Consider the following 72,089-nt stretch of genomic DNA (forward strand, 5'->3'; position numbering starts at 1 on the left):
GTCAAAGTTTCCATCAACTAGTCACTGTAACAACTTAGATGTCAATAAGTGTATATATACCTATGTTGTTTAGCCCTATCCATCAATTGCTTGATAAAGGTGTTAGGATCTACACCGAAACGTCGCACTAATTGTAATAAAGAAGTTGTTCATCCATAGAACTCGTCTTACTTCATCACTCCAACTTCTAAATGCCACTGAAAAAAGTTTCTAGAATTTAACATTACCTTGTCCGGAAAAATGAAATTTGATGACAGAAAACCCAAAGCAGGTGACAATAAAACCGATCGCCCAAACGCATCATGGCAACGGCCATGGCAACCCCATACACGTGTGTTCCATGAAAATTGAAATGCACATGCGTTCCCCCATTTCTTGTCCTATAAAAATCCACCCAGATTGGATAACATTCATTCGTTATTGAATTGCTACCACATGATAAGATTGACAAGAAATCAACGACACCAAGCCCTTGGACGAGCCCATATTCAGGCTCCAGCAACGGTACCAGACCACTAACACTACAGCTGACCGAGCACGTAGTGGAAGACCAAGCGTCTCCACCCAGTGTCAGGATCGTCAGACTGTGGGACAGCATCTTCAAGATCGCTTTGTTACTGGTGTGGAAACTGCTCGACAGACCATTGGGACGCACCAACGACACACCGTGCGTCGACGACTGACGAGCAGACACCTCCATTGTCACAGGCCACACCGAGGACCCATTCTGACACCACGTCATCGCCGGGACCGTCTTCAGTGGGCAACACAGTACCAGCATTGGCGCCACCAGCAGTGGAGAAAAGTTCTCTTCTCAGACGAGAGCCCTTACTGTATCTCAACAGCAGATGGCAGAGAGAGAGAGATAGTCTTGGGAACGTTATTTAGTTGTTTGTGTTGTTGAGAGAGATCCGTGGGGTAGTCCGAGCATCATGGTGTGGGGTGGAATTGATCTTGCACAGAGTGTCGGCCCTGTAGACTTCCAGATCATCGGTCCAGGTCCACGCCATACCTCATTTGGCACTTCGCCACAACCACGAGTTTCAGCATGATAAGGCCCGTGCCCACACTGCGAGAGCAACAAGAGACTTCCTCCAGCAGAATAGTATCAGAACCATGCATTTGCCTGCCCTCAGTCCCGATTTAAATCCCATTGAGCACCTCTGGGACGAGATTCAAAGACGGCTGAATGACGTCCGACCAAGGCCGACAACTGCAGCTGAACTGCATCAGGTGTTCCTCAGAGTGTGGGCTCAAGTGCCTATGGTCTTCATCATCCGCCTCATCCATTCCATGTATCAACGTTGCACGGCTGTCATCAATGCACATGGCGGACACACGAAATACTGACTTGTTGTGCCATTTCACTTTAAGAACCTTTGACACTTTAAATTCAACCTTGATGATCAGTTTTGCCAAGTTTCATCTTCTTAACGTATGTTTACAGTGTTTGGAAAAATAAGGTTTCTCATATATCTATTCATAGTGACGTTTCTTTTGCGGTTCAGTATAGTTGACATTTAGTTTGTATTGTATCGTAATGTTGTTGTAAATAACAACAGGTGATCTGGACACCCTGTAAATAATCGCGTCTGGATCAAACGGGTCAATGGTTTATAGTTTGAACAACTATAAACGTGCACTCCTCACATAAGAAACATACCGTCGTATACTTAGAAAATTGCTGTAAGCGGGGGCAGGTGCGGTGATCTTGGTTTTAGCGTCGATTATTTCCCTAACATAGCGACGAGCATGTTTTTTGTTGTTGTAGATTTACATTTAGTCACAGAAATAAAGTTATCCAAATGTTTCACTGAACGATACTTAATTTCTGAAGGTGAGGTAATCTAGACTTGCCAAATCAGTCTGAATTTGGATTCAACTTTGATTTATTCTCCCTGGTTTGAGAGAGAGGCGAGCTTGTGTTTGGCTACTTGTACTGGTCCTGACTTAAGCCGTTGTCACTGTGCTAAGATACCATGCCACCATTTTATCGTGGATACCCCATGCAGACATATTATCCGATCAGTCCAATGCTCGCCTACTGTGCTACCCTGCACAGGTTTAACAATAAATCCCCACAATTCGTAGCCGACCATTCCTTGTTTCATCCCTTTAATGCCGAGCGCCAGACAGGGAAACAACAAGTACCATCTTTTGGTATGACGAGCTCGGTATCGATGAGTGAAATGTATTTATACTTATAAAGAACAATCTATTCTATATTACAATAGTATTATGTCATGCCGTGACATATTAACTGTAATAACATGAGTTATATTCTTGGCTTGGTTTCACATTTATAGGAAGCTGTAACCGGACCGGTGAAGATCCGGGGTAGAATATGTCTTCAGCAACCAATGCCTGCTGTGAGAGGCGACCATGCTTGTCGTAAGAGGCGACTAACGGGATCGGGTGGTCATGCTCGCTGACTTGCTTTAAGCATGTCATCGTATCCCAATTGCGTGGATCGATGCTCATGATGTCAATCACTGGATTGTCTGGTCCAGACTCGATTATTTACGGACCGCCGTCATAAAGCTGGAGTGGGGCGTTAAACACGCAAGGAAACAAACAAACAAACAAACAAACAAACAAACAAATGTAACCGTTGTTTCCGTGTAATCAAGTATTCAAGCCGTTTCCAGACTGAGTAACCGGTGTGTACAGATGGCAATAGAGAGTCATCTGCATATATAGTTTCCCTCGCTCACCAAACCGTTCTTGTTTCTGTTTTAATTTTTTGTCATTGACCTTGAGACTCTATGGTACTAATTGTTTTTACTACTCGGACGGAAGACATATGCCTTTCAGTAGTGAGTAAGTGGGTTTGGTGTAAAGCCGCTTATAACAGTATTCCAGTTATGTCACGATGTTTCAGCTAGTTGTAGAGGAAAGCCCAAAGTAATGCAGGACTTAGGCGTTTACCACTACAGTGAAATCCACAATCTCGATATGGTGCTGACAAACCTATAAACATAATCAGGTCGAAACCGGGATTCGAACCCACGTTCATAAATTTCCGGCGTGTGGCAACCCAGTATCCCGACCTTTCAGTAACTGCTGGGGCGGTCGGGTAGCCTAGTGGTTAAAGCGTTCGTTCGTCACAACAAAGACCCGGGTTCGATTCCCGACATGGATACAATGTGTGAAGCCCATTTCTGGTGTCCCCCGCCGTGATATTGCTGTAATATTGCTAAAAGCGGCGTAAAACCTTGTTCACTCACTCAGTTAGTGCTTCATGGAAACAATCACTTAAACTCAACAGTTTAAGATCCGGGTTAGAAACGGCCTTCAGCCACCGTTGCTTGTCGTAAAAGGCGACTAACTGGATCAGGAGGTCAGACTCGCTGACTTGGTTGATGCATCGTCATCGTCACTGGATTGTCTGGTCCAGACTCGATTATTTACAGATCCCGCCATGTAGCTGGAATATTGATGAGTGCGGCGTTAAACAACTGACAAAAAAACAGTTACAATTTTTTCAAAAAAAATTAATTTTGGGGGAATCCAAATGATAGCTCTTGATACTTCATGGATACATGATACCTCTTGGAGTAGTGATATTACATGAATTTACTGTAAACCGTGCAACGCCAGATCCTGCCGCATATAGTTCGTATAATTGGGAATAATGAAGACAGTATTTAGGTGATGATAGAAATCAGGTCTACACTTGGCCTTGAAGAAAATAATATACGGAACCATTTGGACAGTAATACATGGAACCATTTGAACAGTTATACTGGGGTCACGTTTCGTCGTGATGATATTGCTGTCAGTGGTGGGCGAGACCTGATTGGAGAGAAGCCAGCCGCGTGCGATCGTACCTAGATTTTACGGCACCTTATTTTTGAAGAGTTACCTCCCTTACACCAGCCATTGGCCGGTGGACCCCCTCACATTTGAAACGACGGTTCCAAATCTTATAAGAAACTGGTCTTGCACCCTGATGGTGCGGGGAGATCTGGGGACACCAGATCTGAGAATTTGACAGACTAATCGAATTTGAAGATTCCGTGGGCTCTTGAGCCAGTCAGATGTCAGCTTTCTAAAACGAATCGGCTTCCTTTCCGTACTACGGTACTATTTCACTTACTTTTATCGTAACCTTTTGCAAATTAACACAATTTGCCATACAAATATGTGATAATTCATGTATAAAAACGACCGAAAACATGGAAAATGTACTTTCAAGTAGCTATTGAATCGTTGAAATGTGAAGCGAAAATGTCAAAAACTAAAATGAAAATGTCAAAAACAAAAACGAAAATGTCAAAAACAAAAGCGAAAATGGCAAAAAACTACAATGAAAAATACCGCGGTGGAAATAGTTTTCTGTATATGCATTTTAGTTTTTGCTATTTTCGCTTCACTTTGCAGCGATTCAATATCTTCTTTATACGTGATTTATCACATTTGTGTGATAAATCGTGTTAATTTGCAAAAGGTTACGATAACAGTAAGTGAAATGTCAAAATATTGAATAACAGACTCCATGTCCCTAATGGGCCACCGTAGTATACCACCTCGATTCGGAAATTTCTGTTTACACAAATTAAAACTCACACAGAAAAGAAATATTTCTTCGATTTGGGTGTAGAGGCGCTCAAAATAACCACGACAATATAATGCGCCGTCTTATTTGTCTACATTCGGAACTGATCGTTTTAGTTCGATTCGAGACAGAAACCAGGTATGCAGGTCTGAATGCTCCATTCGCTGGAACCGAGATTTAGTAGCCTCTTCGCTGATTGGCAGATGAGAAAGTTCACATAACGCGACCTGCTGTAGAGATATTCACAGGTCCTCGCACAGGGGGTATCCTATCTGGGTGTAAGACCCGTGAAGATCCCGGTCAGAATAGGTCTGCAGCAACCCATGGTTGGCGTAAAAGGCGACTGTGTTTGTTGTAAGAGGCGACTAATGGGATCGGGTGGTCAGGTTCGCTGGCTTGTTTGATGTATGTCATCGTATTCCAATTGCGTGGATCGATGCTCATGATGTCAATCACTGGATTGTCTGGTCCAGATTCGATTTTTACAGACCGCCACCATATGCCTGGAGTAATGCTGTGTGCAATAAACAACAAACAAACAAAACTAATAACATGGGATGGTCCCTGGGTTTTATCTCTGTGATGTAGTACTACACACAGACACTGACATTCAAGGCCAAACCTGGTCACCATTATCCCACGCGGCGTAAGTAGAGGAACGGGAGGTCACTCAATCTCATTTAAATCAGATCTTAGTTCTGGCTATGTCTAATCAAAGATCTGAGGACACCCCATTACGGGTTACGTCAGAACGACCTTTTATCCGACCAATCAAAGCGTCGCTTACCAGAAACTGACAGTCGGAATGTATTTTCTAATCATGCAGCCTCGAAAACGTTAACACGGGGTATTCCGAACGACAGTTACGGCTCGTACGACTGATTCCGTCAAAATTATCGTCTATCTCTCGGTTCCGTGGGATAAACATTTGAACGGAGGATGTGTTGAACTGTACGTAGGAAGCACTGCCATACACTCTCAACCATATATTAGACATTCCGGAATGTTCGTTTGTTCAGTTTTCAAAATATTAATCGAGAACTGTGTCAATATATTTTTCAAGCTAGACAGAAATGGAATTCGCTAGGTTGAAACGAGCGCCGTAAAGCTCGAGAAGGCTGCTTTCTGATTGGCTGATGTCGACTTGGCTGATGTCATTTCAGTCGTCGGTCAGAGTTCGCGAACGGTCGTCCTGACGTGACCCGTAATGGGATGTCGTCAGATCTTTGTTTAGCGGCAGCGAGAACTTAGATCTGATTTTAATGAGATTGGGGAGGTCACTATGCCTTCTGTGTTGTAACACTACAATCATGAAATAACCGAAAAACAAACTCCCAATATATGTGTTCATAATTTCGAAAGTAAGGTGTTTACAATCAACCATTGCCTACGTATCTGTTTACGATTTGTTAAACGAGGAGATGCATTGGCTGAGTATGGTTGTGTGGGTGATGGAGTATGTTTTTTACGCCTCTTTTTGCAACATTCCAGCAATACACGGCGGGGAACACCCAAAATGATCTTCACATAATGTACCCATGAGGGGAATCGAACCCGGGTCTTTGACGTGACGAGCGAACGCTTTAGCCACTAGACTACCCAACCGTCTACTATTTCAGTTATATCACAGCGTATGAACGTTATGTTTGAGGAAGGCCAAACCATGCATGTCTTAGACGTTTATCACTTTGCCATTTTGAGGAATGGTACCAGCATACCAACAATCTTAATCAAGGAACATCTAAGATACGAACCCACGATTATCGAATCCTGCTACTCTGTACGGCGAAGTGTCGCCCCTTACACGGCTGAGCGACCCATACAAACGGCATTCACTGCACTAAATTCTAATTCAGTAATGATGAAAACAAAGCAGAGTCCAAACATCACGTATACAGATTCTCAATTTGCTGATCAAACAGATTCATCATAAAAATTCAGATATTGTATGAAATCTAAAGCAGTGTCATACCCATCAGATGACGTTATAAACGAGACTTTACGTGCACACGTTTAACAAACGAGCGGAATGGTCAGAATGTTGGTTGGTTGGTTTGTTGTTTAACGCAGCACTCAGCAATATTCCAGCTATATGATGGCGGTCTGTAAATAATCGAGTCTGGACAAGACAATCCAGTGATTAATATCATGAGTATCGATCCACGCATTTGGGATCGATGACATGTATCAACCAAGTCAGCGAGCCTGACCACACGATCAGTCGCCTTTTACGGAAAGCATGGGTTGCTGAAGACCTATTCTACCCCGGAATCTTCACGGGTCGGTCAGAATGTATTGAGGTCGGGAATTTAGGTGACGACCATCCAGTGTCGACACGTCTCACAGTCACTGGTAATGAAAAGGCTGTATTCATGGACAACCATCATCCATGCTGGCGCATGACTTCATTCTGAGAGGTTGTCTGGTGGAAACATTTTTAAAACGTTGAAGGACGTCTACACGCTCATATAACATGTAAACATGGCCTAATGATCACAGACTGGCTAAAACGTATTTGATTTGTATCACAAACACAAAAACAATCTAAACAAACACACCCACTTTTCTGAAATGGGTTTAAATAACCTTATGATAAGAAAACGGTACTGTATAAACTCATCTTTGATTTTACTGCGACCGCCTCCGAGGTCTAGTGGTAGAGCGTCCGTCCGGAGAGCGGAAGGTCCGTGGTTCGCTCCTCGGTCGCGTCTAAACCAAAAGACGTTCAAAGATGGAACTTGTTGCTAACCTGTCTGGCGCTCGGCATTAAGGGGTTAAAACATGGACTGGTCGGCTCGGAGTCAGTATACTGTGTCTGAGTGGGGTATTCTGTGGCATGGTATCTCAGTGGGCTAGCACTATAAATCGGCAACAATCCGGACTTGAACAAGAAGCCACACACACACTCACGCACGCACGCACGCACGCACGCACGCACGCACACACACACGTGCATGCATGTCGCTATATAAGTGCAGACGTTTAACCACATTTACTTCTACTCACGTGGTTCTACTGGAGCATCCATGTTATGTGAATAGAAGACATTATTACGTGGCATTTTGGGCATAGGATATGTATCTAACCAGCGTCTGAAATAATGATTGAAAAAATAATCATGGCAAAAGTAAGCACTTCGAGATGGTGACTTGTTACATGTCACCCTTGATTTCAACTCCAATGGCTATGATGATTATGACAAGAATGGTGTTCCATCGTAAGGATGGGACCGTTCATATTTGACGACACCGTTCATATTTGACGACACCGTTCATATTTGACGACAGGCACGTCTAGCACGCCACTTGTGCATTCTCTAAAATGCAGTCCAGATGTCCAGACATCAAACTTGGGTCTTTATCCGCTGTCTGGCAATGTTGTAATCATTCCCTGCGAACATAGGAAGAAGAATGTCAGAGGTGCGAAGATGGCAAACAATCGGAATGCATTCCTCAAGGTTGTCCTTGAAACTTAAGCTGAGCTATCAGCTGATTGGTAAGAATACATGGTCAAACCAATTCTGTGGACCTTCCACGGCCAGGACGAGCTCCTATGGCACCAAAGGGCAAAGAAATGGCACATCGTCGAAATGTACGGTGACAGCCATGTGCGACAATGGTTACCCAATCGACGCCCGTCAACCAGAACCTCGTGGAACTACTTGTGATGAGCAGGAATGGGGTCCGGAGTACCGTTTTACAAACCAACCTTAGCACCACGACTGTCTGTGTTAAGGTATGGGAGTTACGATCACCTTATCACTAAGATCGCTTTGTACAACGGCACCCTGGAGAAGTGATCAAACTCACCCGACTTGCAGATCACAATCAGAGGATCCGTTTGACATGGTGTTGAGCTTGGAATGGAAACCATTGGTCGGACGAAATGCTTTGGAGTGTGTCTTCCAGCTGCGGATTGTCACCCTACAAGGCCACCTCACACGTAATCAGTACATCCGAGATGTCTTCGAACCAGATCGTGTCCCCCATTTCGACAACTACTCACTTGCCACTGACTCACTTGTCCTGACGTCATGGATGATAACGCCAGACCTACTGTTCCTTCGTTCCCAGGCAGTGACGGTTCCTTCTCTGCCTTGATGCACCATGAGTCGATCTCTTAATCTGAATGTGGAACTTGTTTGTCGTACACAGTCTTGGGAGCACCCTGTTCAGAATCTGCGTGAATTGGAAGCAGCTTTGCGTCGGAAGTAGTGACGTCATTGGCTTCAGCCGATCCTATATCTGATGGAGGGATGAGGCGAAGGGTGGAGGTAGTCATCCGGTTCGTTCGTTCGTTCGTTCGTTTGTTGTTTAACGCTGCACTCAGCAATATATTGGCTTTATGACGGCGGTCTGTAAGTAATCGAGTCTGGACCAGACAATCATGACATCATGAGCATCGATCCACGCAATTTGGATACGATGACATGCATCAACCAAGTCAGTGAGCCTACAAACCGATCCCGTTAGTCGCCTCCTACGACAGGCATTGGTTGCTGGAGACCTATTCTAATCCGGATTTATCCGTGAAGATTCCGGGGTAGAATAGGTCTTCAGTAACCCAATGCCTGCCGTATAAGGCGACTTTGCTTGTCGTTAAAGGCGACGAACGGGATCAGGTGGTCAGGCTCGCTGACTTGGTTGATGCATGACATCGTATCCCAAATGCGTGGATCGATGCTCATGATGTCAATCACTGGATTGTCTGGTCCAGACTCGATTATTTACAGACCGCCGTCATATAGCTGGAATATTTCTGAGTGCGGCGTTAAACAACCAACCAATCTAATCCGGATCGTCACGGGTGAGCGTGGGCTTATACCGGGGCATGGGACATGTACTAAGTACACATGTAGCAAGGTGGGTGTTTTAGGCGGAGGTATTGTAGTCTAGTGGTCACAGCGTTAGCACGTCACGCAGGAGACAAGCGTTTGCTTCCCGACATGCAGAAAGTGTGACTTCCATCTACGATGCCTTCATGGAATACCTCTAAAGACTAATCCTCCCGAATTTACATAACAACGTTTGAGATAGGTCAGTTTATTCTGGAAGGAAACACTCAAGTATTGAACAAAGGTTTTCAGTTACCCAGGTTTCTTTTCGGAGCGAATCTGGTATTTGAATTCACTACTCGCGGATACTGGCACGTTAACGGGACGTAACTCTGTGAATAGCAGTACTCGTTATGTTTCTTGCCGAGTTTTAAGAGTTTTCATGCACTTATGTCATAATGTCTTAAAAATTGCACTTGTGTTATGAGATGCGTTGTGGTATGACTTGTGATCATAAGTACAATTACCATATTAAGTAATGGTAAGTCTAGAAGTAGATGTATAAGTACGTAGTTGGTTGGTTGGTTTGCTGTTTAACGCTGCACTATGGACCAGACAATCCAGTGACTGACACCATGAGCATCGATCTACACAATAGGAATACGATGACATGCACCAACCAAGTCAGCGAGCCACTTAATCCCCTCTTACAGCAAGCATGTAGTAGATGTAGTGATAGAAAAAAGTAGTAGCAGCAGTTGTAGTAATAGCACCAATAGTAAGAATAGTAGTACTAGCATTAGTAGTTGTAGTGGTATCAGTAGCTGCAGTAGTAGTAACAGTAGTAGTATTAGCATTAGTAGTTGTAGTAGTAACAGTAGCTGTAGTAGCAGCAGGACTCATGGTAATAACAGTACAACAGTGTTGGTAGTAGTAGTAATAGTAGTAGTAGTAGTAGTACTAGCACTAGCAGCAGTAATTGTAGTTGTAGATACATGGAGACAAGTACTATGAAACTATGATTAAAACTATACAATTCTAAGTCAAAGAATGTCATTGTAATGATACGAAAACAACACAGAAAATATACGGGGAACAGCTGAATGTGTATTCAATGCAAGCTGTCAGCATCACTCACGCCCGCTCTTATACATACTTAGTAAATTGAACAACCACAGAACAGCGAACAAAAAGAACGCCACGTACGCCACGCTACCAGCAAACGCTTTCGGTGGTTCAAGATGCAATAGTTAGTGATGTACGCTAGTAACAGTAGATATATGCGGCGTGTCAAAAGAAGACAGTCTTACATTATACACAACTGAGCAATCAAAACAGAAATTATGTGAATTTTCACTCACTAGAGTTGGATATGGCTGAATATGTGAGTCCAAATCAATGTACATACCTATTGTTTATAAAAAATTAACCAGTAGAGAATTGTTTGTAAAGAGCCAATCTCTTGAGGGCTGAATTATATTGTACTTGACCTGATTCTTAAAAAATGCTAGATTGAATATTACATATTGCCCTGCCAGTATATATATGTGTGGTTTATAAAAAGCTGTTTCTAAATATAAAGCAACCCCATTCAAGACTCTCAGATACTAACGAGAAAAGGAACATACCATTCCTATGTTGTCATATTAATCCGATTTCTACATTTGTACATTTTTTGGTACACTTTTGCACCTAGCTGTACGAGAATAAACTTTTTCCTGTTTCTGAAGCCTCGGTAATCTGGACGGTCCCGTTCCCAAATGTTACATAGGTGTTACCACAGTAACCTTTGGATGGCGGGTGTCCGGATAAACAAGGTTACACTTTAACTGGAAAGTGTTTTATTTCTGAAGGGACACGGGAGGTGTTAGCTGCACGGCCGACAGCTATGGGTTAAACGCCGTGATATAACTGGACTATTGTTCAAAGATGCGCTAAGCACAACTTACTCAATCACTCACTCCAAGATATGGTTTTGAATCCAAGGATACCCTGATACTGATGCTAGCTCTGTCAGGATCATAATCCTGGGTTTCAACAGAGTGATAAACTATTACCATCTGCGCCACCTCGATGTGCCCTCATACTTAAGCTTTGATACATATCAGCTGTTCAAACCAGCGTTAACATGAACTCAGCCAATCGCTTTGTTACTTAATACACCCAGAGGTGCATCTCTACATCTTACTATTTGTCCCTCACGAAGAATTCAGAGCTAGTCCCAAATACCTCGGTGCACATAACTCACATTCAGATTACATCAAATAATAAACAGGAATCTCCGATTAAATATCCAAAATTCCATATTCCAAACCTGTCTCTAAAACGAATTCCAAAAACTATCACGTTTAGAGGTCAAGGGGAGGAACGTCAGGGAAACTATATAATATCCCGTATTCACTCCGAATGTTTGTTTTTATCGGAGAGATGAAAAAGGCTTCTGTTAAAGAAGGACTCCCGCAGACCACAGTAACGTAACGCCGTGCACGGTTACGATAGGCTCACGTCTGTGGTGGTCTTGTCATCAACGCTTCGGGGAGGTTATGCAAACATCTTCTGATGTTCGCTACCCACTTACGTAAGTTGCCCAGCATGCGAAAAAAGCGAGAAGAAATGTGGCTTTGTTTAGAGAAATTGCTCTATAAAGATTGAAAGTGCGATTTCAACAGAAATTGCCTGTTTTACTGCTCATATACATTTGATCTGTGACACGCCTGTCAATATCTGCTTGATTCGCTGAATTATTACATTTTGAATAAACGGTATCAAAAGGAATGTGACAGGTATCAGGTTACCTTAAATGATAATCTGTGGTAATGTCTGTCTATTAACAGTCTCGCGATTTTCCGGATCAAGAATGGATGTGTTGGAATGCGGTGTTGGAGTGTGTGACTGACATAATAGTAGAAGATGTGATTCTGACGTATCTGTTAGGATTGGCATCGAGGTCAGAAGGAGGCATGACACGTTGTGTGTTGTCATCAATACAGAGCACATCCTACACAGCCAGGCACAGAGCACAAACCATCCCACTGTCAGATACATTGAACACACCATGCCACTGTCTGATACATAGAACACACCATACCACTGTCAGATACAGAGAACACACTAAACTACTGTCAGATACAGAGAACACACCATACCACTGTCAGATACAGAGAACACACCATACCAATGTCAGATACAGAGAACACACCATACCAATGTCAGATACAGAGAACATATCATACCCATGTCTCATACATAGAACACACCATACTACTGTCAGATACAGAGAACACACCATGCCACCGTCAGATACAGAGAACACACCATACCACTGTCAGATACAGAGAACACATCATACCACTGTCAGATACAGAGAACATATCATACCACTGTCAGATACAGAGAACACACCATACCACTGTCAGATACAGAGAACACACCATGCCACTGTCAGATACATTGAACACACCATACCACTGTCAGATACAGAGAACACACCATACCACTGTCAGATACAGAGAACACACCATACCACTGTCAGTTACAGAGAACACACCATACCACTGTCAGATACAGAGAACACACCATACCCATGTCTCATACATAGAACACACCATACCACTGTCAGATACAGAGAACACATCATACCACTGTCTGATACAGAGAACACACCATACCAGTCAGATACAGAGAACACATCATACCACTGTCAGATACAGAGAACACACCATACCAGTCAGATACAGAGAACACATCATACCACTGTCAGATGCAGAGAACACATCATACCACTATCAGATACAGAGAGCCAACCATACCACTGTCATAAATAGCGAGACCAAAATAGACGTGATACATCTTTTAGATCTCTCTTCACGCCACAAATTATATGATTCGTTTGTAGTAACTCAGTGAAAAGTCAGGTTTCATTTATTTCTATTTTGAGAATGACAAATAATGTATTTTTTGTTGTTTGTTCTGATTGCGTGTTTTTGTTTGAAGCCAATGCAAGCGATGTGAGAGGCGGAATCTGATTGATCAATGGAAGGGATATAGAAGAGACATAACTCGTAATGGCCACTGGTGGCACTACGGTCGAACCACAAAATTGCAGCCTGGTTCGGCAAGGATGGTAACTAGACTTTTGTAGCCAGTTAACACCCTTGCCTCGGGACGATGCACGTTATCGTGTGCCCACACTATTACATCATCCCGACGAGTTGCGTAGACTTCATCACTCAACCGTGACAGTGAAATCCTGTTCCCAATTCAAAACTAAGACATGGACTCGTAATTCTAAGAACTTGACATCGATTGTAATAAAACATGTTGCATCTGCACCCACCAGGGAGGGGATGAACCCGGACTGATGCAGATTACCTAACACCGCATCCTCCCTGGCCGACTCAGACAAAAATAGTTAAATAGGACTAAACCGGAAAATCGGAAGTTTTTGCTTGTTTGTTGTTTAAAGGGGAAGTGTACACGCAAAAATCACTTTCTTTCTTTTTCTAAACAAAACGCAATTTTAGAATTAGTTAGTATCTGTGTTTGAAAATATACACTCATTTTCTTTCACAGTGAAAGTAGGAAGCTCACAATAGTGTGAAAGTGATATGCCGTTATGAGGCCTTCGTTTTACGAGCGAAATAGGCCTGAGTTATCCCCCTTAGATTATGACGTAATTGGTGCCAATTCAACTGGGTCCCTGTCTATTCTCAACGCAAAAGATATCAAGGACCAGTTTGCGGTAAAACAACATGGTCTACGACACACTCCGGCGCAGTGGTGACTCAGCATAACACAATTCTGGCTGGCATCTGAGATGCTAGAATCACAAAACTGTACCTACACCACGTGAAGCGGCTCTAACAAAGCATGATGACGTCATAATGTTTATCAATTGGCACCAATGACGTCATATTGCAAGGGGCATAAGCCATGGTGTTTTTGTTATGGAAATAGAACACTTGGTAAATGTGAAAAATATAAATCGTTTTATTGCAAAAAATGTGTTAATTAAATATGATGTTTTCATATTTTTGTCTATGACACTTCTATGTTAACACTTTTAATGTGGAAAAAGTACAAGAAAAAATAGTTCATTTCCGTGTGAACTTGCCCTTTAACGCCGCACTCAGCAATATTCCAGCTATATGACGGCTGTCTGTAAGTAATCGAGTCTGGGCCAGACGATCCAGTGATTGACATCATGAGCATCGATCCACGCAATTGGGATCGATGACATACATCAACCAAGTCAGCGAGCCTGACCACCTGATCCCGTCAGTCACCTCTTACGACAAGCATAGTCGGCTGAAGATCTATTCTACCCAGAATCTTCATGGGTGAAAACAGAAAGTACAGATCCATGGTGGCTAAAAATGGTTATTCGATGGTGATGAATTTGATATGGGTAACTAGTTGGCTTTTGGACCTTAAGTTGTGCAATTGATTGGACAAATCTAATTGTGTAATTTATTTAGCCCAGCAGTTTATTTCTTTCTGTTGAAAAATTGAGTTAATTTACAGTCACAAGAAACGTTTATTCTATTTAAGAAACACAATTTGCAACCCTCTTTTTATCTGTGTCCCGTCGATCAGAAGCAACTAAGTTAATTATCATGTGTGGTTGTTTGTTTGTTTGTTTGTGTGTTTGTTGTTCACCGCCAGATTCAGCAATATCCCAGCTATATGACGGCGGTTTGTAAATAATCGAGTCTGGACCAGACAACGCAGTGATTGACATCATGAGCATCGACCTACTCAATTGGGATACGATAACATGCATCAACCAAATCAACGACCCTGACCACCCGATCCCGTTAGTCGCCTCCAACAAGCATTGGTTGCTGAAGTCCAATTGGGGCAGTCGGGTAGCCTAGTGGTTAAAGCGTTCGCTCGTCACGCCGAAGACCCGGGTTCGATTCCAGACATGAGTACAATGTGTGAAGCCCATTTCTGGTGTCCCCCGCCGTGATATTGCTGGGATATTGCTAAAAGTGGCGTAAAACCATACTCACTCACTCATTGAAGTCCATTTGTTTGTCTGATGTAAACCATGACACTGGTGTTGCATCGATATGTTGAAGCGTTATAAAAGTCTCTCAGCCATTGGCCGGACAACTGCTTCGCAACATCCTGATTAATGTCTGGTATGTTTAAAAGTGAACAGTGGGAACCAAGCATTGATGTCTTTTGCATCATAATATTCCAATATCATGTAGTTTTCGTTATCAGGAATATTGATGGGTGTGGCGTTAGGGGAAAAAGAACACTTACTTTTGTATGCAAATCGTGAGAATAACGGGTGCTAAGACTGTTTTTATCTCTGGCGTTGACGTTTTAAAGTTAAGGGGGGTATACGTTAAGGAAGGTGGGAGAATCATTCGAAATAAAATGTTTACCAAAGCACTGAGGTTGATTTAAATCTCTTTACTCCCCACCCCCCTACGAATAGCCGATAATGATATTACTTTCAACATGGGTGCAATATTGCAACAGGGGATGATTTAATGGAGCGGTGGGAGTGTTATTGGCTTTCTCGTGATCATTTCATTTATCAGTTTTAGTTCGGGGTTTGAACTATAATCTCAATTGCACATGAAAGTGTTTACCTGTGTCTCAGCACACAGTAGAGTAGAGTTTACGTCAGAGCGAATAAAATCCACTTGCACTCAAAATAGGTTAGATTTGTCAAACTGTGACGCACTGTCACTGTAAACTCTTTAAGGTTCAACATAGCGTTATATGATTGGTTATTTGTTTGTTGTTTAACGCCGCACTCAACAGTATTCCAGTTATATGACGTTGGCCTGTAAACAGTTACGAATGGTCCAGACAATCTAGTGATTGATATTGCTAGCAATGATCCATTCGGTCGTGGTACGACGGCACGTAATCAGCCAAGTCACCGAGCCTGACCTCCGGTAATAATAATGATAATAAAGATTTCTTAGTTTCTATAACGCTGTTTATTATTTCTGAGAAAGGATATATTATGTCGTATCAAATACATCAACATCGAATTCCCATTTCTTGCCTGTTTCATTATTAGCGACCATTAAACATGAGTGTTACTTTCTTTCGCCCTTCAGTATATGTCTGGAACAGTGTCACTGTTCCCGTTTCAGATCAACACAGGTCAAGTTCTCCAAGCGGCAGAACAAAGAAAGTGTGTATACACCTGGAACATTATTATATACCGTTAACTATATATTTCCCCACACAATAGCCTTTTTATAAATTCGTATCCTGTTTCTTTTTGCTGAAATATTTGATTTTATTTACAAAGTAACATACCCATATCAAAATACAGACACCGATATCGACAACATGCTCCTTATGTTTCTGCTGCTTGGCGCTAGCTGTTTGACAGCTCTTTCAAATACCTCTGCTCCCTCACCCAACATTTGAGATGACCGACCAGTCCTTGCCACATTGGGAAAACAATCAGTGTACCAAATGTTCACAAGGCATCGTGGTATCGGACGTGTATCAACATGAGATCAATGTCATATTTACATGATTCAAAAAGATAAAAGGAATATTTGCAGAAAGAAAGGCGTGTTGCTTGACTTTTTTTCAGATGTATATGTGGCTACATCCTAGATATATTTCCATTCAAACGAAATGTTCATATTTCTCAATTTCAGAAATAATGTTATCGCAATAATTTCTCACAAACAAAGCATGAACAATCCTAGAATTTACACCAACCCCCCAGTCCGCCAAACACTGAACTGTAGCTGACGTATATACGCTAGCATTGTATAGCCCGTCCAACACACGGAACACCCCCTTGGGTCGCATCTAAAATACACCGATAGCCTTATTTACTTCACGTTCTGTGATGTCATGGATTTCTGCGATAAAACCCAGGGGCATGGAAGATGTAAAATCTGATGAAAAAGCATGATAAAAACTGCCGGTAATTAGCGCCCTGTTGAGAACGCTTGACAGATGTCACGTCAAGCCAGACTGCCTGCTGGAATAATACTGAGGCTTTTGTAACCATGGTGGCGTTGCGTCCTTTTTGAGTTCGTGAGATTTTTAAATTTGGTATTTTGTTTGTATGCTGTGCGGCTGCTGTATGAAAACCCACGGAAATTGTGAGAGATAAGTTATATTTTCTTTTGATTTGGGTAATTACTATAATGTTATTTTTATCATCAGTATTCATCGGGATTAAATTTTGTGTTTGTCTCTGAAGTGTCGTGTTGTGTCCTCAGAGAGGTCAGGCCTGTTGGCAGACAACTGTCGCTCACTGACGGGGCTATCAATATAACGCTGATTGCAATCCTCACCCCCCGCGTTGTCACTAGACGTACGGAGAGTACCAGACATTTTCAATTGGTTTTACGTGTGTTTACATGGAGTGGCAAGTAGTACACGTTTCAGTGGGGATTGTTCTTTATTTTAAATTAGAAAAGTCTGTCCCTTTCTAATAAGTTCAGTGTTACAAAGAAATCGGTTAAATTGATCGGCTATTATAGTTTGCTAAGTAGGTGAATGAAATTAAACAAAAACACATGCAAAAACACAAACGAGTGCACACACACAAAATACATACACACAAACACACATACAGTAATGATCAGACAAACGCATATAAATGCATACACAACACATATAACCACACGTGCAAACATTCACATCAATACACACATACACACACACACACACACAAATATACACAAAAACATACAATCACATACACACTTGTACACAGGCTAACATCACAAACACACGTGTATACATGCTAACATCACAAACACACATTCACACACATACACACGCGTCTATACAGGTTAACATCACAAACACACATTCACACACACATACACACGGGCATGTACAAAGGCTAACACCAGAAACACACATACACACACAGACGTGTACACAAGCTAACATCAGAAACATACAAACACACATACACACGTGAAGACAGGCTAACATCACACACACATATACAAACACACGCATGTACACAGGTTAACACCACAAACACATATACACACACGTACACACACACACACACATGAACACAAGCTAACACACATCACTAATACACCACACAGACACACACACATTCCTCACACACACCACAAAGACACTCAGGTACACACATACAGACACCACACACACATTCCTCACACACCACACAAAGACACTCAGGTACACACATACAGACACCACACACACATTCCTCACACACCACACAGCACACACATACACGCTCACACACATACACACTCATCACTGACACACAACACACACCAACACTCAGACACACACATGCAGACACCACACGCACATATACATAAAAACACCACACACCACACACAGACACACATACACATACACGCTCTCACACATACACACACATCACTGACACACAACACACACAAACACTCAGACACACACATGCAGATACCACACACACAAACATAAAAACACCACACACCACACACAGACACACATACACATACACGCTCACACACATACACACATATCACTGACACACAACACACACACACTCAGACACACACATGCAGACACCACACACACACACACGTACATAAACACACCACACAGCACACACATACATAAACACACACATACACACACATCACTGACACACAACACACACAAACACTCAGACACACACATGCAGATACCACACACACAAACATAAAAACACCACACACCACACACAGACACACATACACATACACGCTCACACACATACACACATATCACTGACACACAACACACAAACACTCAGACACACACATGCAGACACCACACACACACACACGTACATAAACACACCACACAGCACACACATACATAAACACACACTGACACACAACAAACACAAACACTCAGACACACACATGCAGACACCACACACACACACACACGTACATAAACACACCACACAGCACACACATACATAAACACACACATACACACACATCACTGACACACAACAAACACAAACACTCAGACACGCACATGCAGACGCCACACACATACATAAAACCACCACACACAGACACACACACATACACGCACACACACACACACACAGACGCACGCACTCTCACACACGAGCAAATGAAACTGTACATAACGCTTGACACATAACGTCCTCTCTTGGTTCACACTATACCATAAATAAAATTAATTATTTCCAGTTTAGCCCCTGTGGTAAACCTTGTTCTAAATCAAAACATAATTATAACCACCCGTCGCACAATCATCAATTTTAAGTACTCTGATACAAGTTCTCGGTCCATTAATTATGCACTCCTTTCATTAATGACCAGTTGACGTGGGAAATGGAGTGCAATTAACATAATTGGGACTGAAATCTACAAATCTGTGTTACGCATATTTCCGACCTGAAACCCGTCTTCCTGACAAATATTTCATTCATAAGTTTGGTGATGTCGGCTCTTGACACAATGCCACGCTTCCCCCTAATTCCCGCCTTTATCGATGAAATCGACAAGAAATCTACACGAAGTTTGGCGCACTACATTTAACAAACAGGTCACCCCACGTGGTTGGACTTGATTGACGGGTTGTCTATTAAACAGCTGACTCACACACTACAGGGTTTCCTAACAGATACGTTTTTTACGTCAAAATTCAAACCCATTCATACGTTTCGTAAGTGTTTCCTGTACACACCGCTGAAATAGACATTGTGGTGTTAGTAATACGTGCCGGGTGAAAGGAGAGTTAGTAGACGGAGATGTGACCTTCATGTGTTGAAACCACATGAATTGATATTAACACGTTTAAAGTGCGCCAAGCAGCATAACGTGCCTATGTTCTTAAATTTTCTTTGTTACGTATCTGTGCCAGTTCTCACCTGTCCTCCCTTCTTCTCTATTAACCTTCGTATCACCTTCTTCCTTTCCTTTAAACAAATATCTGGGGGAGTTCAGGTAGCCTAGTGGTTAAAGCGTTCGTTCGTCACGCCGAAGCCCCTAGTTCGAATCCCGAAATGGGTGCAATGTGTGAAGTCCATTTCTGGTGTCCCCGACGTGATATTGTGGGAATATTGCTAAAAGCGGCGTAAAACCATACTCACTCACTCACTCTCTCACTTACTTACACAAATATCTACCAATACCCACGCATTCATCAGCCCTTCAACTAACCAAATAACAACAATGTCAATGTAAACTTATATCTATTGACATCTAGTCATTAGCGTGAAGACTCGGGTTGGAATTGGTCTTCAGCAAGCCATGTTTGTCGTAAAGGGCGACTAACAGGATCGGGTGGCTAGTTGAATTTTATTATTCGTCATCGTATCCCAATTGCGTCGATCGATGCTCATAATATCAATCACTGGATTGCCTGGTCCAGATTCGATTATTTACAGACCGACGTCATATAGCTGGAATATTGCTGAGTGCGGCGTTAAGCAACAAACAAACATACATACATTCACAACTACCTATGTGATGCTATACATCCACTCACCTACTCCTGTCCTCCTAACTGACAAGATGCCTGTACCAAAACATGTCAGCGTTCATCTACTAAGACCTGCCATGAAAACTATTTAAATGCACGAAATTCTGTTTGGTAATCACAATAATGTATGTTTGAACATATTAATGTACATATAAAATACATGCCTGTACCATTCCGAAAAATTGAAAATGAAAACGAAAATATATATTAACTCACATCCTACCTAAAAAAACCTTCCGTACCTTATATATACTTATCTTGTACCTCACACTGTAATTTTATCATTTACTTACTTCCTGGACCGCCTCCGTGGTCTCGTGGTAGAGCGTCCGCCCGGAGAGCGGAAGTTCAGGGGTTCGATCCCCGACCGTGTCATACCAAAATACGTTAAAAGGTGGTACTTGTTGTTACCCTGTCTGGCGCTCGGCATTATGGGGCTAAAACAAGGACTTGTCGGCTCGGAGTCAGTATACTGTGTCTGAGTGGGGTATTATTCAAGTTAAACTTGCGGCATGGTATTTCAGTGGGCAAGCACTATAAATCGGCATCAGTCCGGACTAGTACAAGCAGACACACACACACACACACACACACACACACACACACACACACGCTATATAAGTGCATTAATCTTGGACGCGACGTAAAACCCCATTTGACCTGACCGCTTACTTACTGCCTCGCATCCTACCTGTATCATCATACATATACCTGCACTTGCTACCTCATAACCTACCTGCCAATCTACCTGTATCATCATACATATACCTGCACTTGCTACCTCACAACCTACCTGCCAATCTACCTGTGTCATCATACATATACCTGCACTTGCTACCCCACAACCTACCTGCCAATCTACCTGTGTCATCATACATATACCTGCACTTGCTACCCCACAACCTACCTGTATCATCATACATATACCTGCACTTGCTACCTCACAACCTACCTGCCAATCTACCTGTGTCATCATACATATACCTGCACTTGCTACCCCACAACCTACCTGTATCATCATACATATACCTGCACTTGCTACCTCACAACCTACCTGCCAATCTACCTGTGTCATCATACATATACCTGCACTTGCTACCCCACAACCTACCTGCCAATCTACCTGTATCATCATACATATACCTGCACTTGCTACCCCACAACCTACCTGTATCATCATACATATACCTGCACTTGCTACCTCACAACCTACCTGTGTCATCATACATATACCTGCACTTGCTACCTCACAACCTACCTGCCAATCTACCTGTGTCATCATACATATACCTGCACTTGCTACCCAACAACCTACCTGCCAATCTACCTGTATCATCAAACATATACCTGCACTTGCTACCTCACAACCTACCTGCCAATCTACCTGTGTCATCATACATATACCTGCACTTGCTACCCCACAACCTACCTGCCAATCTACCTGTGTCATCATACATATACCTGCACTTGCTACCTCACAACCTACCTGCCAATCTACCTGTGTCATCAAACATATACCTGCACTTGCTACCTCACAACCTACCTGCCAATCTACCTGTGTCATCATACATATACCTGCACTTGCTACCCCACAACCTACCTGCCAATCTACCTGTGTCATCATACATATACCTGCACTTGCTACCTCACAACCTACCTGCCAATCTACCTGTATCATCATACATATACCTGCACTTGCTTCCTCACAACCTACCTGCCAATCTACCTGTGTCATCATACATATACCTGCACTTGCTACCCCACAACCTACCTGCCAATCTACCTGTGTCATCATACATATACCTGCACTTGCTACCCCACAACCTACCTGTATCATCATACATATACCTGCACTTGCTACCTCACAACCTACCTGCCAATCTACCTGTGTCATCATACATATACCTGCACTTGCTACCCCACAACCTACCTGTATCATCATACATATACCTGCACTTGCTACCTCACAACCTACCTGCCAATCTACCTGTGTCATCATACATATACCTGCACTTGCTACCCCACAACCTACCTGCCAATCTACCTGTATCATCATACATATACCTGCACTTGCTACCCCACAACCTACCTGTATCATCATACATATACCTGCACTTGCTACCTCACAACCTACCTGTGTCATCATACATATACCTGCACTTGCTACCTCACAACCTACCTGCCAATCTACCTGTGTCATCATACATATACCTGCACTTGCTACCCAACAACCTACCTGCCAATCTACCTGTATCATCAAACATATACCTGCACTTGCTACCTCACAACCTACCTGCCAATCTACCTGTGTCATCATACATATACCTGCACTTGCTACCCCACAACCTACCTGCCAATCTACCTGTGTCATCATACATATACCTGCACTTGCTACCTCAAAACCTACCTGCCAATCTACCTGTGTCATCAAACATATACCTGCACTTGCTACCTCACAACCTACCTGCCAATCTACCTGTGTCATCATACATATACCTGCACTTGCTACCCCACAACCTACCTGCCAATCTACCTGTGTCATCATACATATACCTGCACTTGCTACCCCACAACCTACCTGCCAATCTACCTGTATCATCAAACATATACCTGCACTTGCTACCTCACAACCTACCTGCCAATCTACCTGTGTCATCATACATATACCTGCACTTGCTACCCCACAACCTACCTGCCAATCTACCTGTGTCATCATACATATACCTGCACTTGCTACCTCACAACCTACCTGCCAATCTACCTGTGTCATCAAACATATACCTGCACTTGCTACCTCACAACCTACCTGCCAATCTACCTGTGTCATCATACATATACCTGCACTTGCTACCCCACAACCTACCTGTATCATCATACATATACCTGCACTTACTACCCCACAACCTACCTGCCAATCTACCTGTGTCATCAAACATATACCTGCACTTGCTACCCCACAACCTACCTGCCAATCTACCTGTGTCATTTTACAAATACCGACCCTTTCTCCATCGCAACTTACCTGTCCATTTACCTATGTGAACCTACACATACCTTGGTCCTTTCCAGCCAATATGCTAGTTCATCCGTAGCGACTATTATCTACCCTTTCACCTACAAGTATACATATGCGTACCCTTCAAATACACCTGTATGAATATTTTCCCATGTGTTAATCTTGCTACGTATCCCACCATGACACAAACATCTACCTGTATACTTACATACATCTGTCAGTATCTGTACATTTATCTACCTTACCAACCGGACAATATACTTATCTTCCTATATATCAATTTTCATGGTACGTTTTGTATTCAGTGGGTAGCCTCGTTGTTTAGGCGTTCGCTCGTTGTGTCGATGGCCGGGTTCGATTCCATGGGAACAAGTGTGAAGACCGGTGTCTCCCGTCGTGATATTGTTGGAATATTGCTGAAAACGGCGTTAACAATACTGTATTTAAACATCCAATATGACTATTCTAAATACTTATAAAATGCGGTTTCTCCACTTAAATTTTAATTCAATGTAATAAAAATAATCACGACAAAAGCCTTACCTGTTATTGGTTAAATCTAAAATGTAAAAGAATATACCACACAAACAAAATCTATAGTTTTTAAACGATATGCACTGCAAAAGTTATGAAAATATCTATGAAACATATACCGGTTTCCCATTGCTTGAGTTCCTCGTGCCAACTCTCTTTCGTCACATCGTCAAACCCCTTCACCCCTAGCTATAGCGTTACATGTCTAACGCATATTCAATATGGTCCTTGGATATTTTGAACCTTTAAAATGTTAAGTCATATCCCCGAAAACGTGGAAAACACATGCTGAAGCAATTTCATGCTGTTATCGACAAATGAGCGACAGCTACGAACATAAACTATCATGATATTGACAATCATAACTATACTTTTTCTTTAAAAGCAAAGCATGTATTTATGAAAACATATTCAGGTCATACATAAACGTATTATTCATAATTTCAGATGCTTGAGAAATGTAAGTCTCATGGGAATAGAGACGGATGAATTAAAGGGGACTCCAGCTGTATAAAGCACGTTGTTGTGTTTATGGCTGCGATGACAATGGCGTTGTCGTCATGTTGAGGTGTTTGCTGTTTTTGTGGTAAGATAAAGACATGCGATAACAATGAAGGTGTTACTGGTATACTTAAAACTGATATTCAGTAGCTTTTAAAAGACCACCCATCCAACTGGCAAACTAGCTGTGTCGAGAGGTGCATGTGGCTTTAACATCAACAGAACATATGTACATCCTTGAGACCAATCGCAATGCACATCCTGAGGGGTGAATGGATCGTTAACGAATACAGATGAGTGAGTGAGTGAGTGAGTGAGTGAGTGAATGAGTGAGTGAGTGAACCAGCGAATGCTTTATTCATATATGCTAAACTTCGACTCGAAACAAAATCCATCAAATCCAAACAATCCAGTGATTGATATTATGAGCATCGATCCACGCACTTGGGATACGATGACATGCATCAACTAAGTCAGCTAGCCTGACCACCCGATCCCGAGAGACGCCTCTTACCATGAATGAGTGAATGAGTTTGGATGAGATAGTTAATGAGTCAAAGAGTGAGTATGGTTGTATGCCGCACGAGAATGAGTACGTGAACGTAAAAATGTGTGAGTGTCCGCAAATGTGTGAGTTGTAAGACGGACGTGTTTTGAGGTGGATGAGAGTGTTCGCAAGGCGATGAGCGAGCGAGTGAGAGCATCTCATTTGGCTTACAGACAAAACAGAAGTGTGGCAACTGTTGCAACGATCCAATGTCGTCAGCTGAATGCGACCGTCGAACGTAAGTCGACACCAATGTCCTAATGTCCTCATGCATAATGCCCTAATGTCCTCATGCACCAATGTCCTAATGTCCTCATGCACCAATGTCCTCACGCACCAATATTCTAATGTCCTCATGCACCAATGTCCTAATGTCCTCATGCATAATGTCCTAATGTCCTCATGCACCACTGTCATAATGTCCTCATGCACCACTGTCCTAACATCCTCATAAATCAATGTCCTAATGTCCTTATGCACATTGTCCTAATCTCATCATGCACAATGTCCTAATGTCCTCATGCACCAATGTCCTAATGTCCTCATGCATAATGTCCTAATGTCCTCATGCACCAATGTCCTCATGCACAATGTCCTCATGTCCTCATGCACCACTGTCCTAATGTCCTTATGCACCACTGTCCTAACATCCTCATGAATCAATGTCCTAATGTCCTTATGCACATTGTCTTAATGTCATCATGCACAATGTCCTTATGTCCTCATGCACCAATGTCCTAATGTCCTCATGAACCAATGTCCTTATGTCCTCATGCACCACTATCCTAACATCCTTATGCACATTGTCCTAATGTCATCATGCACATTGTCCTAACATCCTTATACACCAATGTCCTAACATCCTCATGCACAATGTCCTAACATCCTTATGTACTTTGTCCTAATGTCATCATGCACATTGTCCTAACATCCTCATGCACAATGTCCTAACATCCTCATGCACATTGTCCTAATGTTATCATGCACATTGTCCTAATGCTATCATGCACATTGGCATAATGTCATCATGCACAATGTCCTAACATCCTCATGCACATTGTCCTAATGTCATCATGCACATTGTCCTAATATCCTCAAGCACCAATGTTACGTTACAATGACCATGCCAACCAATTAAATACTTTAGTATAGGTCCTGGTTTTATGCGGATGAAACAATTTTCATATCTCACCCCTATTAACACCCCTATTAACCCTCTTATTAGAAAAACATAAAAAATTGAAGCTGTGTTTTGTGAAACAGGACCTATTTTCATCCGTTCGGTTTGCACGTGACTGATCATGCAAGGTGGGGTGACTAAGCCCGAATCACGTTACGGAATATCGTTGAGGGGGTAACGACAAGTGTGTACTTCCTTTCGTGTGAGGTGAAAGAATTATGCAATGACCACCCTGTGATCGATACGTCCTGTTCCCTTATCTTAAAAAACAAGTCAGACCTATTTCTGTCAATGCCAAACATTTGTGTTTAAGATATTCGTAAGTGTATATTCATTCATCTTATAGTGATAGTGATAATGATGTTTATTTTATGTTTAAACATTTCTCCTTACAAACGGTTTTCTTTTAGAGTTTTTTAGAATTATTATGACCCAGGTATACAAGGAAAGACGTTATTCTCCTATATCGTATATGTGCTGGATATTTATAGAGAAAAGAATATCTAAATTTTGCGGAAATAAGTCATACGAGGGTCGATTAAGTTCTAAGCTTCGCATAGAAGGAATTGTGTAATAGTGCAATCCTTTGTTGTGGGTATTCTATGATGTCATAGATGTATAGCCAAACACACTGGAGTCAGCTGAACACCTTGTTTCACTGTGACAAGTCAGTTGAATAAGCAGGGATTTGTGACTTTGGAAAATGGACAAACGTGAAGAACATTAGCACTGCACATTCATCAAGTTTGTCCATTTTCCATAGATCACAGCAAACGTACCGCACTGCTATAAATGTACTGTTGCCAGGTTAGGGTTCCTACCACATATTGACCACGTGACAGCAATGTACGCGTGTTCATTTCACAGCATATCATGTCAGTTATATAAACCAGGAACCGTCGATTACATAAACAATGACATACACAATCTCATTACCCACGTCATAGACGATGCAAGGCGCCAGTTTATAATTTGTGGGAAACGTCCTGTTAACTTGTAAGATCAAAGTAGATTGTATCGATCCGGATTTACTACCAATTGCTGACGCGTTATTAATGTCCCAGCTGACGCGTGACAGATCGGGTACGTCTATTCATAAAACGACGCACTGGAACAGGTGTATGACCCCCGCTCCCCTGTCTCACAGGGGAAAACAGTAGCGGCGGGGTAGTCTAGCGGTTAAAGCGTTCACTGGTCATGCCGAAGGTCCGGGTTCGATTCCTCGCGTATGTACAATGTCATCTTGAGTACATTATGTGAAGCCCATTTCTTGTGCCCCCCGCCTTTATATTTTTAACTACACTTATTAAAACTACACTCACTCACTCACTCACTCACTCACTCACCTACTTGTCAGAAACCTTCCACCGAATTTCTCGCTGATGGGTTTATTTAGGCTATTTTATTCACGTATTTCGAATCGGATTTAAAACGAAGCTAGCGTGGCGAACGGAACCAGAATAATATATCAACAGAATGGACCAATAATACACTGGATACTCATGGCCGGACCATGTCAGAGAATGCTATTACCCCTACGTTGAAGATTATTTGACTTAATCATGTCAAGATTCCTTTAAACATATAGGTTCGGTGGTTCAGAAAGTGAAACGGCAAACTGTAGCGTATCGAGGCCATGAACTACAGAACTGGGAATAGGGAAGCGTTCCTTTGTAAGCTCTCCGCCTGATTCAATAGATATTTACTTCATGATCGTGGAGGGTAGAATAGGTCTTCAGCAACTCATGCTTGCTGTAAAAGACGGCTATGCTTGTCGTAAAAGGCGACTAACGGGATCAGGTGACTTGGTTCATGCATGTCATCGATTCCAAGTGTGTGGATCGATGCTCATGTTATTAATCACTGGATTGTCTGGTCAAGACTCAATTATTTACAGACCGCAGCCATATAGCTGGAATATTGCTGAGTGCAGCGTTAAACAACCAACCAACCAACCAATCATAAACACTACCCGTCTAACAATCCGTTTATCAATAAACGCCAAACGGGCAACAATGCAATCTTTCAGAATTAAAGACGCTTGTATAAATTATGTGTTTCATGAGTTTTTATTGATGTTGCCTCCCCCGACATCCATTGAAACGAAATATATGAATTAATATGCATAGACAAGTGGATATGTTGATTAAAAACCAGAAGTCCATAACTCGAAAAATGGATTGTATATCTGAATGCACGATAATACATTGCATGTAATGTCCCTGCTCTACTCACAGCTGGTGACGTGAATGAAATGTATTCGAACCTGCCTGAAATGTACATCGCCGCGTCATGCTTTGTGTGAAACCGCTTTGATGATACACAATACAGATTCCCGTTTTGCATTTGTCGACACGTTAATGGACATTTGAACGAAGATAACTAAGTATCATTAACATCTTAGTGAAAGTAATCCCATCATAGTGTAAATAGGTATTCAGGATATGCGATAGTTGTGTCTGTCAAGAAAGGCAAGTACACAAAACTTGTGAAATTTACATCTTCGCATACAGATGCATGCCCAAGTGAGTCATCTAGTGTAGTCACCTGTCAGATGTATGACTGAAATGAACACATGCCTCATTCATAAATTCATATCCATCACGCTGTAGATATCACAAGACGCTATCTTTTTATAATGCCCGTTGCGCAATGACTGACTATTTCATTTGTACCCAATAACCCATTTCAGTAAAATTAATGAGTAGTTTTAGGATGGCCCCCGGGGTGTAATGGATAGAGCGTCTGACCCGGAGAGCGGGTGGTCGGTGGTTCGATCCCCGGTCACGTCCTACGCCGTTTCAATGAACATTTGAAGGACTATATGATAACAGATGGTGGTTATTGTGTTCTAATACAACGCTGAAACCAAGAGTTGACTCTTCATAGGGATAAGGGGGCACGAGTGGCCCAGTCGTCTAAGGCGCCGCGATTTGTTGCGTCCCTTGGGCACGCCAGAAACCTATGATTGTTGGTTCGAATTCCGGTTCGCCCCGTTTATTTTTCTAGGTTTGTCAGCACCATACCCGTGCTCGTGGGTTTCACCGAAGTGGTAAACGTCTGAGACCTGCATCATTTCGGGCTTTCCTCCCACATAAAACTGACACGCCGTGATATAACTGGAATACTGTTAAAAGCGGCGTTAAATCCAACTCACTCACTCACTCATAGGGATAAAATGTGAAGTATTTTTGTGTCCTCGTACGTGACACATATTTTGTGAACTGTCATCCCCACACTTATTCGCCTTCTCGGGCATATTGGGGTAGAGTTGGGCCAGTGATCTATTGTTTGTTTGTTTGTTTGTTTGTTTCTTGTTTAACGCTACACTCGGCAATATCCCAGCTATATGACAGCGGTCTGTAAATAATCGATTCTGGACAAGACAATTCAGCGATTAACATCATGAGCATCGATCGCAGTTTGGATACGATGACGTGCATCATCCAAGTCAGCGAACCTGACTACCAGATCCCGTTAGTTGCCTCTTACGACAAGCATATCGCCTCTTATGACAAGCATGCGTTGCTACAGATCAACTCTAATCCGGATCTTCACAGGTCCCCAGTGATCAGAGGCGTAACGATTCGCAATGAATCGCGCCCGTGAAGATCCAGATATCTAGGTTGCATATTGCATAGGTTTTCAGATCAATCAAATAAATATTGGAACAAATTAATTCATCGTCCGCGATAACCATGTCACCGGGTTCGATTCCCTGATTGGCCCACGTTATGATCCATGAACTGCCAGAACTACACCCATGCTTGTGTATGGAATACTGCAAGGGACAATTTAGCGATCTCGCATTCTCGCGATCTCGACCTATGGAAACGATCTGCCCAAAACACGAGAACGCGAGAATGTCCCTTACAGTATTCCATACTTGTAGATTCCGACACAGATATAAACATTAAATGGCCTGCGTCACTTTGGGATTTGATAGCACATTAATCTGACGCTACCCGCCAAGCACCCGTACTAACAACTACAGTCAGTTTGTCTCCAAACTGAGAACGATGAATTGCAAAATAACTCAAATCGGAATAGTCTATTAAATGCCAGTGCGATACACGGCACTGAATACCCTGTACCCAACAATATCTGCCGTTTGTTTTCATTCACATCATTGGAAAAAAGGTGTTAAGAAACTATCGTGTTGTTACGTCTTAAAGTTGACATCTTGAACGGAGGGGGGCACATCGGTAGGGGGAACAGCGCAAACACACATGTGCTACGCGACGGTAGTGGGAATCACATCATAAGAGGGGTCGTGTACCGTATTGACATTTAATACTATTCCCGATTTTGAGTTATTTTGCAATTCATCTTTCTCATTTGGAGGCAAAGGGAATGTAGTACACGATGCAGGTGCTGCATGCAGGAGGATTGTCAGTGCCTGACATCTCTTCCATCAGAGACACACGGGAATAAATCTTTTATATTACTCTCGAGTTGCTATTTCAGGATGCAATAACTCAAGGTATTAAGTCTAGTACTCATAATGTCTACTACATTTCCTTGAAATATACATTGGATTTGAATCTTATTAAATCTTCACGTATTCATACTTGACAGAATATAAAAAAGGCACAATGAATTAAACATTGCCACAGGCATCGCCTCTTATGACAAGCATATCGCCCCTTATGACAAGCATATTGCCTCTGATGACAAGCATATTGCCTCTTACGACAAGCATATTGCCTCTTATGACAAGCATATTTCCTCTTATGACAAGCGTGCGTTGCTACAGATCAACTCTAATCCAGATCTTCACAGGACCCCAGTGATCTGAGGCGTAACGATTCGCAGTACAGAAATGCGCCTGTAAAGATCCGGAAATCTATTTCGCATATTGCAGAGATTTTCAGATCAATCAAATTGAATAAATATGAGTACAAATTAATTCATCATCAGCGATAACCTCCAGATGTACTTGTGTAACGGTTGCACAGACACGTGACGAATTGATGACGTTCAAGAGTTATGACTGTTTGTTTAACCATAAAATGTTTATGAAATATTATGCGAATTACGTCATTCCATGATGTACGTGATAATGATATGTTAAATTATTATATATAACTTTTGAGAAATCTGAAAAGTTTATAAAAAGTTCACACAGAAGAAACTTATATCTGTGATTACGGCTCTAATTATTCATATTAATCGTACGGTTGGAAGTACGACAACACAGGGGATGTATTTTCTCTTCTTTATTACACGTGCCAAGCCGAATATTCTATTCGTCATTTTCTGAATATTTGCCTGAGATGTACAGATTGCTCGTCTTGGTCCCCACACAGTTGTAAGCAGCCATACATTGAAAAGAGTGAGTGAGTGAGTTGGGTTTAACGCCGCTTTTAACAGTATTCCAGTTATATCACGGCGTGTCAGCTTAATGGGGGAGGAAAGCCCGAAGTGATGTAAGTCTCAGACGTTTACCACTTCGGTGAAACCCGCGAGCACGGGTATGGTGCTGACAAACCTAGAAACATAAGCGGGGCGAACTGGGATTCGAACCCACAATCATAGGTTTCTTGCATGCCCTAGGGACGAATCGCGGCGCCTTAGACGACTGGGCCACCCGTGGTCCCCGCATTGAAAAGAGCAAGGCACAACGGAAAATTCCGGAAATGCACCAGCATCAGATAATATAATCCATGCGCAACACATAATGGTAATTCGTTTTTAATATTTTTAAAATATATTTCACACATCAATAGTTTTTAGGGATATCCTTTGCGTTTAATAATGTCCAATAAATCTCCATTTCTGTCAAATATAGGGATCTACAATTTCCTCAACACATATAATCGTACACTAAAAGTGTAGATCGATGTTCATTATCTCGATTACTGGTTTTCCTGCTTCAGCATGGAACATACATTGACAGTGGCTGTGAAATCACACAAAGCTTCAATGGATCCCTTAAGCAACTAGGGTTGTGTTATTGGGGGGTAACAAATCCTGTATTAGGAATAATCATTGTATTTAGCGATCCCAGGCGAATTTTCAATAAAATATATTCACTATACCAAAACTGAAACACTCTTTACCATATAATGTCGTTCGTAAATTCCGTCGTCGCGAAATCTATTCTTATCACTCACAATCAGTATCTACACATATTAAAATCTTCCTGGAATGTGGACATGAATATATATATATTACGTCTGAAGGTCAGTGGTAAGTCAGTCGGACAGTGACAACGGATGATATAGTTCCAACTAAATCCAAGTCAGCAGGCCGGACCACCCAATCCCATTAGTCGCCTTTTACGACAAGCATAGTCGCCTCTTACGACAAGAATAGGTTGCTGAAGACCTATAACTGGATCCACCTGAGACCCTTAAGTCGCCAAAAATTACACGCACAGATAAAGTATTGAAACCCATCCCGCTCGTGTCCTCGCAAAATTATAAAATGATAAAATGATTCAGTTACGCACCTGTAAGACACGTATTTTCGTTTGTTTACTATTATTTTGATTATGATAACACTTATCTCAGTAACTTGTCCAGATCCCCAATTGTTAATTCTACATTGCTGAAAGACAAAGGTTGTGCCATGTTAGTTTGTAAACATTGACCTACCTTACCTTATATATTTGTAAGTGACCTATACCGTTTTATCCTTTGGCTTTATCATGGCTGATAACATGGAATACCTACAGAAATGCATGTACATATATACAACTAAAAAATACCAACTCATAACCAGGTTTTTTGGTTCGCGGAAAAGGACACATTTCGAAGTCATGTAAACTGAATATTTCGTGTCTCCGTCATCAGCCTAAAGTTCTGCCTGAAACCTCCTGGCCAAGGGCGAAAAGTGGGTAGGAATCACACTTTGGGGAATGTTTGTACACCCTGCCTGCAGCGCGTGTGTACATTGTAGTTCCGTAGTAATGTTGCTGTTAGAGTGATCTAAACGGTTTAGCATTGTCGTGTTAAAAGACATGGTTTACAATAGGAGAAACATGCTGCTGGAGTTCATCACACTAGCGTCGGCCGTTGTGAGTTGCACCAGGTTCGGTCTATCAGTGCAGGAGAATACCACCCGCATCATTACGCTGCCACCGCCGAATATGTCAACCCCGACTGTGTAATTAACTGATTAGGCAATACTATGCATGTCAACTCTACTGATGTAGCAGTTGTCGATGCTGATGCATGACAACAACACCTCGGACAGGCCTTCTGATTCCGCATAATTATGTAACATAATTATGAATGTATGGGAATTGTATCGATTTACAGGAACGAACAAACGAAGAGACACGTGTCTATTTTAATCCATGTCAATCAAAATTATAACGTATGTAATTGCACCAGGTGTGCATGATAGTCACATTGCACCGTATGTCTTCGATGACTAACACAGTCTCAAAGTCACATTGCGGTGTATGATTCATACAGGTATGACCTCTAGATGCATCGATATCCGTGTGTTGTATTTCAAATTATCAATTCAAACAGAGTGTGCGGGCCAAACGTTGTCGTGAGTCACACAACACAATAGCGTGAAGTCGGGCTCTGTCTCTAATAGGGTCAACGAACGAAAATAAACTTTCAGTAAACTTTGATTTCACAAGCCAAATGTCTCACATCAGAACGCCGAACACGAGAGTGACTCACCGGCGGGGAAATGTGACGACAATGCGTCGATTGCTACCCCATATAACTCTTGACTGTGAAAATTCCACTTGTCAAATTAACAGATTTGATTTGTAGTTCTTATCACGAATACACGTGTCAAGCGTTCGTTCTTCACGAACGTCATCAGGTTTAATATAGCAAAACCAGTGAGCGTCGGTTCCTGACTGATAAAATACTTTATGCATAAACATTTTACGCTTCATTATTTTCATTTTTGTTTTTATTTGGCTTGTTAAATTGTTTTTATGCCTCTGACGTGCTCCTTGAAAGCCAACACATATGGTCATGGGGATTACATGCAAAAGAGAGTATACACTTGAAAATTGGAATCGACCAACAATTTGCAAACATTATCAGAACGTAACTAGGCTGAAAACAGTTGCCGAAACTCTTAGGGTCAAAACAATGATGCCCGAGTCAAATGCATCATCATCAAATAACCATTTCTTGTTTGCTTCATGTTTAGCCACCATCAAACATGGGTGGAGTGAGTGAGTGAGTGAGTGAGTATGGTTTTACGCCGCTTTTAGCAATATTCCAGCAATATCACGGAGGGGGACACCAGAAATGGGCTTCACACATTGAACCCATGTCGGGAATCGAACCCGGGTCTTCTGCGTGACGAGCGAACGCTTTAAGCACTAGGCTACCCGACCGCCCCTAAACATGGGTGGATACTTTATCTTGCCCGTCAGTGTGTGTCCAAGGTTTCCTGCGCGTGTAGCAGCTGACTAAAAAGAGGTCCGGCTGGTCACACTGGGGCGTGAAAACAACATTCATTCGGTCACTATACTGCTCAGAAATCTACACGGAGTTGAAATCACATTGAGAAAATAAAACGTAAACCAGTGATTGAAAACATCATCAACGAGAAAAAGCACCCAGTGCTGACTTAAATGTGATCTGACTAATGTCACCTGTCATCACTCCCGACGGCATCGTTGCTATAGTAACCAGTGGTTTATCTGGTCCAAACTCCGTTATCTGCAGGCTTCGACTCTCACATCTTTAATATAGAATTTTGTAATGTGAAGTTTACACGATATACGGCAATTCATTTGGACGAGAGGTCGGTCACATGACCACGGAATCGACGTTCATAAGTGTTTGAACGCCACAATTTGACGGTCATACGTTTTTCACGAGACTGTTTTTTTAAATGACGGACTATTTCTATATTCCCGGGGGAACATCTGGGAATTCCCTAGCATGATTGCAAACAGAAGCGTTGTTTCTGATCAGATAGACCCTTTAATCTTGAACTCAGCCTTTCATGAAAGCATGCACTGAAAAAAGTCAGAGAGTTTTACTGCATGCTCGTTCACGAATATCTAAGCTACGACTCGATTCGTGTCTCGGCTGGTATTGACACTCCACAACACTCTATGAATTTATTTTAGTATGTTGACACATCTTTATGATCACCTTTCATATGATCGGCCAATTGATGACGTCAATGGTGATTAACACGATCATGTTACTGCCATGGTCAACCTTGGAAGTATCTCCTGTCACGTTTATCGTGTCGGTCATTTTGACGTCTTGGACTTGATGTAAATGTTTTACGACACGCTGTCATTGTGGCTGACTCACTGGAGTAGTTCTTAACCGACCTTTCTCGTCTAATTATTTGTCTATATTCGTTGATATCACTGTAGAACAACGTGAACATACGAACGCTTATGTCACCTCTCCTTTTGAGGAGGGGCCCCGGGTGGTCCAGTCAACTAAGGCGTCGCCATTCGCTGTGCAGAGTTGCTTCCCTTGGGCACGCCAGAAACCTAAAATTGTGGGTTCGAATCCCGGTTCGCCCGGCTTATGTTTCTAGGTTTGTCAGCACCATACCCGTGCTCGTGGGTTTCACCGAAGTGGTAAACGTCTGAGACCTGCATCACTTCGGGCTTTCCTTACGCATTAAGCTGACACGCCGCGATATAACTGGAATACTGTTAAAAGCGGCGTTAAACCCAACTCACTCACCAACTCATTAGATAATTACTAATGTAGCAGGGTAGTGAACGAGTGATAGGCAAACACACGCTACGGGTGAGAGACGTTTATTCCGCAAATGGATTTGTCATATATTTATCTATCTAGTATCTACACCCTGAAACATATTAAAGGAATGATAAGTAATATTAACAATATAATTAATGCAATCATCGACATCACAGTATTACAAACATTAAAAACACATCGTATTCATATATCAGTTGTTATACTGTACAATAATCTGCTAGTTGTTGTATGGCTTCCTGTGTAAACATGAAGTCACACGTACTAAATTGTGTAGAGATCTACAGGCTTCGAGATAAGAATTAGTGATAAGAAATTACTTTCACTTTGTGTGAATTCATTGGCATACGTTTTAACCTTCATGAACTCACACAAGATGAAAGTCAATTCTTTGATGAATCCATGAATATGTACCACTTTACGTCGTGAAAGTACTGTCTTCCTCAATTTTCCCCTGTGGCCTGTGAGCTTTGAACAAACAAAAATCTTCTTTTTGCTTAACACTCGCAGTTTATATGAACGAACGTGCTTCTTGTTGGAAATATTTCATTTTCATTTCTTTTTGTCTACACCGAGGTGAACCCGCCTTGGTAACAAACTGTGCATGACTGGGAAGTAACAGCGATTCTCCCTATAGAATGTATTGCAGAAAAAATAAACAAGTCAATAAAACTGTCTGACGAGACCCAGTAGTCGTTGACAAGCCTTGTTGGTATGCGGAGATTTATATTACCCGACGAGAACTTGTCTACACGGAGAGTTTTCTGTATTAGACTTACTAAAAAAAATAATTTGAGATATTTTTTGTTCAATTGTGATTTTATATATGATAAAAAAGAGGGGAGAGAATCTCTTTATTTTCAGAAATTCAAAATCCTAGACATGTTTATTTTCGGACAGTTTTGTTTCATGGTCTGTGTGGGATAGTTCCTATAAGGTGTAGATTCATTCTCACATCAATGCTGAGAGTAGACATGTTTTACAGAAAACCCTCTGTAATCTAGATCTCACATATCCGGACACTCTCCTTCCAGACGATGACATTATTTCATGAATTGTTCCGCTGATTTGTTATTTCGGTTTTTCCGAAGCATCATGACCATTGATCTACGCAATTAGCAAGTCACAAGTCTTACCACTTGTTACGAAAAGTATGGGTAGCTGAAGACTATTCTAACCCGTATCATCATGGGGTCACACCTGTTAACTATCAGAGACCCACAGCAATCGTAGCGTGACAATAGTCGGGATGTAACTTTCTTAAACGGGATTCAGTTATCTTGTGTATAAATACAAGGATTGTTGAACCCTTCACATGTTTGAAGATCTTCGGAACGTTTTATCAACAAGTGCGTAGCCACCCACCATTTTTACAAAACTTGATTTTCGTATCAAGTGACAATCGACAATCGACAATTGTGTATTACTTGTTTATATAATAAGCAACCATTGGCCCAGTTTATGCCCAGTATCAACATGGAACAATGCTACCTTGGATCGTGTCATCCATATCTGTGGATATTCAGGAATATAACAGAGAATCACCCTAATTGAAAGGCAACGCATATTTGTTACAGTTACCACATTGATGAAACTTACGAGCACGGGTATGGTGTTGATAATAATAATAATAAAAGGCTACTGATATTGCGCATATTTCCACACCACTCCGGCGCATGCTCAAAGAGCTATTATCACCCCGGTCACTGGATCAGTCTGCACTCCAGAATCATTCTCATCTCCCTGGGGAGTATAAAACCCAAGCTACTTGTTAGGCGCTAGAAGGTTAACAACCGCATTGTCATCTCATCCTACCGGGTACCCATTCACTGCTGGGTGAACAGAGGCACACTTCGAACAAAGTCACTTGCATAAGGAGACACCACATGTGTTACATGTGCTTGTGTGTGGGGCAGGACCGAAGCCCTAGATACTCTCAGGAGCCAAGCTGCCGAACGCGATCACCCATCCAAGGACTCTCCGTGACAGCACACTCACGACTGGCGAATCCGTACACGTCAAAGGAAAGTAACTCTGCTAGTCACATAAGACTACTGTGCCAACTATTGAAGCGATAGCTGGAAGCTCCGGAGTTTCCCTTGACGGTCGTGTCTATGAAAAACACGGCAGCTCCCGTGCGCCAAAGACAGCCTCCGTGGTCTAGTGGTAAAGCGTCCGCCCGGAGAGCGGAAGATAGGTAGGTATACGATCCCCGGCCGCGTCATAACAAAAGACGTTAAAAGATGGTACTTGATGTTACCCTGTCTGGCGCTCGGCATTAAGGGACTACTGTGTCTGAGTGGGGTATTCATGCTAAACAGCTGCATGGTATCCTTGGGGTGTGTGAGTAAGTGAGTTTGGTTTAACGCCGGTTTGACCACAAATAACACGCACCACGGCGTGTCAATTGCTCATGCTATTGATCACTGTTTGCATTATGCGTCATAAAATTACATTTACTCACAATTTTGGTCGAATATCTCTGTAAGATGGCGTTTGTGTTTTAACTATTATTTCAAGCTTATGAATGACGTCGTGGAAAAAGACAGTTATATATTGACACCGTTAGTAAAATGTATGTCGGACTAAATGTGTGATTAGCAATTCAAAGCACGTATTCAATGATTATGCATGAATTGTTATTGTATCAAGTATAGGTATGTATGAGTTGCGATAGACACGTATACCTACCTATGAAAGACACATACTCGCATACCTCTCTCACAGACACAGACAAAAATGTCTAGAGACAAAGCCACACGTGTAAAGGTATGGAGGAACGTGCTTATGTGCGAATTACGAGTGTTTGTGTGTGCGAATATGATATTACGCACGATTTAGCAAATTTGCAGTCGAAGGCCTAAACAAACTGTCGCCACGTGAGGGATCCATTAAGTCTTTACAGCGACAAGCGAACGAGAGAGACCGAGTGAAAGCGAACGAGAGATAGATTGAGAGAGACAAATGGAGAGGGACAGATGGAGAGAGAAAAACACAGAGAGCCAGAGATAGACAGATACATGGACACAGAGGGAGAGATCAAGAGAAACACAGAGAGATAGAAAGACGGACATAGAGACGAAGAGAGAGATAGAGAGAAACAGAGAGAGAGCGTGAGACAGATGGAGAGAGAGAGAGAAACAGAGCCCGAGAGAGACAGAGACATAGAGATATAGGGAGAGATAGAGAAAAACAGAGCGAGAGAGAAAGAGAGAGGAAAAGAGAGAGAGACAGAACAACAAGAAAGAAAGAGAGAATAATTTTGGCTAATATCATATTTTATTCCCATTGTCAGTACAAGTGTGTCGCATCATAGACCAGTGTCTCCCAGTATATGTTTCACGCCGTTGATAAAACCAAAGTTTCAAGGAAAAACACATTTTATTTATATCATATCCTGATTATGTCAAGAAAAGAATAAAGCATTATAAACCAGGGTCGTCAATGAATGCTTCATGAATGCATATAACTTTACTCTGTGCCACATTCGTCTGTCATAAATGCCATTTTGTAAATATTCCCAATAGTTGATAGTGAAGACATGTACACTCATCAGATGACCCATGGCGGTATGATAGTCCTCGCCATGTCGTGCAGAGGACATGTACATCGCCGGCATGGAGTTTTGTTTATTAACCTTGAACGATGTACTTGTGATTATATCATGTGGCTTTACATTAATTCACGCAATATTTGTAGTCAAATATGTCAGCTTTCTTGAATGGTGCCAGAAATCTTTTCAAGGAAATACATTCCTGTCCATATTCTTACACTTGTGTTGAAATTCCATGGTGCGCGCTTCAGCTCTGGACGCGCTTAGAATAAATATTTACCTCGTCCGAAAATGTTTAAATTAAACAATTTAAATGGAATTGTTCCACATTTTTATAAGTTTTTAAGGGCAACATGACCAGGGCAGTAATTAGCTGTCACATGCTTGAAACATGCGTCATGCTGTAGTGTATATAAACATACGATGGAGTTATATATATTACTTCGTGCGCCGATAAGGGCAATTAAAGCAGTTCTTATCTTTTTTTAACCCTTTTGACTAAATAAATATGGATTAATTTGCTAGAAAGATTTTCCGGTCATATCTTTTTTTTATATATACATGATAATAACCAAGCAGAATGGTAAGGTTGGAAGACACGTGTCTATTTAAATATTTCCCAAATGCATTAATTATAAATGTTTAGTTCAAACCTATGACATAAAGTAATAATATGTTTTATTATCTTCCCCATAATTCTCGACATAATTCAAAACGTACCGTCGTGTGAGACCAAAAGACCTGAATGGTTGACTATGTGAACTATCCCGGAAGGGTTGCCGTCTGACAGCATGATAAAGATGTTTCCTGGTAAACGAACGAGTGTTGATTACGTGGTGTCCAATATAATGAGGTCTGTCTACGAGGTTGAGAAAAACCATTCCGACGAAAGCGGTTCAGGCTATGGATGCAAGCCCTTAAGAGGTTCAGATTGATTAGGTTCAAATAAAAGTGGTTGGAGCTAACGAGGTTCAGATTGATGAGGTTCATGTAAAGGGAGTTTGGAGATCATGAGGTTCCAATTGATAAGGTTCAGATAAAGGTGGTTGGAGCTAACGAGGGTCAGATCGATGAGGTTCAGATAAAGATGGTTGAAGCTAAGGATGTTCAAGTTGATGAGGTTAAGATAAAGCTGGTTGTCGCTAACGAGGTTTAGACTTATGAGGTTCAGATAAAGTGGTTGGATCTAACGAGGTTCAAATTGATGAAGTTTAGATAAAGGTGGTTGGATCTAACGATGTTCGGATTAATGAAGTTCAAATAAAGATGGTTGAAGCTAACGAGGTTCAGATTGATGAGGTTCAGATAAAGGTGGTTTGAGCTAAGGAGGTTCGGATTGATGAGGTTCAGATAAAGGTGGTTGGAGCTAACGAGGGTCAGATCGATGAGGTTCAGATAAAGATGGTTGAAGCTAAGGAGGTTCAGGTTGATGAGGTTAAGAAAAAGCTGGTTGTCGCTAACGAGGTTTAGACTTATGAGGTTCAGATAAAGTGGTTGGATCTAACGAGGTTCAAATTGATGAAGTTCAGATAAAGGTGGTTGGATCTAACGATGTTCGGATTAATGAAGTTCAAATAAAGATGGTTGAAGCTAACGAGGTTCAGATTGATGAGGTTCAGATAAAGGTGGTTTGAGCTAAGGAGGTTCGGATTGATGAGGTTCAGATAAAGGTGGTTGGAGCTAAGGAGGTTCAGACTGATGAGGTTCAGATAAAGGTGGCTGGAGCTAACAACGTTCAGATCGATGAGGTTCAGATAAAGGTGGCTGGAGCTAACAACGTTCAGGTTGATGAGGTTCAGATAAAGGTGGTTGGAGCTAAGGAGGTTCAGAGTAATGAGGCTTAGGTAAAGGTGGTTGGAGCTCACGAGGTTCGGATTGATGAGATTCAAATAAAAGTGGTTGGAGCTAACGAGGTTCAGACTGATGAGCTTCAGATAAAGGTGTTTAGAGCTAAGGAGGTTCAGATTGATGAGGTTCAGATCTAGGCGGTTAGATCTAACGAAGTTAAGATTGATGAGGTTCAGACTAACGATGTTCTTATCAGCCAGGTTCGGACACAGCCAGTTGGGGATAAGAAGGTTTTGACTAATGGTTCGAGGTTTGTATAAGTAAGCTTCTGATTAACTGAGCTAACGAAGATTTTGACATTGCATGTTTCTGAATACCAAGGTTCAGTCTTAGTTTGTTCAGACTAACTAGGTTCAAAGGAAAGATGTACGAACTCATAAGAACGTAAGGCAGTAATTGAAGGTGTTAATTTCAGTACAAACACATGTCCTTTCGTGACATAAGCACCAACATGTTTCATCTGTTGCTTATTAACAGCTGATTTCAATAAATTCAACGACTTTGATTTGCATTTAATAAGTCAAAGTTCAATGTTTATATCATCCCGGGTCATATCAATTGCACCACACCTGGGAATCGCATATGTCTGGTATATCTCATATATATCATCAATCTTAGATTGAAGTATCTTACACAAACCATTTAATCAACAACACATGAACCTGATTAATTCAACGAAGTCTTTGATCGGATTGATAACGTCCAGCATACCGTTTTGCGTAATGAGAAAGCGTTTGTACAGAGATAATAATTAGATACACGATAACCTTTTCAGCTTGAGGGGAAAGTTGGGTTACGGAGTGTGATGTATGGCAGCAACATGTTCAGAATAGCGAGCACGTCGCTGCCATGTGTTCTCGTAACTACGCTGATATGTTGCTGTAAAATTACGGAAGTAATTTAAGCTCATTTGGCCATAACCTGGTTGTGTACCATTGCAACTGTTACGCGACGATTCCCAAATTGAAACAATATGTTAACCCGGAAATCTTTACGTAAAACGATTTTGTGTGAAACCAACGAACAACCAACAAATGGTATACATTTAACAATTGAGTTACAAAATTAACTAGGTTTACAAATCAATACAAATTACTGCACAGCAATTACATTGTCAGTATGCAATAGAGTGGTAGTGCAATATACGATGGCTATATACAACGTTAGAGCAGTGGAAATGACAATGACGAGAATAATCGCCGCATCAGTGGTCAAGCTTCCATGACAGTCCTAGGCTGAACACCAGGGTGAAAACTGATCTTCACACGAAAGTTGGTCTTGATGTAATGTGAGATGAGACAGGCACGCGCTCGCTGCACTTATATACTCAAACCAGCTTGGACCAGTCCAGTGACACTAGAACATCACAGAATATAACACGTTTCAGTAACGCTTGAAATACACCCATGCTATTCCGGAAATTTACAGATAATTCGAGCTTCTAAATATAGTATCAACTGCTTACTTAGTACTACATTCCTGACAACAAATCATTGTCCAAATCCAATGCAGTGAACTTCTTCTGAATCTCAACAAAAACAACGTAATTCAGTTACAATAATTGTTTAACAATAAATTACATTTCCATATAACACAACATGATACACAGTATATATTAATTATAATAAATTCAGCACGACCGGTCGTGGCTTTCACCAAAGTGATACTCGTTCTGCATCTCGTCAGGTTTCCCTTCCAACAAACTGACACACCGTATCGACTGGAATACTGGACTATTGGTAGAGATTTTGAAATTGTGATTTGCAGGTTAAATATTTTTGCTCATGCATTTTGGGCAGAAAATTCCATAGAAATCGCCGAAGAGATAGTTCTTCAAATTTTAGGAATTTTATAGCAAGCTTAAAGTTTGACCCATCTCTAACTCCGACTGTGCACTCATATACGTTGCGTCACAATGGGCGTATGACGTACTACTAGCTTAATATAATGTGCGGTTAAGATCAAAACAGCGCCAGGCTTGCTTCATTTTCTTCATGGGTGACACCTTCATGTTTGCTACAACTTTAAATGCCTCTCATATATACAAGTGTGAAGTATATTGATGTAAAAAACACCGTATTTCGAAGCTACTCTTGTCGCGGTCTTGTGACCGCTCCCCGGATTTGTCCGACACCGCTCGGTAAAGTCCGGTTATCGTCGTTGTACAGTGTCATACCATTCTGTGTTTGAGATTTAGTGGCCGGATTATTTCGTTCTTTTGTGATTTGATGGCATCCTCTTTCCATGTATTGTCTTGATGTTTGTTATCTCCTACTTGTTCGCTACCTTATCTATGTGTTGAACATGTTTTTGTAATTATGATTTTCAAACGTAAGGTTATTTATATGTAGACTCATGTACTTATGTTTGCCTAATTGTACATAATTTGTTGTAAATATTTTATGATATCGTTGGATAGCTAATGTTCAGTGCTTTCTTGTGACACTTACACCTTCAGTATGGGTATAGCAATTAATTTGCTATTCGTGTTTTCCACATGTTTAGAAACACAGTTTCGCTAAGCGCCTGGATAACCAACCTTCCCGTGATTATCTAGCTATTTGGGAATTTCATTTTTTCCTTGTTCAGACAAAGTCTTTTAGACTAATTTGATATGCAGACGTTCTCGACTATTTTATAGTCCAAGTGACTTATATTAGGGATAGACCCTCTGTTTATTTCCTGTTATTTAACCCATCCTAGGTTATTCACTCATTAGCGTGTTGAGTTAATTGACTCGGGTATTAATTCGTCGCAGCCGACTTAATTGGCTGTCTACGCATCTGGTCGGTATATTGTCAAAGTGTTATTTTTCTAGTCTCCTGTTATTACAGTTGGTTAGCTAAGCCGCTGTGTATTTGCTCTGATGAAATTAATCAGTGAGTTTTGTCATCAAAGTTTGAGTTTATCTGATCCTTTTATTGTCATCTATTGATACAATTAGCTCTTATTAATAAACTTGTGAACCTTTCACCACGTTGACAGTATTACGTTATTCTTGTTTAATGACACCCCTGATCATTGGAGAATAGCTCCGTGACATTCATCATCTTTGTGTATTTTGCCATGGCAGAATGGAGATAAATTGATGTTCCTTAATCTATTACTTCCTTACGTGAGCCTGAACGTTAAAATCATTTCAAAAGCTACCGGAGAGGATTAGCTAGCCTTACTGAACGTGTCTCATAAAGTGTATTTCCAGCGCGTTGTTTATAGCTCCGTTTAAGGTGAAACCATGTACTGATCGAATGAAATGAAAGAACGCATGTCCCAATAACGAGTTTCATACTTAGAGTAAACAATGTGGTACACCTAAGACAGAAATGTAGACAAACAGGATTTATCGGAAACCAGAGATAGAATGCATTAGCACAAGATAGGATTAATCGCCAGGAAACAGGATGCGTTACCAAGAGATAGAACACATCGTCAGTATAAATTACAAGAAGACAGGATGCATTAGCATGATACTAGTAAGAATATAATGCATTATAAGAAGACAGAATACATTACTGGGTGATAGAATACAGTAGCAAAAGATAGTATGCATTGACAGAAGAAAAATGCATTACCAATTGCATGGTAACTTTCCAGAAGACACGATGCATTACCGGTGCATTATCAGAAGATGGGATGCATTGCCAGGACACAGGATGCATTACCTGGATATATAAGGTATTACAAGAAGAGATGATGCATAAACTGGAGACATAACGCATTACCAGGAGACTCGACGTATTAAGACAGGATACATTGCAATAAGATGTGATGCATTACCAGAGGGGAGAATGCATAACCAGCAGAGATGAGGTGAGGTGAAATGGGGTTTAACGTCGCGTCCAAGATTATTGTGTGTGTGTGTGCGTGCGTGCGTGTGTGTGTGTGTGTGTGTGTGTGCGGCTGCTTGATGGTTGGTTGGTTGGTTTGCTGTTCAACGCCGCACTCAGCAATATCCCAGCTATATGACGGTGGTCTGTAAATAATCGAGTCTGGAACAGAAAATCCAGTGATTGACATCATGAGCATCGATCCAGGCATTTGGGACACGATGACATGCATCAACCAAGTCAGCGAGTCTGACCACCCGATCCCGTTAGTCGCCTTTTACGACAAGCATAGTCACCTTTTACGGCAAGCATGGGTTGTTGAAGACCTATTCTACCCCGGATCTTCACGGGTCTGTGGCTGCTGGTACACCCGAAGTGATGCCGATTTGTAGTGCTAACCAACTCAGATTCTATGATAGCGTTTAACATGAATACCCCACTCAGACACAGTACATTGACCCCGAGCCGACCAGTCCTTGTTTAAGCTCCTTAATGCCGAGCGCAAGGCAGGTTACCAACAGAGGAAACACATTTCAAGAAGACATGATGCATTGCCAGAATATATACTGCATCTAATTTATGACAGAGTGCATTAACAGGAGATATTATGTGAAGCATTACCAGAAGGAATGACACATTACCAGGGTAGTAATGCATCGCCATGAGACAAGACATATTTCCATAATATCAAATGCAAAACCAGAAGATAAATGCCTTACCAGATGTTTTATAGAATGGTATCTCTAAGTCTTTGAAAGGCATTTAGAAGTGATAAAGATACGGTGGAGAATTTATGGATGTCACCGTCTTATAATGAGGAACACAACGTTTCGGAGTATATACCCTTCTTAAGTTTCCAATTTCTTATCTTATTACTTATGTTGTTCTTATTGTTCTTCTTTGATAGGCATTTAGGAGTTGGAGTACTAAGTAAGGATAAGAATTCATGGATAAACAACTTCTTTATTACATTTAAGAGCGACGTTTTCGGTGTAGGTTCTAACACCGTTATCAAGCAAATGATATGATGTTCTTTGCTTCGTAGCATTTATTTACCTGATGAAGGAGTAGCTATATACTCCAACATGTCGTGTTCCAGAAGTTGACATCCATATTTTTTTCTTCCTAATGATATCTTTGTTCGAGGTTAATGTTTTATTCGCCTGCTATCTTACACACCACTGGAACAAAGTCTTGGATAAACTTCACTTGCAATGTGTGGTACATAAAGGAGAATGATTCCTTTGTTCATTTTATTTTAACGACCCGTGTGCTCCATAAACCTTTAACGTGAAGGTCATTCAAAACAAGGACAATCATATTTCAAGAAAAGTTCGGAAAACTGATCCGAGATACGATCACAAAATGTTTGTTTGAAGTATGAGCTGGTCTTGTCGACAACATAGGAATCTACCCTGTTATTTAACACTTTCTACATGCTGATATTGTGTACGCGTTTCCTTGTGTATATCTGGCATCAACAGCCGCGGCATGCCAGTTCTATATATAAAACCCATGCATATCGACTTGAGAAACAAGTACAAGAGAAGAGGAATTGTGCGCAGGTTTATGACTAGTGATGTCATTTGGTGGCGGAATTCACCTAGGTATGGCAATAGACTTTAAAACCAATTATGTTTTAAACAGTGAAGAATAGCTTGTCCCATAAACTCACCTGTACGCACAGGGAAGTGATACATTTCGCTTAACAAAGATGGTTTAAATTTTAGAGAATGTATGGCTTTGATGGGTTTTTTAAACTTAAGTATTGAAACTGTTTTTTGCTGTTTAGGAGACAGACATGTTCTTAAGCCTGTTGTCTGTATGCCGGAAGGTGTTACGTTTCTAACAGATATATGCCTGAGGATGAGAATTGGTGGATGTTAACTTATCTATTATGAGGAGCACAGCGTTCTTCTTCATCAGATGAATACATGCTACTAGATAGAACACATATATATGTACCTGTAAGAACAACCAAAGTAATGAGATAACAACGGTGGAAACTTAACATATATCCTCTTTCTTATGTATATCACTCCTAAATGCCTTTCAAAGACTTGAGATATATGCCAGTTGCATCCGTTATTCACGTGACTCGGAGATACAGACGTTCTGACCGCCTTAGTGCTGGTATTTTAGGCAATCTTCAGTTTCCGAATGAGTGTAGATTTTATAAAGGTTTTATCTTGGTAATAGTTACTTAAATTTCAAATTTTTATTTTGGGCAGCAACTTTTCTGTTCTATGGCGGAATTCAAGATATATAACAGGTAAATAAACTCTGAGGTTTGATGTTAAATAAAATAACAATTCAGTACGATATTGTATGTTATATTATGTCGGCTTAATACGAGCAGCGAAAGTTATATCGTGCCACTACTTCAAAACATTCGGTATGTTCTCTTTGAAGGGATGTGCCGAAAGTTGTATTTTCTACTCAAAAGAGTGTCTACCACTCAACAACTAGACCACGGAGGCAGTCCATAACATGATAAGGTAAAAGAAGTTCTACAGACATGACTGCAGTCATATGACAAAATCTTGTGTTCCATAGCTTCTTTTGAATTTCCGGTGTCCCCCACTAACAAATTGCTTTTTTTAGCGTTGATGCCCTGTACTGGACCGGATTCCCCACATGGATGATATGTTTTTGTTTGTTTGTTTGTTTGTTGTTTAACGCCACACTCAACAATATTCCAGATGTATTACGGAGGTCTGTAAAAAATCGAGTCTGGAATAGACAATCCAGTGATTGACACCATGAGCATCGATCCACGCAATTGGGAAAAGATTACATGCATCAACCAAGTCAGCGAGTCTGACCACCAGATCCCGTTAGTCGCCTCTTACGAAAAACATGGGTTGTTTGAGACCAATTCTACCGCGGATCTTCACAAGTGGAGAGACGAGTGAATATGACTTAAATGTATATGTTTATTGTAAACATTTGTCGTGGGTGAATCATTTTGTTAATTTTAACAATTCAAAATAAAGTTCCATGCAACAAGAAACTAACACAAATAATTGCAATTTCACCAATTCATATCAAATGGCTCAAAACGAATTAAACAATCCCAGCAATGCCCCGAAAGTTCAATCGAAAACTTCCCCTTCCTCGTAACTGCGACCGCGTGCGGACACGCAGGCACGCAGACAAGCGGTCACGCGGACACGCAGACACGCAGACACGCGGACACGCAGACACGCAGACAAGCGGTCACGCGGACACGCACACACGCACACACGCACACACGCAGACACGCAGACACGCACGTATACACAAATCCCACCTACGAAATGCCCGTACCAACCTCTTCCTCTTAACAAGGTCGCGCTTTCCATCTCCCATGTTTAATTGATAATTTTTCTTTCAAAGTTCTTAAGATTCTTTTTTCTGTAACTAAGAAATTGAAAGCCATTGAATATACGGGTCATTGTTGTGTCATCGATTAGGTGCAATGAATCACCTGGTGTCAAGTTCAATTGACATGCTTGAAATAGACATTTGAGTCGGGGATTTAGTTGGATTATCCCAGCTATACAAGGTGACTAGGCTATTTACAAGACGCCAACGTTCCAGGGATAGCTTAACATCTCTTCAATGTGTGCTCGGCACCTTTTTCAAAAGCCCCCCCCCCCCCCTCCCCTCCTTGCACTCACCCTCCCACCCCCCTAAATCTACTTAAATCATATACAACAGTTGGGTATAAAATTTGACACATTTCTCTTTTTTTCAATACTCAATGTCTGCGAGTATTGAATATGCAGAAACTTACGTATTAAAAACAAATACAACACGTCGAACAAATGCATTCGAATCAAGTACTCCAGACTAACACTTTGTCTCTGAAAATAAATTATTGTGAATTTGTTTTGGTTAAATAGTTTTTTTTACATAAATAATAGAAAGGAGCCTGGAGAATAGCTTCCTTCTCAGGAGAAATCTAGACTTGCCACAGTATTGATAATACAAAGGGGCCTGGAGAATATCTTCTTTCTCAGAAGTTTAGATTTGCCACAGTATTATAGACTTGCTTATGGGATTTGGATTTTTCTGTTTAAAGATCAGTATGAAGAACAACGTAATGTATACCCCTGTAGACAGATGACTGATGTTTTGGCACCAAGAGCCTGAAGCTGTAGACATCGACATGAGTTCAGTCTTATATCATCCAGTCCTAAACACCAGTTTTAATTTTATATGATTTTTTCCGAAAAACGGGAGGCCAAAAGAAAAGTGGTCATGCAAAGAATATTCTCTTTTGAAATCGCCGATGTCTTAAACGCATGAGGGGAAATGATAGACTTTAAAGAGGAACAGAAACCGCTCGATGTTTACTTTCAGAATGTCATCTAGTTAATGTCATCCTCCTTTGAACAAGACATCCTTGTTGAGAGATGGAAATTAATTTTTCATAGAAATGAAAAAGTGGGTTCAGGATAAAAGGATCGGATTGTGCAGCGACCTACACGATATCTACACATCAATGAAACCTGCACCTAAGTTTGTGCTACGCAAACACTCAATCCCTGCCAGCAGTGTCACATGTACATTCACGTGCGTATATGTCCTGGCCCCGTGAACAGCTAAACTTTGTCAGCATCCTGAAAGGATGTTCGTTTCCTATCCACCATCAACAGTATCAGGTGACAATGGTGAACCCGTACACAAAGTCCAGGATGAGACTGTATTGAGTCATCTTAAACTCAATGTGATTGGTCGGCGAAAAGAAAAGTTTTATAAGGAAGTCTCATTTCCGAACCTTTTTTATGATTCAGAGAATGATGAATCGACATCGGCAACTCCTCTCAACGAGGCTACTATTTCTCGGCCAAGGTCACAGTGTGAGGTGTGTGTTTGTTTGTATCTGTGATACAGGATTGGTACAGTACTGGAAAATGTTATAAGGCTGATAATTAATACTGGCAAAGATCTGGTCTAATTGTCTTAAGTTTACCGAGAATTAAAGGTTTATCATATGAGAATATACTTCAGCGTTAAAACATTGTGGCACGTACGTAATCATGCGTCGAATTATTTATATTCTAGCTAGGGGCTATTATAAACAACATGACTCCTGTAGACCAGGCGGTCTGCACTGAAATACTCACAGCTGTTTTCACATTGTCTCTATAAATTGTCTGTGTTTCAGAAGTCCTTTTTCATCTTTTGTAGAATGTGTGTTGTGGTGAAGATACTATTGTTTGTCATCGTGTTCACTATCATCACACTGTAGTACGGAACCACTGCGTTCACATACACAGTAAACTACGGTTATAACGAACTCCAAGGGAATACTAACATTAGTTCGTTATAACCGTAGTTCGTTATAAGCATATACACAGCAAATGGTCGGAACTAAAAAAATAGTTCGTTATATACGTCTGTTCGTAATAAGCGTGTTCGTTACAAACGTAGTTACTATATGTAGTAATTAATAGGCTACCTGGTTGTTTCAAACTCTCAATGTATCGATTCACACTATAGTCGTGGTAGTATCACGATCAGGGTCTTATACCTTCAGTATATGTGGTATTCCCAAATACTTCGAGTTAACGACAAAAAGTTACAGTAACGCAACATGTCTCCTCTTCTCGGATAAAAACTTAAATTTAAGGTACCTAATAATGTGGACTATATTCCTTTTCCCTCACTTTTCTTAATACTCGTGTAAACAATAGATTTATAACGATCTGCTTCCGCTCTTTGGGTTTGAGATTAATAAGACACGGGCATGGCGAATATTAATGGGAAATACACCTGGTCTCATTCACGTTAAGGGTTTGGATGTCCCCCGCGTATTTATGCAGCTAGGCATAGTATCTCTTGGAGTGTTGAGGTCCAACACATATTTCACTGGACACGAGGTTCGTGCATTAGCTGCATTAAGAAGAAGAATTTGAAAGCAATTTGTATCTCCCCTTTGACATCCAGGTGACACAAGGTTAAAAGGTGATACTTTGGGAGTTATGTATGAGTGGTATAAAGTTATGTGTATTTATATATTGGGAATACAATGATGATTTGTCAAGGAAGCGTGACTCACTGTCTGTCTCGGATAACACTAGTACGTACACATACAGCTTAAACATTCCTTCCAAAGACAATATTCATAGATAATGGACATAACTCAAGGGAATACTTTGTGTAATCTTGGAATCTGGGAACTTTTAAGGTATTATATCCACATTAACTTATCACTGTTTCTAACGGCAGTGGAAAAACGTCGTTCATAAACATGAATCAAATACCTTTCAGTACCTTTTAGAGGTTCATTATTTGTTAATCACCATAACTTCTCAATTTGAAATGAACATCTGTATCATGATTGGTCATAAGACACCAAAGGCAAAACTCAGAGTTATTTCAAGTATCATAAAAACAAAACTAGCTAAAAGAATAACATAATCACATGGTGGTAGTTTTATAAGTGAATGTTCTTTTCGTTTTTTAAGCCATATGTTTTACACATGAATGTGGAACACTTCAGAAAGAAAGAAAGCAATGCCAAATTTAAAAAAAAAACACCTGCAGTGTGCTAGTACCTTTCCAGGAATGTTTTTTGTGTTCTAGCAACGGTTTTTAATGTCACAAACCACTGAAATTTCAATTTGATCCGTCTCTGCACTGTATGAAGGGCCCGTGTGAGTATATTACCGCACTATCAGCAGCAGGTGTACAACAAGGATATCCTTTCTCTCCTTACATTTTAAGGGTTTTTGCATTCTTATATCAACGTACACGTCTTAACACTACATGTTGTTCCTCGGTTCAGTCCGATTATGTAGGGCCCAGATGGTTTTGATTTGTTTTTAATTCCAACCTGCTTTTTCCAGCTGGATGTCTGATTTTGAAGTGTTAGCCACACGTGCGTTTTATAGGCCTGTCTCAACACATGACCTACATTCAGGTGCATCTCAGTTCAACCATTAATGCAAGGTGATTTCACTTAGATGCATCACACATGCAGTTCAGTATGCACGGAGGCATCACAGTTGCATATTAGTATGCAAATAATTTATGTCTAGGTTACAGTGCGTGTTTAAATTATTTGAAATGATTTTACTTCAGTTAACCTAACTGTTTTATGAATAACCGCGGGCGGACGCATCGCTTCCTTAAGGTGCAAGTTATACATTGTTTTCTTCGCTTTTGAAAATCTTTGTGCAGAAAGTGTGAATCATAATATACCAGTCTTTCCTGAGTTTACATTAAATTGTGAAGGCAATATCCATGATCACAAGTGAGTGAGTGAGTGAGTTTGGTTTTACGCCAATTTGACCAGTTAGATGTACATATGTCACTAACATCACGACGTTTCAGTTTAATATTGAAGCCATAAACGTGATTACACCCGCTTTCAAGGTTTTCATGCCCGAAAACCAAAAATCATAACCCAGGGGGAAATCGGGGATTCGTCCATAGATCATCGGATCCAGACACAACAAAGGGACCAAACTCTGCACAGCGAATTCCGACGCGGTGATTAGGTATTTAGGCCTGATCAGATTTTGAAAAAGCTCATTAAGATAACACATTATTTTTCAGTATAAAATATTGTTTGCCAACCGTCGATAACCAATTTGATTAAGTAAGTTAAGAAGTGTGTTTTTTTAAAACAGATAGTGTTCAAACTTTTAGCCTTATAAAATAATCAAAAAACGCCCTGCAATGGTTGTATATATAGTGGCACACAATTTCGCTTTTCTTTCAGCAGTTTGAAGTATAATTATTTTTTTAAGAATTTTCTGGGACAGTTTATCTTTATCGATAAAATTCTAAACCCCTCCCAAGAATATCAAAATGTTTTGCCCTTTAGAGAGGGGGGCGGTCGGGTAACCTAGCTGTTAAAGCGTTCGCTCGTCACGCCGAAGACCCGGGTTCGATTCCTAACATGGGTACAATGTGTGAAGCCCATTTCGGGTGTCCCCCGCCGTGATATTGTTGGAATATTGCTAAGACTAGATTGCCGCAGGTCACGGACTTATATAACCACGTTTTACAAGTACGTGCGCAGGTTTACTACTTTGGTGAAATCCACGATCACGACCAAAGTTCTGTAAATGAGCGGGTCATCGTCGAAGCGGCCAAGCATATTATGAAACAGCAAAGGGACACAACTCTGCGCAGACTCTTTCGGCACCGGTATCACCCGTGTACCCGTTTCCCTTTAAGTAGATATAACAAGAAACCAGGGAAAACCAGTGTCTGTCTTACAGACCCTGATACAAATATATATCAAATACAGCCCATGCAAGTCTATAATGTTTGGCAAGTCTAGATCACTGCAGTATCAGGAAATGAAGAGAGTCACTGGGCTCCTTTTTATTATATTTTTATTTAGATAACTGAACAACTGTTTTTTATGTACGGTATGTTCATTTCAGAGACTAGATGTTAGTCTAGGAAAACCAGTGTCTAATATACCAGATTCACAGTGTTTCGTATATCCGTCTACACGTGTGTATTATCAAAGGATCGACGTTGTGGTTGACACGACAAGTAAATTGATAAATAGAAGTGTCAGTTAAAACCTCGATGATGAGAACTGATGAAGGGAGTGGCGGCTGTGAGAATAGGACGTGTGAAGTTAGAGTCATTTGTTAAACAAACAATCTGAAATTTGTGCTGAGGAAACGCACGTACACGCGTAGCCGTTGTGGGTGACATTTACACGTGCACATTGCTTCAACGTTAACACATATTGCGTTTCATTGCGCTCCTTTGTAGGATAGGCATTTCAGTGATTCCATGTCTATTGCATGTCAATGTCACCGAGTACGTTATGAAAGACATATCGCTGTTATTGTATATCAAGATTGTCTGAGTTTGAAATGTGGGAGATCTTTTTTCCTTTGTGTCGGTGCCTTGATCGATACGAATGTTTATTCGTTTCGTTTTATTAGACGAAAACTGCACCGAAGGCCGTTTATCGTTCACCAGAAATATTGTGGGTTCAAGTTTTGTTTTTGAATATACATGTAGGAAAATTCGACATTGTAGGAAGGGAAGGAAGATCAAGGTTGAATCTGATGCAGGATATGTGTGTGTGTGTGTGTGTGTGTGTGTGTGCGCGTGCGCGTGCGCGGGGTGGGGTGGGGGATGGGGGTGGGGGGGGGGGGTTGTAGTTTTTTGTATACATGACGCAGTTCTGGGAACAGTGGGGCTGCGGGTGGTTACGCTCGGGAATTTGGACAGGTGGGGTGGGGTTTTGGCTGGGGAATAGGGTGGGGATACCTGGTGAAGCCTGGGGGGTGGGAAGGATTGGGATGGCAAGGTGATGTTTGGGTGGGGTGAGATAAGCAGTTGATAATGAATGATAATGAACGACGTGTATGTTACTAACTGCTATATGGATCATATTAAAACTAAATTGCTAAGTATGTGATGATAGGGTCAATGAATACCAGACAACAGACACACATGGGCATTCATGCGGCTGGTGGGAAAATGGAGTAATTTCTTTTCAAAAATGCTGCTATGCATATTGTTTATTGAGGGGAATTCAAGACAGCGGTGGGAAGACTTGGGGAGGTTCGTATGTACTTTGATTGTAAGCGTGTTAGACACACCAAACCCCCGGAGTAAGCTGTGTCAGATCAAGCAGATTTAACGCCTGATTGAAGAGGAAAGGCAAGTTTTATGCGTGAGACTTCGCATTGAGTTTGGCAGCCCCGACAAAATAATGAAAATTGGTCCGAATGTTGGCAAGAAGAGTGATGTTGGGATTGTTACAAACCTACCGTTCGTTGAGTGTACAATGTAGGGTGATGGACACAGATTCAGGTTTTTCGAAAGTTATGGAGGGATTGGCTGGATGAACGAGTGTACAGCGTGACGTCAGTGCTAGATTTGTCTGATTCAAAGAGTGTACTAGGTCACCTCAGTGCTGGGTTTGTCTGGTTCAACGGGAGTACAGTGTCACTGCAGTGCTGGGTTTGTCTGGTTCAACGGGAGTACAGTGTCACGTCAGTGCTGGGTTTGTCTGGTTCAACGGGAGTACAGTGTCACCTCAGTGCTGGGTTTGTCTGGTTCAACGAGTGTACAACGCTATGTCAGTGCTGGGTATGTCTGGTTAAACGGGAGTACAGTGTCACGTCAGTGCTGGGTTTGTCTGGTTTAACGAGGGTACAGTGTCACATCAGTGTTGTGTATGTCTGGTTAAACGGGAGTACAGTATCACCTCAGTGCTGGGTTTGTCTGTTCAACGGGAGTGCAGTGTCACCGCAGTGCTGGGTTTGACTGGTTTAACGAGGGTACAGTGTCACGTCAGTGCTGGGTTGTCTGTTCAACGGGAGTACAGTGACACGTCGGTGCTGGGTTTGTCTGGTTCAACGAGTGTACAACGTCATGTCAGTGCTGGGTATGTCTGGTTAAACGGGAGTACAGTGTCAGGTCAGTGCTGGGTTTGTCTGGTTCAACGGGAGTACAGTGTCACCTCAGTGCAGGGTTTGTCTGGTTCAACGAGTGTACAACGCTATGTCAGTGCTGGGTATGTCTGGTTAAACGGGAGTACAGTGTCATGTCAGTGCTGGGTTTGTCTGGTTTAACGAGGGTACAGTGTCACGTCAGTGCTGGGTTTGACTGGTTTAACGAGGGTACAGTGTCACGTCAGTGCTGGGTTTGTCTGGTAGTGTTGGGTTTGTCTGGTTCAACGTGAGTACAGTGACACGTCGGTGCTGGGTTTGTCTGGTTTAACGAGGGTACAGTGTCACGTCAGTGCTGTGTATGTCTGGTTAATCGGGAGTACAGTGTCACGGCAGTGCTGGGTTTGTCTGGTTAAACGGGAGTACAGTGTCACCGCAGTGCTGGGTTTGTCTGGTTTAACGGGAGTACAGTGTCACGGCAGTGCTGGGTTTGTCTGGTTCAACGGGAGTACAGTGTCACGTCAGTGCTGGGTTTGTCTGGTTTAACGGGAGTACAGTGTCACCGCAGTGCTGGGTTTGTCTGGTTAAACGGGAGTACAGTGTCACCGCAGTGCTGGGTTTGTCTGGTTTAACGGGAGTACAGTGTCACCGCAGTGCTGGGTTTGACTGGTTTAACGAGGGTACAGTGTCACGTCAGTGCTGGGTTTGTCTGGTTCAACGGGAGTACAGTGACACGTCGGTGCTGGGTTTGTCTGGTTTAACGAGGGTACAGTGTCACGTCAGTGCTGGGTTTGTCTGGTTCAACGGGAGTACAGTGTCACCTCAGTGCTGGGTTTGTCTGGTTCAACGAGTGTACAACGCTATGTCAGTGCTGGGTATGTCTGGTTAAACGGGAGTACAGTGTCACGTCAGTGCTGGGTTTGTCTGGTTTAACGAGGGTACAGTGTCACATCAGTGTTGTGTATGTCTGGTTAAACGGGAGTACAGTGTCACGTCAGTGTTGGGTTTGTCTGTTCAACGGGAGTGCAGTGTCACCGCAGTGCTGGGTTTGACTGGTTTAACGAGGGTACAGTGTCACGTCAGTGCTGGGTTGTCTGTTCAACGGGAGTACAGTGACACGTCGGTGCTGGGTTTGTCTGGTTCAACGAGTGTACAACGTCATGTCAGTGCTGGGTATGTCTGGTTAAACGGGAGTACAGTGTCAGGTCAGTGCTGGGTTTGTCTGGTTCAACGGGAGTACAGTGTCACCTCAGTGCAGGGTTTGTCTGGTTCAACGAGTGTACAACGCTATGTCAGCGCTGGGTATGTCTGGTTAAACGGGAGTACAGTGTCACCTCAGTGCTGGGTTTGTCTGGTTAAACGGGAGTACAGTGTCACCTCAGTGCAGGGTTTGTCTGGTTCAACGAGTGTACAACGCTATGTCAGCGCTGGGTATGTCTGGTTAAACGGGAGTACAGTGTCACGTCAGTGCTGGGTTTGTCTGGTTTAACGAGGGTACAGTGTCACGTCAGTGCTGGGTTTGACTGGTTTAACGAGGGTACAGTGTCACGTCAGTGCTGGGTTTGTCTGGTTCAACGGGAGTACAGTGACACGTCGGTGCTGGGTTTGTCTGGTTCAACGAGTTTACAACGCCATGTCAGTGCTGGGTATGTCTGGTTAAACGGGAGTACAGTGTCACGTTAGTGCTGGGTTTGTCTGGTTTAACGAGGGTACAGTGTCACGTCAGTGCTGTGTATGTCTGGTTAAACGGGAGTACAGTGTCACCGCAGTGCTGGGTTTGTCTGGTTAAACGGGAGTACAATGTCAGGTCAGTGCTGTGTATGTCTGGTTAAACGGAAGTACAGTATCACGTCAGTGCTGTGTATGTCTGGTTAAACGGGAGTACCGTGTCACGTCAGTGCTGGGTTTGTCTGGTTAAACGGGAGTACAGTGTCACCGCAGTGCTGGGTTTGTCTGGTTTAACGGGGGTACAGTGTCACCGCAGTGCTGGGTTTGACTGGTTTAACGAGGGTACAGTGTCACGTCAGTGCTGGGTTTGTCTGGTTCAACGGGAGTACAGTGACACGTCGGTGCTGGGTTTGTCTGGTTTAACGAGGGTACAGTGTCACGTCAGTGCTGTGTATGTCTGGTTAAACGGGAGTACAGTGTCACCGCAGTGCTGGGTTTGTCTGGTTAAACGGGAGTACAATGTCACGTCAGTGCTGTGTATGTCTGGTTAAACGGAAGTACAGTATCACGTCAGTGCTGTGTATGTCTGGTTAAACGGGAGTACAGTGTCACCGCAGTGCTGGGTTTGTCTGGTTAAACGGGAGTACAGTGTCACGTCAGTGCTGGGTTTGTCTGGTTCAACGGGAGTACAGTGTCGCCGCAGTGCTGGGTTTGTCTGGTTTAACGGGAGTACAGTGTCACGGCAGTGCTGGGTTTGTCTGGTTCAACGGGAGTACAGTGTCACGTCAGTGCTGGGTTTGTCTGGGTTAACCAGTGTACAGTGTAGGACGACAGTCGCAGGTTTAACTGACCTAAGTGTCAGACGAGGGATTGTCTGGATTAATGAGTGCGCAATGACATATCAGTGATGGGGTTGTCTGGATCAGCGAGTGTACAGTGTAGTGAGGCAACCACAGCCTCATCTGAAGCTAGTGAGTGAGTGAGTTGGGTTGTATGCCACTTTTAGCACAATGTCGTCAATAACACGGCGGGGAGCACCGCGTTTCATCATGTGTGGAATCGAATCCGAGCTTTCGGTGTGACAAGAGAACGCTTTAACCACTAAGCTATAAATGAAAGCATATGGGATAAAAGTACAGAGAGCTTAGAATGTGAGAACAAGAAAAGTTCAACAGACTGAGTGAACAAGATACGTTTCGGGTGAGAAGTTTCAGATAGTGAGTGAAAGATATGAGAAGATCGAGTCGGTGAACGGTTAGCGAGAGATGAAAGGGTGAGAGAAAAGCAGAAAAATCCCCTTGAGTGAGTAAATAAAAAGGAAGGTTGGAGTAGTGAATGAAAGAATATGTTGTTCCTGCTGGTATAAGAATACAATGTGTTTGTGTGATGGAAAGATGTCACGTAAGAGAAGGCTCCGTGTAAGTGAGAAGAAAATCCCCCGTGATTGAGAAAGTGAAAGAAAACAAATGCCTCGTCAATGAAAGAACGCGAGAAAGTTCACGCGAGTGAGTGAGTGAAAGTTAAAAAAGGTAAATCAATAAATGAACGAGGAGTTTGAAAGGGAAATAGGCCCACAGTGACTAAAAAGTGACAACAACATTTCCATAATCACCAAGAAATCTGTACTAAAAGCAGAGTCCTTTGTACGATTCCGACTATTAGATAAACATGTCATGTTTTTATGAATCAGTATCAAATAGAAATGGTACAAGCTGTTCGCGAAAAGGTGAGGGTTTCCTGCCCCACCGGTGACACCCGATACAAACACATGCAAAGGCAAGTCAGTTGTTCACCTGAAACAAAACACGGAAACCAGTGGTACAAGTCAAAATACAGAATTCCATCTGACATCATTTGGGTCACTGAACTTTGGAAATGTCATCCACATGTCTACCATATATCTTTTTGAAAGCTTTGCTGAATCCGTACATATCAGTGTATGGATAATTCAACCTTTACAATCGAATATTGGGGTATAAAATGAATTAATATGTTCAAGGGATACTGTTATGGTCAGTAAAATTCAGTTTTATAATGAAAATAATCGCAAAATATTTTTCATCGACTGAACAAATAAGGTGAAACAATGCTTCAATTGTATTTGGATACTAAAGAAAATCAATACAGATATTATAAAATTGGTGTCAATTTCAAGTAACTAATTAAAACACGAGAACCTGTGAGACCAGCCATTTGTTTATATTCCGACTCAATTAAATCTATGTCTTTAAAAAAATCCTGCATATTTCTGTGTACAAAATATTGCATGTGTAAAATGTATAGCCCCACAGGCACTCGAAACGTCTGGCTTAAAGGTTGTGCAGTGCAGTGCAGCAATGACGTAGATTATTTGCGGGGGGTAGGGGCGGGACAGTGTACGTACAAAACCATCGATTCCTGATTAATTACAAACAAGAAGGGGCACATCAACTTCAACGGCATTGTGTAAATTTGGGACTGGAGTTGGGATTGAAATACTGGAATGGAATTGGAATGAGACAAACAGGACACCATGTGAAGAACAAAATATATTCTGGTTTATTTTGATATTTATTTTGTTATTATATTATCCTAAAATATATCTAATATCATTAACACAAATGTTACAAGACTTGCATAAGTCTCTACAGCAAGGGAGAAAGCTGTTTACAAACTGTGAATACAACATACGTTATTGTATCAAGGGTATGTACAACACAGGGTTTGTTTTCAGTGCGAGATGAGTATATTCCATGTTTTCACATTGAAAAAATCCATTCCAGTATTCCAATCTAACTCAATTCCATATTTTACACTATGCCAACTGTCGTACTCTCAGAATCATTCTGTCTTCTTTTGACTCTCCAGCAGAACATAGCCTTGATCCATGAAGTAGAACTGTCTTTTGAGTAGTCACTCCGTATACACGTGTGTTCTGTCACGTACTGGATAGAGCGGCCAATGAGAACAACTGTGACTGTATCTTTCCCAAAGTTCGTTTTCCAAGAACCTGGGAACAGACTTTACACAGCCTGTCTGGAATGCCCACCGGTGTATCGGCGCTTACAGTCGCCCCTAAACAGGATGTGGGATTAAACAAGGATAATCCTTGACGGCAATGTCGCGATGAACTTCCCAGCACGTTATATAGTTCAACGCTCTCTGTGATGTGACCTTTAGCACAAGGTGCATTGCAATTGCAATTCATTTGTCTTCTGATCCATTAAAATCTACCAGTGTTTTGTATTGATCCCGGGCGCCCAGTTTTAATGATTGTGTTTGTTAGTTTGTTGTTGTCAGCAATATTCTAGCTATATGACGGTAAATAATCTGTTAATAATCAAGTCTGGGCCAGACAATCCAGTGATTGGCATCATGAGCATCGATCCACGCAATTGGAACACGATGACATGCATCAACCAAGTCAGTGAGTCTGACCACCCGATCCCGTTAGTCGCCTCTTACGAGAAGCATACTCGCCGTTTACGGCAAGCATGGATTGCTGAAGACCCATTTACTCCATTAACAATTAAATAGACAGACGCACGGACGGACGGACGGACAGACAGATAGACTCGCGGCTGACATTCCTTCTATAAGGTGTCATATAAAACGAGATAAATTGTAAGAGCATGTGTTAATTTCACTTTGACGCAAGTGATAAATTAATTAGACATACTCAGATGACAGTCTGCCAATGTAAAGCGTGTTGCAAATGCGCCGCGACTTACACACTGGCACACTCGCACATACTTTATGATAACAAACAATGAATTTATTTTATCTAAAGTGGCATTTCATTCAATAAAGATATCGTATTGACAAGGGGATTAGGGTTTTATTACTCGCGGGTAACCTATAACATTGAATAATTCCTCTGTCACTTGCACAAAGTCGGCATACAGCTGTAGTGTACCTGGGTTGGTTCCATTGCCTCCCCTCTATCACCCATGTGATAGTATGAGAAAATATTACGGTAGCGGAAGGTTTTATATAACGTTTTTATATGCACAGGTTGAACAAAGCGAGTGAATGTTGTTTTACGTCGTTGGTTCCAATTATTTATATACGACGTCTTTCACGACGGAGTGTTAATATTGTTTTGTTGATTTGAGTCACAGCCAAAATCAACAACCCAAGTCTGCGATGACACGAAATGAACTTTGACAGACATTGTAAACACCAATCGACTCTTGTTAGTTGGCTCTTGGGAGAAACATACACAATGATGGTTGCCTAGAAATAACAATACCTATACGTGAGCGAAGACAATGAGAACAACCCTGGCCACTACATAGCTCAGGACGGTTTGTACAGGGTTTCAAGAAACGGTTAAAACTCCTCCTTTAAACACTTCATGTTATGTTAGTCATATCAGGGCATGTAGTGTTAGTCATATCAGGGCATGTAGTGTAAGTCATATCAGGGCATGTAGTGTTAGTCATATCAGGGCATGTAGTGTTAGTCATATCAGGGCATGTAGTGTAAGTCATATCAGGGCATGTAGTGTAAGTCATATCAGGGCATGTAGTGTTAGTCATATCAGGGCATGTTGATCAAGATATATCAGGGCATGTTGTGTTAGTCATATCAGGGCATATTGATCAAGTCACAGCAGGGCATGTTATGTTAGTTATATCAGGGCATACTGTGTTAATCATATCAGGGCATGCAGTGTTAGGCATGTCGGGGCATGCTGTGTTAATCTTATGAGGGCACATTTATGAAGTCATATCAGGGCATGTTCATGAAGTCATATCAGTGCACGTTTATGAAGTCATATCAAGGCATACTGTGTTAATCATATCAGGGCACGTTTATGAAGTCCTATCAAGGCATGTTTATGAAGTCATATCAGGGCACGTTATGTTGTTGATAACAGGGTATGTTTTGAAGTCCTATCAGGGCATATGGTGATAGTCATATCAGGGCATGTGGATCAAGTCATATCAGGGCATATGGTGTTACTGATATCAGGGCATGTTGATCAGGTCATATCAGGGCATGCTGATTAAGTCATATCAGGGCATATGGTGTTAGTCATATCAGGGCGTATTGATCAAGTCATATGAGGGCATGTTGATCAAGGCATATCAGGGCATGTTATGTTAGTTATATCAGGGCATACTGTGTTAGTCATATCGGGGCATGTTGATCAAGTCGTATCAAGGATGTTGATCAAGTCATATCAGGGCATGTTGATCAAGGCATGTAGGAGCATGATGTGTTGGTCATATCAGGGCATATTGATCAAGGCATATCAGGGCATGTAGTGTTAGTCATATCAGGGCATGTTGGTCAAATCATGTCGGAGCAGGTTGTGTTAGTTAATCAGGGCATGTAGATCAAGTCATATCAGGGCATGTTGATCAAATCACAGCAGGGCATGTTATGTTAGTTATATGAGGGCATACTGTGTAAGTCATATCAGGGCATGTTGATCAAGTCATATCAGGGCATGTTGATCAAGTCATATCAGGGCATGTTGATCAAGTCATATCAGGGCATGTTGATCAAGCCGAATCAGGAATGTTGATCAAGTCATGCCAGGGCATGTTGTGTTCGATATATCAGGGCATATGAGAGCTAAGTAAGCTGTCCATAGTAAAACTACACTGCCAAATGAAATCTTTCCTAACCCCATCTATCTCCTACGTGTTATCGGACATATTGGAGACATATAGGTTGTGATTCCTTGCCAAGACCCCACACGTCAAAGTTGCTCTCTTCGACGTGCTGATCGACACCTACTACTACAGCTGCACTGCCGGCCCGACTCTCAAGTACCGCTCAGTCCGAGCACCGGGGACGTTCATTCACAAAGCCATGTCTTCATTCATTGCGCGACACGATCTTTTTCCGTTTGTGATATTGCAATTTCCCCCTTCCCAGTAATACAGAAATCTTGGAAAAGGAGGGGTGTATATTGAGATCTGGGTAATTATCACGCTAAGTGATCTTTATGTGTCACTAACAGTTTTGTGATACGTGCACGTTTAATATACCCACACATCTTTGAACTGTCCGCATGTGTTTATATTATAAATGTTCAGTATGATTCAAAAATAGGACGGAGAGAGGGAGGGGCGTTGGAGGAGGGACGGGGGTGCGCCCCCAGCGAACTAAAGGATAAGCGAACGTTCTAGGTTTTCTTTTGTAATCTTTACATCTCGGTCACTGTCGTGTTCATAACTCATGCATACGTGTAGTGTATTACGTTGTGTAATGAGAAGTGCAGTTTTCTGTCCTGTTTTAAAAAACATTGTCTCGGTAGTGTGTTTTAGTTACTCAGTAATTAATTTGTTTGTGTTTTCATGTAGACCACCGGTTGCAAAATGGTAATATGCTTATATACACACCCGCAACCACAGCCAACGCAGCCACAACAACTACAACCGTAGGCGCAACCGCATCTGTATGAATGACCACGACCACGACCACGACCACGACCACGATCACGACCACGACCACGACCACGTATACATGAACACGTCCACGTGCAATACTACGTATACACGACCACGACCACGACCACGACCACGTCCACGACCACGTATACATGAACACGTCAACGTGCAAAACTACGTACACAGGACCACGACCACATGCACGCCTGCGCCTACAACCACGTCCATGAAAACGTCCACACGACCAAGTCTACCCCCATGTTCACGCCCACGCCCACGCCCAAGCCCACACCCACGCACACGCCCAGTTCTACGACCACGTCCACGACCACGGCTACAACCACGGCTACGTCCCCGTCAACGTCAAGGTCCATAAAGAACGCTCTCCAATTATACCCATGTCATTAATACAAACCACTGATTCTGTGGTTATCACGAAGCTTCCAGTAAGATAGAAACCCTTTACCTGTATTGTCTTCACAAAACGAAAGCCCAAAGTAAACTTTCGCTTCCGATAAGATGCCAAGAGTCGCAGTTACAACCATCAGTTTATTTTTATTTCAGGTGAGTCATTCAAAGAACATGTTTTCATGTGTTTGAAAACACAAACCCTTTTTTCTAACTGGACACAATAAAGGCGTGTGTGGAAGGAGATAAGGCATGTACGTCTTACCGTGGAGTGACTCGTGAAGGTCAGGGAGTGAATAAATATTGTGTAAGTCACACGATATGTGATCCCTACAACTGAATTCTTAGTCCTGGAGACTTGGCGGTAGTCGAACGTTACATGATATGTATTTGATTGAGCCTTAGTGTTAAGGTGTAGTTCCTTGAACACATGGCTTTGTTCGAATCCCGCTGTGGCATAAATTGTGAAGCCCTTGTTACACTCATAACCTGTACCGTATCACCACACAAACAAATCCACAACTTGCATATAACCCACCCCGACGCTATCCTAGACAACACCCTGATTCCAACCCCATCCCGACACATACACTATCCTACACACCATTCTCAACCCAACCCCACCCCGACACATACTCTATCCTACACACCACCCTCACCCCAACCCCATCCCGACACATACACTATCCTACACACCACTCTCACCCCAACCCCATCCCGACACATACACTATCCTACACACCACTCTCACCCCAACCCCATCCCGACACATACGCTATCCTACACACCACCCTCACCCCAACCCCATCCCGACACATACACTATCCTACACACCATTCTCAACCCAACCCCACCCCGACACATACTCTATCCTACACACCACCCTCACCCCAACCCCATCCCGACACATACACTATCCTACACACCACTCTCACCCCAACCCCATCCCGACACATCACTATCCTACACACCACTCTCACCCCAACCCCACCCCGACACATACACTATCCTACACATCACTCTCACCCCAACCCCATCCCGACACATACACTATCCTACACACCACTCTCACCCCAACCCCATCCCGACACATACACTATCCTACACACCACTCTCACCCCAACCCCACCCCGACACATACACTATCCTACACACCACTCTCACCCCAACCCCACCCCGACACATACACTATCCTACACATCACTCTCACCCCAACCCCATCCCGACACATACACTATCCTACACACCACTCTCACCCCAACCCCACCCCGACACATACACTATCCTACACACCACTCTCACCCCAACCCCACCCCGACACATACACTATCCTACACATCACTCTCACCCCAACCCCATCCCGACACATACACTATCCTACACACCACTCTCACCCCAACCCCATCCCGACACATACACTATCCTACACACCACTCTCACCCCAACCCCACCCCGACACATACACTATCCTACACACCACTCTCACCCCAACCCCACCCCGACACATACACTATCCTACACATCACTCTCACCCCAACCCCATCCCGACACATACACTATCCTACACACCACTCTCACCCCAACCCCACCCCGACACATACACTATCCTACACACCACTCTCACCCCAACCCCACCCCGACACATACACTATCCTACACATCACTCTCACCCCAACCCCATCCCGACACATACACTATCCTACACACCACTCTCACCCCAACCCCACCCCGACACATACACTATCCTACACACCACTCTCACCCCAACCCCATCCCGACACATACACTATCCTACACACCACTCTCACCCCAACCCCATCCCGACACATACTCTATCCTACACACCACCCTCACCCCAACCCCATCCCGACACATACACTATCCTACACACCATTCTCAACCCAACCCCACCCCGACACATACTCTATCCTACTAACCACCCTCACCCCAACCCCATCCCGACACATACACTATCCTACACACCACTCTCACCCCAACATACACATACACTATCGTACAGCTATCCACATCCCCCGATCACCCCTCATCCAACATAAACACCCCGATCCTTGACCCCCCCTCCACTACCTTGGCCACACCCTACATACCCCACCCCCTCCATCTCCCCCATCCAAATCGCACCATGGGGCTAACATCGGAACATAAGCCCACCCATTCACTGTAAACAAACACCTGACCACCCCGGCCGACTGACGACGGTGTAGCATCAAGAACATGCTAAACGTGATCATGATCCACTTAAAAAATTGTCTTCTATAAGCGGTTCCCTGGTGATAATTCCGTGTCAGAGACTTACACATGTTAAGATTAAAAATCTCTTCCCGTGATTTATAGCTTCACGGATGTTAGAATACTTTGTGCCACATTCCACGTGAAGAACAGGTAACACAACCTTCCTCATTTAACAAAACATATAATGCGTTGCACAGTACATCAACACTGTTAAAGATTTACAAGTTTTATTTTTTTCAAAATTTACACGGCTTTCTACGACGTTTCATGGCGATTAACCATGATTATGTGGGTTAAATTGTAGACTTCAATAAAGAATTTGTAGCAGATGGAACGTATTCAAAAATGATTAATTTTCGGGTTAACGTTCAAATATGTTTTTCATATAATGCAACAATATTTACGCCTTAACATCACAACTGCTAAAGAGGGCTTCGCTCACACGGAATCTATTATCTAACACCTCTGGCCACACGTGGTGCCAATTTACCACTGCAACAATGTACATATACACACGTGTTTGGAAAGACCAACCATCCCCATTGTTGTTGCGTGTGGTGCCCAATGACGTCATGTAAGTCAAGTAGCAAGAGGTATTCTTATACATTACAGACGGTTCTTTATGGAAAACTTCAAAAACATGTGTTCACTTTTTGTTTCAGTCTTTAACTTTAGTCGAGTTCCAATTCGGATCCTGTTTATTTCTGTCTTAAATAAAGAAATCTGAGATATTTTAGGTACGTTTTCATATGTACGAGGAACAATGCTACGTGACAATGGTTCGTTACTCTGGGAATACGTTAATCCCCATGGTTTAGGCAGTGTCTTGATAAACGGGGCTGTGTTGCATTGCAGTGGTTAACGTGTCATATAAAACAGGAAACAGTTCTTATCTGAGTCTTTCAACTCTGTCCATTTCTGAATCATCTCGTTCAGTCCATTTGAAGTTGAACACCTTCAAATCTTGAAAGTCAACGGTAATATTTGTTTGTTTGTTGTTTAACGCCACACTCAGCAATATTCTAGCTATATAACGGCCGTCTACAAATAATCAAGTCTAGACCAGACAATCCAGTTATTTATATCATGAGCATCGATCAACGCAATTGGGCTACGATGACACGCATCAACCATGTCAACGAGCCTGACCATCCGATCCCTTAATCGCCTCTTACGACAAGCATAGCCGCCTTTTACGGCAAGCATGTACGGCAACCCAGTTGCGTAGATCGATGCTCATGATGTCAATCACTGGATTGTTCGGCGTTAAACAACCAACAAACAAACAAACATTGCTGATGATTCCCATGCGTATCAGCTCTCTTTGTCATATACGTAGGGCGATGAGGTACAAACTTAAGACCCAAAACGCTACTTTGATACCCGTGTCAAATACATCCCCATCGAATAAACATTCCTTTTTTGTTTCATCTTAGCCACCATCTAACATGGGTATATACTTTCCTTCATCCGGCAGTTAATTTAAATAACTTGAACAACAGGCATGTTCAAAGAAGTCAAACTATTTCTGATTAATTAATACTGTCACGTACCACATTGTGATGGTATCGACATTACATAACCTGTTATGCAGCTCTTCGCATCTTGTTTGAAATGGTTTCCCATAATACAGTGACATAAACGCTTTCCTTACCCACATTTACACACATTAGCGGTGCCGAAGACGTTACCGTGAATTTGAATTACGTAATTACTGCATCTATCGCCACGTGTTCACTGAAATGAACACGCGAACGTCTGAGTGACTGATGTCAATTTCTTGCTGTCATCACTACTTACTTCCGCATTGTACACAGAAGCGCGCTTACGATAAACGTTCCCTATCCTGTTTGCGTTAGCAAGGACCGCTACTGTCATGGCGCCTGGCTGGAGAGCTTATGTCAAATATTTATAATATCCAAACATAGAGGTATCTGCACGTATTGTTTAACTACACAGCACATATTATGTTTGTCAAAGTGTACATTATTTTAGTATCACGCGGCACGCTGAGGCATTTGTTTTGGACACAGATAACGGACGTTTATGTTCAGTATACCGTCAACGTTTATATATTTTCATAAAAGTTCAAGTGACACAAAACGGCAGCCGTTTGGATAATCAATAAATTGTAAACAAATTTTAATTTAAAAACTGACGTACTCAGTTCAGTTCGGCATTGCGTTCATTTAAATTCCCAGGCAACAATTCAGTTGAAAAACCCCCACCGTAATCCATTGCAATATGATACACCCTGATGTACTGTCAGCGAAAGTAACTCTTGGACGTTGTTTCATAAGTGGTTTAATTGATATGTTTTTGTAATCATTGTAAACCTTTTCAATCTCATTCAAACTATACTACTCAAAACAAGTTAAGGACCATTTTTCAACTTACACACTTTTGTGAGAAACCTCGTCAGTCATTTCATCGTTGATAATGATAGTATAACCAATCCTTCCTTTTTCGGAGTATACGTACCACCTTCATCATCATTATCATCACCGGCAGCAGCAAGTAATACACCACCGCGACCACCATTCTTTCAACAGCCTAGCGAGATGAGGAAGTTAAAGAACCAATTACTTAAGAAAAGCCATATCTTCATCTCTGGCACAAGCTACAAAGAATTAAGAATTTGGGTAATGACATTTATTTTAGAATAATACATAATGTTTTTTATTTAGTTAAACATACACAAGTAAACTGTGACACGTGTTATATACATGTCTATGAAAGAACCAGGTGGGTTATATCTAGGCCGTGTCAGTTCCAATCAAGTCTTGCTAGAAGACTGTATTTGAAACTGACATCGTGATTTACCGTTATCCCAGGTGGCTACAGCATCCCAGCTGATTTGCAACCAGTGCCTTCAATACATCGTCAGCCACTTTTTATTCTTTGGTATACCTTCTACAGGGACTTCTATCGCTTCACGCAAAGCCCAGATTAAATGCGTGAAAAATGAAGCAATAACATTCTGACGAAAACATTATTTTCCCGTAAACACACTAGGTTTTCGTTTGTTTCTGGCTCATATTGCAGCATCTAAGATAAGAGGTTTAGTGATTTACTGCGTTGTCTACTCAACAAAGATCCGCTGGAGCTGAGGACATTGTGCTAACGGTAAATTATATCCGGGTTACTCCCACATCGGTCCTTTAGTGGTAATACCAGGAATGATTTCAGGCTAATTATTACCTCGTTAGATATTATGGTGATGCTATTTCATTTGAAGGTCAGAAAAGTGTTCGCGTGGATAGTTCCTTCATCTTACAATCAGCTTGTGGGCTTGTTTTTGGTGGCACTGATAATGGTTATGTTGTGTTTCGTTCTACAAAAAATGCGATTTTTTTAGTTTGCCAATATATGAAGAAATGTTAGGTGTTTAAACAGCTGCATTCAAGAATCATTCGCGGAAAAAAACTGTTGGTTTTTTTCTGTTATCAAACATTCGATGCCAGTGTGTCATCACATAAGGATTTTACACCGGTTTTAAGAATTTACCAGCATCATTATGGCAGGGAACACCAAGATTACCAGATTGTATACCTGGAAAGAGTAATACCCATTTCTTTGAAATGCCGAACCAACGCTGTATCTGCTAGACAACCCATACTCCCTTTGTAAGAGAATGAGGTTAACACAAAATGGATTTTGGGTAAATACTATAAGACCATTTGTCATTCATTTTCCAGTTCCATATCCATTATACCAGTGAGACAATAAACGGCGAAGAGATTTTATTTGATTGACTTTTTTACTATCTCTATATTCGAAATGTCAAAATTTCCAGATTTAAATCCCTCAAACTATAAATTAGGTTATATGGTGAGCAACATTCTCAAACCTTTTAACCGTCTCCGTGGTCTAGTGGTAGAGCGTCCGCCCGGAGAGGGGAAGGCCCGGGGTTCGGTCCCCGACTGCGTCATACCAAAAGACATTAAAAGATGGTACTTTGTTTTTACCCTGCCTGGTGCTCAGCATTAAGGGGCTAAAACAAGGACTGGTCGGCTCGGAGTCAGTATACTGTGTCTGAGTGGGGTATTCATGTTCAACTGCAGCATGGTATCTCAGTGTGCTAGCACTATAACTCGACATCAGTCCGGACTAGTACAAGCAGCCACACACACGTGCATGCACGTCGCTATATTAATTGCAATAATCGTGGACTCGACGTCAAACCCCATTTCACCTCACCTTAAACCTTTTAACTTCCATTGCCTGAAATTAAATAAATGCCAGCAATCAAAACAGTTACTTGTGTTTCAGACTTTAGTATGCGCTGGTTGCTGGGAAGACTCTGGATACTTTCCGGAAGGGTATCCGGCAAGTTTCTGTGTGGTTCCGGAAAATGTAAACCAGACTCTTACATTGCGTGGGATACATCACAGGTACAGCCTGCTCATCACATTGTCAGTCTCAATTGTTGCAGTATGTGGCATTCCTTGATAACACTCATAAACCATAATCATTGCAAGCACGACACCTGATGCCTGCAAGTCGTGGCCTTAACCAGATATGTATCGCCTAGCCAGGGGAGTTAAAGAACGCTGGTCGGAGAACGTGGCACCTGTGAGTGATCCCTTAATGGGGTATCTCTACCAAGATAAACATACTACTATATTATAAAACAAAATATTACAGAGGCCAAGCAATTCAAGTATTGCGGATAACGGTATCCTAAAACTGTAATAAACCATGATAGTTTAAGGATTTACCGAGTTCATGTCCACGATTGGTCGGGGTTTTATCTCCTGGTGATGGATGCATCTACTTCCCTTTCCCTGTTTACGGCCTGGTGCGGGACGACGATACGGATGTTTGTGTTGTTACTGCTGGCGGGGTAGGGGGCACAGGTGGACCATTTTTTCCAAGAAGCCGCAACTCGCTGTGTAGAGTTGCGTCCTTTAGCCGTCCCGGAAACCCATGAACGAGGGTTCTAATCCCATATTCGCCCTAGTTTCTAGGTTTCTAGGCTTGTCAGCATCATTTATATATCGTGGATTTCACCAAACGGCGTTAAGCCCACTCACTCCCCCACTCATTCACTCATCTGGGACAACTTATGGAAATGCATCTGAAGAGGGAAGTCTGAATGACTGTATGAATATTGTATGACCATATAAATACCATACGGCTATATGAATATGGTATGGTCTATATGCATATTCTTTGGCTATATCAATCAATCAGTTTATACATATATAACTGTAAGGCCACAGGCCCATAGTACAGAATACATGACAATGTGGAAGCGGTTAGGAATGTTACAAGGATTCATTTCTTAATAACATGGCATGGTATATAAAGAGAGAGAGATTTTGTATAGCCGTTTTGCTCACATGTGAAATTAAAGAGATAAACTTGTATTTATTTGGATGTACATAGTATTTCTGTTCAATATATTTTTTCCTTAAATTGTCATATTTACAACATACAAGTAGAAAATGAAATTCATCTTCGACAACATTTAAAGAACATTGTTTACATAAT

At 41.9% G+C, this 72,089-nt stretch overlaps 1 protein-coding gene across 1 annotated transcript; it reads left to right on the plus strand.

Moving 5' to 3' along the window:
• Positions 1 to 8,001: 8,001 nt before the first annotated feature.
• LOC139469409 (uncharacterized) lies at positions 8,002 to 41,677 on the plus strand. The gene is made up of 4 exons (XM_071251572.1): positions 8,002 to 8,246; positions 40,830 to 40,983; positions 41,160 to 41,297; positions 41,474 to 41,677. Exons 1-4 carry the CDS (start codon positions 8,002 to 8,004, stop codon positions 41,675 to 41,677), a joined length of 741 nt encoding a protein of 246 aa, XP_071107673.1.
• Positions 41,678 to 72,089: the final 30,412 nt, after the last annotated feature.

The sequence above is a fragment of the Haliotis cracherodii genome, unplaced genomic scaffold, assembly GCF_022045235.1.
Source record: "Haliotis cracherodii isolate W230 unplaced genomic scaffold, xgHalCrac1.p SCAF_2, whole genome shotgun sequence".
Taxonomy (NCBI): Eukaryota; Metazoa; Mollusca; class Gastropoda; order Lepetellida; family Haliotidae; genus Haliotis; species Haliotis cracherodii.

Bases quoted from the DNA above. Each gene is read 5' to 3' on its own strand.
- LOC139469409 (XM_071251572.1), top strand. From the start codon at position 8,002: ATGCATTCCTCAAGGTTGTCCTTGAAACTTAAGCTGAGCTATCAGCTG. The intron at 8,247-40,829 runs GTACCGTTTTAC...GTTCATGTAAAG, and splicing joins GAGCAGGAATGGGGTCCGGA to GGAGTTTGGAGATCATGAGG. The intron at 40,984-41,159 runs GTTTAGACTTAT...GTTTGAGCTAAG, and splicing joins AGCTGGTTGTCGCTAACGAG to GAGGTTCGGATTGATGAGGT.